This window comes from Daphnia pulex, chromosome 9, assembly GCF_021134715.1.
Source record: "Daphnia pulex isolate KAP4 chromosome 9, ASM2113471v1".
NCBI lineage: Eukaryota > Metazoa > Arthropoda > Branchiopoda > Diplostraca > Daphniidae > Daphnia > Daphnia pulex.
This window is the reverse complement of record NC_060025.1, coordinates 6,235,166-6,307,254: the sequence shown is the minus strand read 5'-3', so window position 1 is coordinate 6,307,254 and position 72,089 is coordinate 6,235,166. Positions and strand designations below refer to the sequence as shown.

Below are 72,089 nucleotides of genomic sequence, written 5' to 3'. Positions count from 1 at the left end.
TAAATCAATGCTTCTATATTAAAATTCTATGTAATCTACCTAGAATTGAGTCTTTAACTTCCTCAAAGTAATTATCCACTTCAGGAGTAGATGTCTCATCTACACCAAATGGAGAAAAGAATATTTCCTAAGTTAACAGTTAAAATATTACGAAATTAAAAGTTCACTTAAAATGTTCTTACCTGACAATTGCTAGCGAAGTGGACTGCAAGGCTAGATAGAATATCCAGTGAATAAAGGTACAGTCCATTCTCGAGAACTTTCGTGTCATCAACGAGCCGCTTGAATTCCACAAGTCCGACCTGAAAATCACCTACTCAGAATGACAACTTCTTCAGCAGCTACTAGAATTCCTAAAAACTTTCCAAGAAAACTTTGAGCTGATGCAAAGGGACCTCATTCCAGAGCTTCCCAGTGTTCTGCCCACCATTGAATGCATGAAGCTGGCCAGCTAAATCAGGGGAGATATGGACGTGGACTTCGACGATATGAACGAATTTCCTTTTGGGCTGGAGGACCATCATTTAAAGATGGCGAAGAAGATGATGACCTGCAAGAGCATCATCCCATCTTAATTTCTGTGAAAAAGAAAATGCTCGAAGCTATCAAGAATCATTTCGCCCCATTTGAACAAAACACGCTGTACAAATCAGCGTCAATATTCGACCCTCGCCGAAAAGCCAAGGTTTGGTTTCAAGTTTGAGGACGATTTCATCCTCAAGGTAGATATATTCTTCCTCTTCAACCCCACTTCTATTTTTTCCTTCTTCTTCTATACATTCCTCTTCTTTCCTCAGTCGGACCTAATCCTTCCTCATCCGAACCTACCTCTACTACACTAACTGCATCTTTCTCTACCACTAACGAACCTGCCTCTTACACTACCATTTATGTCACAATCTCTTCTCCACCTTCAACCATCAAAATCGATCCCCTTTTGTTACCATTATTATTTTTTAAATTTCCTTTCGACAACTTTCTTTGCCTTTTGTCGCTCTCTTCTTTTCTTTCGCGAGATCATTTTCTAGCCTAATAATGCAGAAATTACATAAAAGGAATGGAACGTTACATCGGTTTTACCTTTCGTCTTATTTGCTATTAGATAACGCAGTCGGTGTTGAAGACCGATATGGTTTATACCATATTTGGTATAAACAACAAAGAAAATATTGCCTGCATTGAACGAGTTACAAAACATTTGCGTAAAAGGGTTAGTAATTAAAAAAAAAGTTTATATGTTTTGAATGACTGTTGTGCCATTGAAAATTTACATGTAGTACACGTCAATTATAACAAATTATTTGGCGTGTGTTGTAGTTCAACTAAGTAAAGGAAACCATTTTAATTCTGCCTGTTGTTCAAAGAACGTGATTGTTTTGCTTATTGTCAAAACTTGAAATAGCAATATTTTGAAAACTTTAAAATTTTATATATTTGTGTACTGTTCTAAGCAGTAATATCTTTCATTTTTTCTCCACTGAAGTTTTCACGGAAAATTCCACTATCTTTTGAAGTGGATAGGAATAGAAGAACGTGAATGGATGAAAGTTTCTGATATGGGCAAGGAATTCAAGCAATCCACTACAGAATTCAATTCCAGGTATGTAATACCGTTATTCCTGCTTATATTTGTGCAAACATTGCTTTCAACTATTGATTACTTCCCCTTAGAATAAGAACAGAAGGCATTGCAAAAGTGCGGCGTACAATAACCGATTTTGAAGACCAAATTGCTACCTGCTGCACTGCTTCTGAGGAGGGAATGGTTTGCATAATTCAGGATGCTGTTACTGGACAGGGTAATAACCATGGGATTGCATTGGTTGATGGTGAGGGCGGCAAATATAGTTGGTGTGGAAAATTTGGATATAGATGAAAATATGGCATATTTGGCTGGAAGAAATGCAGCAGGTGGCAAGAAGAAGAAGAGAAACAGAAGAAAGAACAATAAAAAAATGTGAAGGACACTGTGTAATTAGTGCACTGTTCGAGGTCACTATGCCCGCAACTGCCCAAAACTATCTTTCGTGTAATGGTATGCACAATAACCATACATGACTATTTCTGAAGATATTTTTTAACAGGTAATGACAAGTTGTAGGTAACGTCTTTTTTTTTGAAAAACCAACTCTAACGGCTAAAAGGTGCTTGTAGCAAAAAATAACAGCATTTCCAAGAACTGCTTTAATTTGATAAGTGAAGTGATATGCAATACATAGTTGGTTTAATTCCGTTGGATTTTTTTTATGTGGTTGTTGTTCTTTGATCAATATTCAAAGTATGGTCCTATAATTGTTTGGTAAGTTTATAAACCGGTGTGTCGCGGGATTTCGTTTTTCTGGGCAAAATTACAAGTTTTGTGATAATGTTGCGAATGCACGGTTCAAAATGATTGTCTTTTCAATTAGTGTTTTGTTTTAAAACACTTCATGAATTGCCAACTCCCTAATTCCTCACACATCACTAGTCGCTAGTATAATTGCCATCGTACAAGCTAAATCTGGCAATGAATAGGCGAAAACCGGAATTGCTCCAATCTGGCAATGTTAATTGTATTTTGCGCTTCTCTTTATCTCTCCTCCCTTCTTCTTCTTCTCGCTGTCAGACTCATCACCATTTTGTCGTCTGCTGAAGCGTGGTTTCTGTTCTCTGACATTCTTTCACATGGAACCAGGTTTTCTTTGGTATTCTTGCTTGACTGTTTTCTCCCCCCATCCCAATTTTAAAAGACGAAGAATACAAAAAAAAAGAATTTTGACATGCCGCTGCAATGATATTCAGTGAAAAGAATAATTGCAACGGAATTAAAATATTTCCCACCGTTTGGGAGGGTCAGATACTTGTGGAGACGGGTGTACAGGATGCTCAGTAGAAAAATTAACCAGTTCAGAATTTGAACCAGTAAAGTAAGCTGCTTGCGGTAATCCAAAACCATGGGTAAAACAGCTCTACAAACGTCGGTTATTAATGCCAAATTTACATAGTTTATTGAGGCATTTAAACGTTACCGTCCGCCGTTATTCCGTTCCTCATTTTTATCGTTTTCATCGGAATTAGGAAATTTAAAAAAAAAGTTAAAAAAAGGTATTCATTTAAAAAGTTAGCAATACAAATAAACTATAAAAATAAACTCCTACTGAAAGTGTTCTAATAAGATCTTGATCATTTGGGCGTTTCAATAAAGGACAAAATTAAAAAATAATTGTTTCTCATGTTGGCAACTAAAAATTTATTTCCTCTGCTAGTAAATGAAATATCAATTGACTTATCCTTTCTTTGGCCAACATAAATTTATTCTGCGTTACGGTTCTAAGGAGAATGATTTTTCTCGGATTGATTGTCTTCCTTACCGTTATTGTTAGTGTCCTCACTTTCTTCATTATTCTCTTCATTGGTGGAGTCCGAGTTTGTGTTCACAGAAAACATTACTTCGTTGATTTCCTCTGTAGTTTTATCTACGTGTTTCTCGTAAGTTACATTACCTTACCTAAGTTTAATTTATTATTCCAAATCTTTCGTTATCTGAAAACATTTCACGATTTTGATTAGGAGAAGGTGTTTCATTAATGCAAAATGTAGAATTGTTTAGATTCGGTGGTTCAAGCGAAAAATTAAATTCGGTTTCCTAAATTATTTGCATATCTAATTATTATTTGAAATATCTATGTATTATAATACAATGTTACTTTGGTTGTTGTTGTTTTTGATGTATATTGTTGACGAGTAACCTGAGCCCCGGTCAAATCCGGGGAACTTTGGTCTAGCGTAAAGTCGGACTGTTTTGTTATTCACTTTTGTTAGCTTAATCATCTGCCCGTTATAGATTTTATCGTGGGAAATCTGCCCAGTACTTGAAGATTTCGTCATCACGGCGAGATATCTGGTGGTGATGCTGGTTGTTGAAGATTTCGTCATCACGGCGACGACATCTGGTGGTGGGCATGTTTAAGCATGTTCCATTTTGGGGGAGGAGCCTGTGTTGACACATTATGCGTGACATGAATAAGCCCCTCCCCCCAAAAGCTTGTTCTTTTATTATATATGGATAAGGTTTATCTTTTATAGTTGAGTCTTGTAACTCCGTTGAATTGATAATGGTTCTTCCTATTAATTCCTAAATAAAAATAAAACTTTCTGTTAATTCCGATTAACATTTTTATTAGATTAATTGGAAATCTATAGTTATATCTCACATCTGTATATACAGACAGTTTTTCAATAGATTTTATCAAGTTATTATCTGTTGTTTCTTCAAAATAAATTTTTAAAGCCAAAGACATTTTCTGTAAAAGGAACATTTGTTAAGTTTTCATTAAAAGTAGTATTAAATCTTATATCTTAATTGATTTTTCCCTTTTTCTAATTTAGCTAATTGGTCTGTCACAAAATTTATTTTTTCGTTTCGTTGCACTAATTCTAGTATCAGATTTTTCTTTTCCTTTTCAACTTGGATCACATGTTGTTTCAATACTTTCGACCAGTGAGCCTTGTGTTTTGACATTCTTTAGTAAAATTAAATGTCGTGTGAGTGAGAATGAGTGTCAACAGTTATTGTTAAGTTTCCTAAATAATTACCTATACATATATTATTTAAAAAATTAAGCAAATGATCAAGGGAATAATATAAGTTAAAAATTAAAATGTGTTAGCATGTTGATTAGTTTTATAAATATTATTTTTACATTTGTATAATGAAATAAATCAAAATTGTTATACTGTGTTATATATCATACTTTTATGTACTTTATTAACAAAAAATTGGATCTTAATAGCATTGAAATATAAAGAATAAATAACGCGATACCCAAATGCGGAACTATTCATACTTTATTACCATTAAAGGTCAGTTTATTGCAACGTTTTTAGTACAATCATAATTTTTTTTCCAAATTGCATTTCTTCCCAGAATTGTTAAAAAACGTTGTGAGTCCCTTACTTATCAATAGTTCAAGTTTTTGCTTATTTTCCCCTGGAGTTTTTTCCATAGATTCACAAGTTGATCTATATTCAAAAATTTATTAATTGTTATTATGTTATTTATAACCGTTATTTTCTATTATAGTTTATTACCTGTTATCAGGTGTAAGTGTTTTTCATCCATTGGTTTTCTGATTAGAACCCCTTCTTTCCTCTTTGACCAGTGTACTTATTTTTCCTTCCCGTTTATGTTTGACGAAGAACAGGGTCTTCTTCTTAGCGCACTGACCTACATGGTTTGCATTGATTCAATTACGAACCCAGATATAATTGGATAATCCAAGTCAATTAAAATACTTGGATCATGAAAAATCCATTACACTATTATCTTCTGTCGTTGCTCTTCAGATAGTTAAAGAATTTGAATTGAAATCTATTCGCCAAAGTGCATTCACATCGTTGAGCTGAATAACGGTTTTCTTATATCCTGACAAAATTAATCTAAACCGAAAGAAAATTAACGTGTGTACCCTATTAACACGGTTCATCTTCTTGACTCAAGATATGCATAAAAATAGGATGCATGTGCTCCAGTTCCTATTTGGAGGGCAATGGTATTGTAACTTATTGAAAAAAGACAGCAGTAAGATGAATTCACTGTGTAAATAAAAAAAAAATACATTTTTTTTAAATTCTGTAATTCTGTTATTAGAAAATAATCATGAGGTGCGATGATCCAGATACAAATGTAATGATCAGCTGCGTTTCTTTATCGGTTTTCAATGCGTTCATTTTCAAAAAAAAAAAATTATACCACCTATTTCCAACAGACTTGGCAACTAAAGAATATTTTTTAATGTGTACGTAATGTGTGATATGTACGTAAGTTGAAGAAATTGTTAGGGAGGTTTTATTATATTTCACTCATTAATCATTTCAATTTTGAAACATTACGGTTTTGTTTATTGCTTTTGCATTACTACATCCACCCTCGCTTAAAATATGATAAAACACTTTTTCGAACTTGAAAATTTTGATATTTCTTAAATGGCGGACCCCTTCCTCTAAAAACCACACAACTGAACTTTTCTTTTTACAATCTGAATTTAACCTGAAGAGTAAGGTATTGGTAAAAAAAGCAGTTGATTAAAAGGCAGTGTCTCAGATTTCCTAGCTTCTGATAATGTTGATAGCAACCTAGTTAATTCACAACAGTGTGCACCATGGGGGACTCCGTTGGTCAGTCTCATCTTCATTTTCATTTTCATTGGGTAAAGGCTTGTTTTCCTCACAGTCGCCAACAATTTCTTCTTCCTTGCTTTCTACAATTCTTCTCACTAGCTTGCTGTCAAATAGAAAAACTTATAATCGTCCACAGCTTCCCCGAATCAGTTTAAGTCCATTTCTGCATCACCAATTGACTTTATTACAAATTCTCTGATTTTCTCAGTGGAGGAAGATTTATAATGGAAAATAAAAACAAAATATTACAGTGAATTACCTTTACATCTCGATTATTCAAAGGTCTGAAAAGTGCTCGCCGTACTCGAAACTGAGGACATTGATCATATGATCACTTGAAGAATTATTCACATGGATAACTGCTATAGAACCATCATGTCTGCAATAAATGTGGAGTTCCGTTTTTCTTTACCCGTATACTCATGAACATTAAAGAACAGAAATTTATTTATTGATTTCATTTTGTGGCAGACGCCTCAATCTTATTCAAAACTTCATTGCCGGTCATGTATGGAGTCATGCCATGTTTAATGCCCACACCGAGGACATTTTGTGTGAAAATTTTGGTCACTTGCAATTAGAGTCAACTTCTTGCCAACAATAAATCGACATTTTAGAAAGGTAACAAAATTGTCATTCAACACCTGCTTACAATTATTCACAGTAGTTGCATTAATTGCCCTTAAATGTTATAATATTTCCATTTCTTTTACTTTTAGTTGTGTTTATTATTTCATGGTTGGAACGGGTTTGCATTTTTTTTTGTAGGAACCTGATTCTAATTCAAGACTTCCTAGCCGGTGTCATGTATGAGGTCATGCCATGTTAAATGCCCAAGTTGAAGACTATGAACAATGAAAATTATTGCGACTCACACATTGAGCCAATTTCTTGCCAACACTTGTTTAACAATTTTAGAAAGGTAACAATTGATTGTCGTTCGACCCCTGCTAGCAATGATTCGTAGTAGTTGCAGTAATTGCCCTGAAATTTTATAACATTTCAATTTCATTTGCTTTCAGGTGTGTTTATAACTTCGTTGTTGGAACGGGTTTGAATTTTGTTGCAGCAACCTCATTGTAATTCAAGACTTCTTAGCCGGTGTCATGCATGGAGTCATGCCATGTTAAATGCCCACGCTGAAGACCACGAGCTATGAAAATTACTGTGACTCACACATTGTGCCAACTTCTTACCAACATTTGTTCGACATTTTAGAACGGTAACCAATTGTATCCATCAATGTAAACTTGATACTTTTGGTCAACATCAGATAACAAGTCCCTGCTAACAATTCTTCATTCTACTTGGAGTAAATGCCCCAAAATGTCGTAACATTTCAATTAGATCTACTTTCAGGTCTGTTTATTTCTTCGTGACTGGAACGGTATTTAAGTTTGTTGCAGCCATCTGATTCTACTGACCACACTGAAGACCCAGTTGTGGACGTTTTTGTGACTTACACAGGAGCCAACATCAGGACCCTTGTAGGAGATTCAAGACTAAAAAATTGTAAGTATTTAAAAAAAAATGAGAGAGATCATAAATAATTTCAACATTTTTCTTCTGTTCCAAGATTAGAATTGGACGAATGACTTCTAAAAGAAAACCAAACGATGAACAGGCATCCCGCCAAGCCCAACGCAGAGCAACGGAATCTGAAGTACGGCGGAGTACTCGATTGGTAGCAGATGCTGCTAGGCATGCTGCAGCAAGAGCAGCCGAGTCTGAAAAACAGTCTGCCACTCGTCATGTAGAAGATGCTCTGGGGCATACATCTGCCAGAAAAGCTGAATCAGAACTTCAAGCTTCCGCTAGACGTGCTGTTGATGCGACAAGGCATGCAGTCGCCAGAGAATCTGAGTGTCCTCAACAAACTGTTGCTAGAGTTGCTGCTTCCGCTGCTCGATTTGCGGCCACTATATCCAACGATACCCAAAATCAAGCTACTGATGACGACAAAGTAATGCAAGTGGTCAGCGACGATCTAGGGAAACCCGTCAAACCTCCAAAGCAGACTATTTCGTGGACCGCTTCATTCGCAACATTTTGTCGCAAAGCAAATGCAGACATTCCACTCTGAATCATTGCAATTACATCAGAAGCATTGCCTCCACTGTCGAGAATTGTGGCCTCCGAGAGATACAATTGTCGATCCATACATTGGCGGCTTTTGCAAGAAACTAACGGAATTCAACTCTTTTGGCATTCAAAATCATATGGTGTGCAATTTTTCATCTATTCCACTAGTAATTCAGAAGCTCATTTAGAAACTTACTACTATTGAAGAAATGCTTCTCTCGCCAGTAATTTCCATCATGTGTGTCTTCCGGCTACCAAGTGGTGGAAATGTTTATCGTGGCTACGTGGCGAATTTCAAGCAAGATGTAGCCAGATTCATCAGAGAGATTGCTCTCACAGCAGCGCAACTTCCGTGCCTCGTCATAAGAAGGAGAGGTATGGACAACACCTGTGCCGAATTCAAAGTCTGCCAAAAACGCGTTGAAGAAGTTGGCCTATTTCTCATTCAGCACCATCCAGGCTTTGCTTCACATCGCATCACTTTTAGCCAGACACACTGTGATTTGCTGCCCAAAGATTGAATTTTGTTAAATATTCCGACGATGGACAGCGATAACGATAACTCGGTTGTCACTGACGAAGGAGCCATGACAAGGAATTTTCCCCCAGAAGCCCATGGAATCATGAAAGTTTTCACAAGCAAACTATTCAACCAAACCTCAACTATATTTTGAAAATGCCCAAAGCGAACAAGTTCACTTCCAGGTCGGAGACGTACGTTATAAAAATAAACCCATGAGCGGGTATGTGGTAAATCCGGATGGGACGCAGATGACTTATGGCGGTGCGGTCCCATTGACCCGAAAAAATACATCTGCTATTCCAACTAACAACACGGAAGCTGCAGGGCAGCCCGTCTTGGAACAACCTAAACCAAAACCCACCACCACCAACGGCCCGGTCAAGACCGACGACCTCATCGTCACTTCCACCCCCGTTGAAAGAATTTCACTCCCCGGCAACAGGTTAATGTTGAAGAACGTTCCGGGTGGAGACTACGAAGAATCATCGGTGGTGGTGGCTCCAACATTCGCTGCATTGAAACGCAATATCATCAAATAGTTGCACGGCTAAACACATCACCCGATGGGAATTTTTCTTTCTTGATCACCGGAAATACGGAAGAAGTGAGACAGGCTACCACGGATGACATCGTGCGAGGACTGACGGTGACGGCAGAGTTTCCCAACTTGAAGCTGCCCAAGCGGATCAAGAACTTTAGGCTTAACGAGATCGGCAGAAAGTATTTTGTAAGGATAAACCGACCCTCCGATAACAACGGGAACATTACACTAACAGGAAGATTGAGCAGAAGTCAATCGGCGTATGCAGAAATTATGGGAAAAGAAATCTACTTAAAGACATCCAACCTCAAGACTCACCCTAACTTAACTGGCGGGACGAAACTGGATAAACGGCGATTGCCATATCAATTGAATTGTTTAAAGTTGCCTTAACCGGAGGTTTTGGATGACGCTTTTGTCTCAAGCAATTGACCAGAAGCAACGTCAATCACCTCCTTAATTGGAGTTGGCTGATGGCACTTCATTTACGGTTTATTTTGCTGGTTTCGTCAGTTTTATTGTTTTTCTTTTTCAATAAAAATCTTTCAAAATTCAAAATAGTGTAAATTCTTATTATTTCAAGTTTTAAAAACTGCAGTGTTTAGGGGTCCGCCAAGCGATGGATCATGGATGCATCAGGAAGGATTCATCCTTGGAATGGTAATATGTTCATAATTTAAATTGCATTATATATATATTTCATTAATATGTCAGTGCCAGGAGGGAAATTGAAAGTCGTAAGTTTTTGTATTGTATATAATTTTTCCTTCCTTTTTTTTTACTTGCTTACTTTTTCTGTATCTTTATTTTTAATTCTAGAAGGCAAAGTGTAAACATTGCCAAGCAGACTTGGTGATTAGTTACGGGAGTATATCTAATTATAAACAACATAAAACTCCATGTTATGTGAAGGCTTCAGCTGAACTGAGAGAGGCATCCAAGAAATCGGCCCAGGATTTGTTAAATATCATCTACGACAAACAATCCGCCGAAGCGAGGAACCAACCCAACCAAGTCGACTGAGCTTTTAATGTATTCTCGAATCAAAAAAGCGTTGCAGCACTATCATCCCGACAAGCAGAATCTTGCAGAAGACGGATCGGACTGGATTGAGAGGTCCAAAGAGATCGCTTTTTCTTTCACGCTTGGCCTGACGTAATCCCTACAACTATTAGGCCTGGTAAAAAGGGTTGCTATAACTGCCACAAAAGAGGACATCTTGTAAAAAATTGTCCCGAGTTCAATAATTCAGGTAACTTTAATTACAAAAAAAAATTATATAAAAGCAGTGTCTTTAATTATTCTAATTCGGGATAATTCTAGATACGGTCACCTACAATACACAAGTAAACTTCCTGGCGGGTGGAAATTTACTGCAGACTATCTCGGACTACCAACCCTTTTTACCACTCTCCATCGTTCTGTCATTTTTTACCTGTGTTGACGTTTTCTTTGCCTGCGTAACTGTAGGCATGATAAGGCAGGGTTCGTTTTTTTATTCTACGTGCAAATGCGACCCGTGTTTAAAGAATTCCTCAAGTTGTGCTTACGTCATCACGGTGCGCTCATAAAGGTGATTCAAGACCTTGTAGCCTCAGAACTAACGGATATAGCCTACGACGTGAACATTTCTTTCGCCGTGTTCTTGGCGCTCGAGATCATTGTTTGCTTTATAATAGCATGTGTCAACATTGACCTGAACGACAATGCTGCGGCTTTTCGCAGATTCTCTTATTCTCTAGAGGTTGTGAATGTCATGTTGACTCGTTGAGAATTTTATTGAAGTCTTCAAAATCCCAACAACACCTGCTACTTCTGCTGAAAACCTGGAATTGGGAAACATTACTTCAATCACGGAGGAGCTTGGAACTGGAACGAGTGAGGCCAAGGAAGCCGCGCCAAAATCGCCGGTGGACGAAAACCCAGGTCCGAAATTAGGCAGCCCGGTTGAGGGAACATTTCAGCGCATCAAGTAAGTATTTAGGTTAAAGTTTTTTTATATTTATTCCTTATTTATTATTTTTTTTTCCAGAAATCGAATGATTAAGCTGACAAAATGTACTCGTCGAACTCGCTCAAGAGAAAGCATCGTCTCTCATCGTATAGTCTCGTCCCCCCAACCTTTTTGCTCCAACCGCTTGTTTTTACATCATTACCCACAGCAACAGAAGAAAGCCAAAAATCTATTACAAATATGTTTCAGGAAAATCACAAGTAACTTATTTTCCAGTCAGCCTCTTTTAGATGTCATATTTTTTGTTGACAGAGCTCTCAATAATCTTCCAAGGTTTCACAAGCAAATTCCATCGCGACAACTTTTAGTAATGTAAATTCACGTACCCTACTCAAGCCGGTCCATCCGTCTGAGGTAGCCAAGAACAGACCGCCTCATGTGGCTGGTATTTTTAAAATTTAAAGCTATCAGTATATTAAGACTGTTATGTACATCACATAGATGCAGTGTTAGGAACGTCACCAATTGACTTAAGTCAAATTTTGACTTAAGTCATGACTTAAGTCAAATTTTGACGTATACGTCGACTGCGACTGAAATAAAATTTATGCGTGACTTTTACGTTGACGTTTGACGTGAAAAAAAATTTGGAATCTTAAAAAAAGTCAAAATAAAAACGTCATCTGGCAATGTTGACGAACAATGCCGTGGATCGGAAGATTTTTTCGTCTGTAATTTTCGTAAAACATATCAGTTGTCATCAAAAGTCATGACAATGGCGTCTACTACTATAGAGAAAGATTCGTGAACTGATTCTGGTGTCTTTAGTTTTTTTAATTTCACCGTAGACCGATTTTTAAAAGATCGCGACACCTCTATAGGAATGCTTGATAATTATCCACAGATTAAATCTTTGTTTGTAAAATATAATACTGTCATTCCAACTAGCGCTCCAGTAGAGCGTCTTTTTAGCTTAGCAGCATTAATTTTAACAATAAGAAGAAATAAGTTGTCCGATTCAATGTTGGAAATGTTAATATTTCTAAAAATTGCTTTAAACTTGTAAAAACCACCTGTCAAATAGCGTAAAAATACATGACTTATTTTGTGACTTAAGTCATGACGGTGACGTAATTTTTTTTGGCAGTTACGTTGACTTTTTTTTTTTGACTTTTGACGTTAGGTTTTCAAATGACGTATGACGTGCAAATTTTTTCTAAGTCACTGAAAACTCCGTGACGTTCCGAACACTGCATAGATGTCATATTTTTTATTGGCTGAGCTTACTACTGACGACGACGCTGTCGCTTCATAACTGAGATGTAGACAGAATACACAGCAATGCCAATGCCAACTATAAATCTCAAAACATTCGACTTTATATTTTCTAATCCGGCAACGTTGCCTGTATACCCTTTAAAAATTCCAGCCAATAATTGGGAATTTGCATCGGTTTTTGAAATGTGCGCAAGACGTATACCGTATTAATTGGCGAAGCTTTTTGAATTGTGGAATGATCATCAGAAAATAAATTTCGTCTGAGGTTCTCACTTGCAAAATTGAACTCTTGAGCCCCCCTGATGATGATCACTGCTGTCAACTTGATGATAAATATTTAAATTCATTTTTAAAATAGAATTCTACTTCTTTTGATTAACATTTGAGTTCTCGGACTCGTTTTTTTTTAATTAACACCCAGTTTCAGTGCCGAATTTGTAGTGTGTGACATCAGTGCCGAATGTGCAAACCCAGTACATTTCGGTATGTCCTTCGAAACTGTTGACAGTACCGAATCGGTTGTATATAGTGCCAAATGTGACAAAATTCAACCCCAGTGCTGAAAGTGTAAGCAATCATTATTTAGACATGACAATTGAATTTGATTCCAACCATTGAACCATCTCTCTATATCCATGGTCTAGTAGAGTAGTCTATTACCAACTTAAAAAATGTCTTATTTTAAATAGGCAACGTTGCCTAATGGTAATATAATAAATGTTATGTTTTGAGATTTATATTTTGCGATGGCATTGCTGTATTTTACGCCTGCGTCTCAGTTGATGCGGCTACAGCGTCGTCAGTAGATAGCTCTCTCAATAGTTAGTTATGAGGGAATAATGAAAAAATAAGAATTTTTTAACATTAGAGGGGATATTCACAGGTGTAACTAAATATTTCTACATAATAAATTTTTATGCAGCGAATTAATGTTTAAAAATATGACAATTTCCCTAAGATTATCCACAGATGTTTTCTTTTGGATTAAAATTTTACCTTCTGTTCCATCCATATGTCGGGAGACAATACGACATCAAATTTAACGATATTGATTTTATTTATTTATTTTTATTTTTTATTAACGATTACTTTATTTCACGTCTACAACGTTGAATTCAAGTAAAACTGGACAGACGCTGTAAGCTACCTTACAATCTCCCGTCAGATCAGACAGAGATCAGACAGATCAGGCAGCTGCGGATGGCGGCGGAGTGACACTCAATTTGGCCCAACTCGAGTAGAATTCGAATAAAAATTTCCATCGTGTGTCAATTTACTGACCCCGGCTCCAAAACAGAGAAAAAGTGCCGACGCAAACGTTGTCAGAAGACATTGCCATTTAAATACTCTTCTATGGTTGACGTACACAGAATCCACGGCCAAAAAAAATACGAAATTCCGATCTGGAACAGTGTGGCTATCCAGAATGTAAAGAATCCATAAAACAAACCATTTGCATCCATTGCATAGCGGAGAAATAAGCGACGAAGTTTAAGCGCCGCACACGCTTAAAAAATTGGCGTCTTAACATCTGGGATTTTTGCTGTCTGAAATTGATGGTTTTATCACGATATAATGGGAAAGGTACACTCTCGCGCTATCCCCAAGACCGGTGGGTGTTCAGTGAAGCGTCCCAAGATTCCCCGCCAGGTTCGCCAGGGCTGGGGGCTGATCGCCTCTCGGGGGTATAGTAAAAATAGGGGTTTTTGGTTCATAATCTATAAAATTACGAATCAATGTGTCCATCAATTTATTTAGTTTAAGCTTTATTTAATTCCCTATCCTTAAATACCTAATTCATCTAGATTAGGCAATTTTTAAAATGTTAAATTCGTGATTGAAATTCGAATTTTTTTGAAATCACGCAAAAAAAACGAATCAAACGTGTATATTCTATTTTAAAATATTAAAGATGAATTTTAAAATTCATTTTTTATATTTTAAAATTTTTTTTCAATATTTTAAAATATCTTAAATTCTGATTAAACAATTTAATACAACCATCAACTCATCATGCTAACCAAAATCTAACGAAAAACATGTTGACACCAAGTGGACCATCAAAGACTGGCAGCTGCATGAAACAAAACAAGTTAAATTCCCCTGATAAAATTTGTATCTTTTTCACACTCAGTGTCATGCATTTCTCAATTATTATTCAATTCAACCGTCTTTTTATATTTCCGTCGACCAATAATTTGTCAAAGTACAGTTCTACTTCATCCTACCCATAGATGGCTATGGATTGATGTGCAGAACAACAAAACAAAACATTGATGTCACTGTCTGTTACATAATCGAGACTTTATCATGATTTTGTTTAATCCTCGCTAGATTAAATTCAAAATTTTGTGCATATTTGCATATTTGTGTGTAAAATTAATAATTTACAAAGACGCCGACAAGTACTCTTCACTTAGGAAACATTTTTCGCGGGACTCGATCATCAAATGTTTAACTCGACGTGAGGGTGAACTGATCAGTGACGACGGCAAACGTATCTGACATGGCTGAAAAGTCATTGTCGGATTGTGTGAACACGGTTGGATCGTCTGGAGCGTTGTGGAACAGAGAATCGGATTCGCTATTAGCGGCTAGGAAAGTGGATATGACCTGCGTTAACGAATGTTGTGACGACTCGAAAGGAATTTAGTATCGACTTGTGAAACAAACTACATCGGGTTCGGCTGAAAAAACGATAACACCAAGACGGATGCTCCGCCACGCGATAATAGACGTTCCGCTGCTTTTGATTTTCCTGGCGACTGGCAGTGACCGTTTTGCAGAGGCTTCGACATTTCCAGACGTGTTTCACTTTATTTCCTTTCCACATTTATTTCAGAGAAGTAATGAAAATTGCAATAATTCAAATTTTCCAAAATAATTTCGAGCCTTACTTTTATTGCAACTTCTTCTTTTTCTGGTATAGTCGATGTGGATGCTGTTAACAACGAAATCGAAGGAGCACTCCTCTTCATCGACTGACATGTCAGATGTAACGTCTACATTGGACAAGCTCACCTCGGCACCCAAAATATTGACAAATTTGAAATGTAGTATATTGTATGTTACGTTTACACAAGAGGCTTTTCGTTTAGACAAAAGACGAAAAAACGAGCCGAAATAAAAAAAAAATTTCTTTTACCATCTGAGAGACCAATTTTATGTGTTCCAATACTTCAATTTGGATGTGGAGGTTGTTAGGAGTCAAAATCTCCGCTTGCGACCGAAGTTCTGGAACACGTTCTCTCCAAGAACTGGCAAAATCATTGTTGTAAAGAGCAATGTGATTCCTAAAATTAATAAAATTTAAAATTAGAATTAGCGCTTTAAGGTACGTTCAGACAACACTGTTTTTTAGCGTTTTAAGTACTACATCTAACGTTTTTACCCTACGAGTAATGTAGCTGGGAAAGTGTTCAAACTTAACTCTCTACGTATTATGTAATACGTAAGAACAAAACCCAGTCAAAAGAGAGTCCAAAACTGAGCGTATGAAAAAATGAGATTGATCTCATTTTTATACAAGCTTTACGAAAGTTGAGCAAATTTACCACAATACTGGGTTATCCGGTTGCAGTTGTTGGTTTAATTTTTTTTTTGTTGGGGGGGGGGGGGCGTCCAAGGAATCAATTGATGATTTGAATTCCTTTTGCAATTCCACTTTGTCTTTCTCTAAATCCTTACATTGCTTTTTGAATTGATCCTTGGATCTCAGATTCAATTTTTGTTTGTCTTTGGATAGTTAATGCTAATAAAAAAAAGTTTAATTATTCAAACAAGGAAAACAAATATTTTAAGCTAATTAAATTCAAGAAAAGAGCAAGCGGAGCGTTAACAGTATTTGCAATCGTATATTGCTTTTCAGGATCAGGTCGACGTCTGGAAAATATTACTCTCTTAAAGCAGTCGTACAAAACTGCCAAAAAGGCTCCAACTGGAGTTGGCGCAGAAAACTTGTCTTCAATTGCTTCAAGAAGATTCCGTAGCGTGGCTGTTCCTACGAGTGTTCTGTTATAAAATAAAATGGAAATGATGTTCCCAACTGATTGGGTTTCCCAACATACATGTTCTTAACTCGTTGATTATTTAAAAATTCCCCAACGCTACTCAAATTTTTTCTACGGAACAATTTTTGGGTATAAAGCTCTACTACTTCTATAAACTCAAATAGCGGTAGCTAGGGGTCTTTGGCTAAATATTAAAAAAAAAATTACATTTTTTTACCGTTAGATGGGCAAGAATAGAAACGCACAATTAAAAAAAACGACCCAGCAACGATACTTAAATGTTTTTTCAAACTGATGGCACGCTGGGTTTTGTTAGATTTCTGAAAAAGGGAATAGATATCATCTTTATGGGTGTAATAGGATAAGCAGTAAGTAAACTCACTCTTTTCGGCGACAAAGCTTGTTGTCGTTCTCGGATTGCGATGGTTGGCGTGTGCCTAACAAATATCCCCAGTGCAATTCGAAATTTGCAGAAAACCGGAATTATACAGCGCGAAATCCAAACTTGATCCCTAAGTTTGGAAACACTCTATAGAGCTTCATGCAAATTAGGGTAATTGAAGGGGAACACGGTGATGCGTACACGATACTTCAAGGTCTACTCACCTCCAAGGTTGGTTCATCTTACATCATGAAGACTCACAAGTTTGGGGAGATTTATGTGGCAAGACTTTATGTATACGGTAATTGTGTTATTACTATCATTGAAATGTTATAGTAATATATTTTTTAAAAATTACATGCGATGGAAAACATGTAATGAGTTCAGAAGCAGATAAGATAGAAATAGAAAAAGAGAATTGTTTCAAACGTTAAATCTTATATTTGGTTGAGGCAGAGTACATCACATGTTAAATACTTTATATTTATTTTTAAGTGATTGAAATTATAGCATTTTAATTTCAATAATTTTTTCCATTTAGTGATTTTGAATGCTATAGATATTTTCACATTTATAAGGAAAAAAATCCGCTGTGCGCTTTTCTTCGGTGGTGGCGTTATCCACACGTTGTAAAGGAACTAATGGACGAGAACCTCAAATTGAAAAACATGATACACCGAAAAGCACCATCAGGCAAGATACGTCTTTGCAAGCATTACTACTACGTGCTTTACGTCAATGTAGACAATATAGGTAACAAAAAAAAATTAGTATTTAGAACTCTAAATGCTAATTTCTTTTTTATTTAATAGAGTTTTACGCCTTTGCGACCAGCGAGCGGAAATCGATTGCTATGCTAGAGTGCTGTATGCTGATGTACAGGAAGTTATTTGCCGCGGGAGTAGTTGAACTCTACCGTTTCACGCCAGAACAAAAGAAAGTAAACGCCCACGAACCCGTTTTCTCGTATACTGATGTTCGTTTGAGAAACAAAGACTTCCAAGGCTATATTGTAACATCCTCTACGGCCGAGAGTCTGCAATAATCCATTCCAAAACGCGAGCAAGTTAATGTTGTACCAGAGTACTCAATGTCAGTTTTTTTTCTCCAACATACAGCAGTTGCGTTATCCGAAACAAATTGATATTCTGGTACATCAAGATGTAGAAGTTGTGTATGTAGACAATCCGTCGCATTTCTACCTTCTCACTGTGGACCGAAAAGCTGTTCCAACTAAGATCAAAACTCGGCACAGTATATTGAAGTAAAATATTAATTTTACAAGGCAAACAACAATTATATTAAAAAGTAATATTTCTTTTTGTAATAGGAGATGACAACAATCCTTAAATTGTAGACCCGAAGGTTGGCTCTGCGTGCGTTTTTCAATATCTAGATGATGATAATTGGTACCGCGGTGAAGTCGGTCATATCGGTAATTCTACTGCTAACCCCGTTAAATTTTTCGACTATCGAATATATCGAATATATCGAATATCGAAACAATCAACTTTACAATGTCGAATAAATCAAGATCATAGAAGAGGAATTCGTGAAGCTGCCTCCACTTGCATACCAGTTTGAAGTTTGAAGTTTGAATTAAAGTTTGAAGAACAAAATTTGGGCAAAATTCTGTCTGCAACGTTCACCCATCGAGATACCGAAAGAAGCATATATTCTGTGTGATTGGTCAATTTATCAACTGGTCAAGTCGTCACTTCTGGTCAAGTCAACACTGCTGTTCAAGTCCTCCCAGTTGCCCCAGTAGTCCCTACTGAACCAATCGGAATTATTTGTGAATACGGACCTGCCGGAAAACCAGGAGAAAATGGACTTAGTGGTGTACCTGATGTACCTGGTGAAGAAGGCTATTCTGTTGCTTCAAGCACGATTGCTGTGCCTCAGGTACTAGAATTGTTTATATAGAAGTTCTTAATTCATTTTTCATTTGTTTTTTTACAAAGGGCTGCTGGTTCCCTGCTGGTTCTGCTGGCTACAATGATGCCCCAGGAAAAGACGGTTTTCCCAGTGCTCCTAGTGCACCTGGCAAAGATATCAGACCTGGCGTTCCTTTGTACGCCGGTAATATGCACTGAATATTGAATATATTTGACATTTAACCAAAATTTAAATTTATTTCCTTTTTAGTGGGCCTACCTGGTGAACAAGGCAGACCGGGCAAAGATGGTCTTCCCGTCCCTGCCGGAACTCCTGGTTACCCTGGCGGCCCAGGCCCCGTTGGACCTGAAGGCGAACCTAGTGCACCTGGGTACACTGGCGCGATTAGAGAGGTGGGCCCAGAACCGTCTCTTACGGAAAAAATCTAATGACAAATCATAAAAAAATACATGAGAATAACCTAAAATCTCATTAATGAGAGTAACAAATCAATTTTACAGTTAAGATGAAGGGGAATATTTCATAAAAAACCTAACATGTGAAAAATGAAACGGCAATGTGTGAATTTCACTCATCACGGTTTGAGCTACGGCAAAAAATATAAACGGTGGCGGAAGTATCGCAGAACAATTCGCCTTCTCAGATGGAGAATTTCGAATTTATTTGAGAATTTTCGAGAATTTATTTTAGAGTTCCTCATGGAACTTAGAAAATAAAAGGAAGAAAAAGGCCCACTTTGACGGAGTAATAGGACCGCTTTAAAAAAATTTAAAGTGGGCCTATTTCGAAGGGTCCTATTTCGTCCGGTCCTATTTGCCGGGTCTATTTTATCGGGGCCTATTTTGACCGGTCCTATATCTCTGGCTTCCCAAACGACCACCTGAAACATCAGATTAAACGTAATAAGATATCTCCTGGAGTGTATGAACCATTTTGATCCTCAACAACGATGAATGGATTGAAAAGACCATATTGATTTAGTTAATTTTTTACTGAAGTCTGGTTACAAGTACGTCTTACTGTAAAATTAAACCAAGACTATACAGTGGTAAAAATTTCATTTTTTTAAGAGGTTTTTTGGAATTATTCGTATGAGCAGCACTGCAGCACGTGTGGTGACAAACCAACAGTTACTTCATTTCTAAAACGTTTTCGATTTTTAATCCTGTATTACCCTACAAAGCAAATACTACGTGGAATGAATTTGTGATGACGAAAAAAAACATTGTATTTAACGTACAGCTCATGGATAAACTCCATCATCAATTGAAAGCTATTGTGTTGATCTTGGCGTTAATTGCCACTTAAATTTTTCATGCCAGCAGCACCCACATCACATGAAGAGTTGTTCTTAACTTAAACAAACAAAACATTACTTGCCAAAGCCTTACTTAATAATAATCTTGTTGTTTAAGTTCTAAGAGATTGTCAGTAGAAGATGTTGAAGATAAAAGTTTACTCAACTTTTTTTCTCCGTTGAATCTTCAGCAAGTAATCCAGTACCAGTCTTCAATAAGTGTAGATTGGAGATTGGAATTCTTCCTATATCAGACAAACATTGTGTCTGGTTCTGGTAGTTCACAAAAGTAGGTTTTGCTGTCACCAATGTTTGAGTTCACTTCATTGTTCTACATCACGCAATTCTTCACGAGTTAAGGTAACTTTAAATTGGGAGGCAGTGCACCCATCTCTAACAAACAAAACAAACCACAACAAGGAAAATTTGAAAAGCTATTTGAGAAACACTATCCGAATAGCTACAACAATTGTAAGGTGGCACACATGTACATTGTCGGAAAAGACCAAGAAATTTTTTTGGCAACGTTGCTGCCGGATCTCCACCACCATCAACAGATGCGCTCCGTACGCGTTTTGGTTCCGCGCCTAAACATGGCCAAATTGAATCGTGAAGAAATAACAAGATTGGAAAATGAAGTGAAAAATGAGGAAACAAAGGATGGAAAAGGAGGATTACAAGCGTTACAGGTACAATTTTCAAATTTATTATATGTATTGTTAACATATTTCAAGTAACTCCTTTTTTTTACATATTTAGGATGCATTCCCCATCAACAGAGGTGTCATTAAAGATCTTAAGGTGCTGAAATTCTTTTATGAAGGAAAAGAGCAAGGAGAGCGAGAAATCGCCAGCGCTCTTAGGTACGGTACCAAAGATACCAAAGGTACGAAGAAAGATTCGACCTAGGAGATTGATTTCATCGTCTTCTTCGAAATCTTCCTCGGACGAACCTCCTTCCGCCGCTGCTGACTACCGCGAGAATTCTCCCGCTGAATCCGAAGTTGAGGTATGACACCTAAATATATGTTTACATTTATATCGTATAAGTGAGACAAACATATCTAATGTGTTGTTTCATTATCTGATTTTCGGATGGGAAGACTGATTCACCACGACGAACACATGCACGATGCCCTCCGTATGCGTTTCCGTTCAGCGCCTTGATCTTGCTAATTTCTATCAAAAAGAGATTGCACTTGCTGAAAGAGAAATACCAAAAAGAGAAAAAAGTGGGTTAGAGGCATTGAAGGTACAATTTTCAAATTTATTAAATATATTGTTACCATATTTTAATTAAGTTCTTTTTAAATATATTCAGGATGCATTTCCCATCGACAGAGGGGTCATTGAAGATATCAGGGCGCTAAAGGTCCTTAATGAAGGAAAACGTAAAGGAGAGCGAGATGTCATCGGAGCTCTCATAGAATGCCTGTATTCCCCTCTAATTGGGGAACTCCACAACAAAACATCGATGCCAACAAAACGCCCAGGAAGTGAAGACAAGCAAATGCACATTACCACAAAAAAACATCGATGCCAACAAAACGCCCAGGAAGTGAAGACAATCAAATGGACATTACCTTGCCGGAGCAAGAACTCCAGAAAATTCGAGGTACAGTAGTTTAACACATATATAAATAAATATCTATATTTAGTCTATTTGATGCATTTATGTTATATATAGATGCGACGGAGAAAAAGTACCCTGGTACGTATGGTGGGAGAGAAACCAACGATCGCCGGAAAAGCATCGAAGATTTTTTCACAAAAAAATTCAACCACTGTGCAGAATCTAATAAAATTTGGCTTCGAAAATACAAGTTACTGAAATATAAGTTGGCACGTGAAACGGCCAAGGTATGAATATTCCTTGTCGAATTGGGCAGATTAACTAAACCAAAGAATTAAACCCAGTGTTTGCCAACATGATGAGCATTTTCAACTCTTATGGAGCGAGCTAGTGGGAAGCAAATCACACCAGCCTCTTCATCATTAGCATTACTCTTCAAAAATTATAAAAAATTCTTCGAAGCAATAAATGGATTGAAAAACAAATTGAAGATCAAAACAGCGTGATGTCACTTGAAAACTATAAATCGATTTAAAGCCCCAAACTCAAAAAAATCCGATCTTCTACTTCTCACTGCTCAATGGGATATCGGGTATGGAGAAGTTTCAAGAAATGGATCTGCAATTTCCGTTAAAAAAGTTAATCCCGATTTTAACCAGAATGGACTGTTGACAATGTCGAAGAGTAACGAATGTGACGTGTAAATTCAATTCAATTTATTGTATTAATTTCAAGATCAGTATGCAAACATTGTGTGATAAAGAAAGAAGGTAAATTATTAGAGCGAGAGAAACATTGACGTTCTGACGTTATGGAAGAAAGATAAAAAGACAACCTGAACATGGAACTTGTAAATAATCTTGTTATCACTTTGCGTAATTGCGTTTTTCTCCGACTGACAGTTTTCGTATGACTAAAACATCCGCATTGTTCCGCTTCTTTATCCGTTTTATTTATGTCATTTAGAACCATGTCACGGGCCAATAGCCACAGGCTATTTGTATTTCTAATGCAAGAAGTTGGAACATCTTATCAAATCGAACATTGACATTGACATTGACATTGACGAATATGATAAAGTTCGTGTTCAACTTCATAATTACGGTAATTTAATTTTTCAATTTTCTTCATTTCTTTTACTAAATTCTATTTGTTTTTCAAATTTTTCAGGTGATGAATCGAACAACCATACTTCTACAATGAGATCATTTGAAGAAGTCAAATAAGCCTGCTTCAACCGCTACATATCATTTCTCATAAGAGCCCAATACATAAAATGGTAGTTTTTTTTATTTTTAATAATATAAGTTATTTGAAGCTAATTTTAAAATTTTTTTAACATTAGGAACTTTCTTCCTGGCCACAATTTGGGAGGGTACCAAAGTTACGTAAAAAAAGCCCTACTTCCTGGGGGTGGGGTATACCTCCACGTCGTACAACCACTCCTGGATGCCAAAATCCACAAAGAAAGATGGGATGAGGAAACCAACTTGTTTCAATTAGGGAAGGACTACGGAGTAGAGCTGACGGTGAACGTTGTACAAATCAGTAAGATAATTTTTTTTAAAATGTACTTACCTTACTTACTTACTTTTTTTCTAAAAGAATTTGGAGTTACCGCTGTGGAACGGAACAAGACTGCAGCGAAGACTGCTGCCTACATGGAAATCTACAAAAAACTTTTCAACGCAAGAAAAGTAGATGCGTTCCAATTCATCAAGAGTACTACATCAAGTCCCGACAGAATCGTCACTTCTGTTGTCAACGGAAATCTGAACATCAGACTCGTCAACAAACAAACAATAACAGCTGGCAAGTGTTTATTTTTACCTTATAATTACAGCTAATACTTTTTTTTTATTTCCATATTTTCAGATGGAGTTGCATTTACGTCTAGCGACGTAAGGTTCAAACATCGGCCTTTGCAGGGATATATAGTCGACTTCCAGGGAACGGAACCACAAACAACCTATTTTAATGGTAGGTCTGATCGAGGACCGAATGCTCTAGCTTCAAAGTTGCCTCTATTGGAAGCAGCTAAAGTTGAGGTAATCCCTGTTGCCCTGATTGCAACCCTGAACATGGTGCGGTGGCTTCGACTAGTGATAGTGATATATTTCTTTGCAGTTTGTCCTTTCATTTTCTGGACATTTGGAAACGCAGCTACCGATTTCACAGCGCGAAAGCTTGAGTTGGCAGCTGCCTGCCAATGAAGGTGATCGAAAGTGCGGGACAGATAGAGTGGCAAAAGACACCCGTTAGGCGGGAGTGGATTCGCGTCTCATGTGACATTGGCTGCTGCGTTGCCAAGTGTTCAAAAGATATATCTTTATTTTCGCAGATACATACAGTACCCACCAAGCTATTAGGTACACCCCCCTTTTTTCAGTGCATTCTGCGCGTCTTATAAAAAGTGCAAATACTACCTGAACTAACCTGAACGGGCTAGATTTTTTCCTTTTTCTCCTGAGTTGATCTAATGATGATCTACATTTTTTACACACACAAAGTTGTTGTAGGATTAACCCCCATGGTGCTACAGTATAGTTCACTTTATTAAGTACACCCGTTTTCCCTCTTATGCGCCGTGTTAAATACGGCGTTTTCAAAAATATACAAAAAATACTAAAAATAAAGCTAAAATCTTTTTCTTAGTGCCAAAAGATGCAGAATTCTTCAATTTTTACGAATTTAAAGAATGGTTTACAATAAAACCAACTCAGAGAACCCTTACCTATACCTCAAAGTTTTCAACTTCAAAATTTGTACTTTTTACTACAAAATTGCACTTTCGCCACCAGAGGGCACCAGAGGGCACCAGAGGGCACCAGAGGGCACCAGAGGGCACCAGAGGGCACCAGAGGGCACCAGAGGGCACCAGAGGCATTACAAATTTTGAAATGGAAAATTTTGAGGTAAAGGGAAGGGTTAAGGGTGCCATTACCGATCATGGCTCTCTTGAAGGACGAGGTGGTCTGTTGTCCGTCTTTAGGGTCCTGGCTGCTGATGAAGGAGGACCACGTTTTTTTTTTTTTGATCATCGCTCTTTTTTTATGGCTTCTGCTTTTTTCCAGGCCGTTCTCTTGGATGATGATAGGGAAGTCCGTCGCCATTCGTTTTCTGCTTTTTTGGTGGTTGATTCGGCCGATTTACAGTTGTCGTTTCCCCAAGGAACGGGGAATAACGCGTGATGGTTCTACCTCGGGAGGGGGAACTGGAACTACTTTAAGTGCTACTTCTAGTTCATGTCCTCCCAGTCCCAGTTCACGTCTTATCCTTTCCACCCTTCGTTTCTGTTCCACGGAAAATGGCTTCGTTACTTTAAGGGGCACTGGTTTCCCTTTAAACCTGTTAAATTAGACTATAAATTAAAATAACGAATTTATACATTATTTTAGAGCTGACTTACCCATCCAAAAATTCCTTGATTAGATCGGGACAGCCATCGCAATCACCATCATACACCCAGTCTTTTTCTTTGTAACCCTCCCACTCTACCAAAAACCAAGTGTCCCCTTTATATTTTCTAAAACATAAAAATAAAGAATTACATTAAATGAATAATTACAAAAATGAAAACAAACTTACCCAACGTTTATAATTTTCTTTACTGGATATCGTTTTCGTTTATCCATGGTTGTGTGTGTGTGCACGATTACTTTCAGTAGAGATCACGGGAGCGCCACGGAGGATGAACAAACTGTATTGGTTCGGACTAAGCGGTGAGCGCCAGTCGTGATTCCAGCTGCGTTTCGGCAAATAGTTGGCCTGTAGGTGGGCGTCGGGCAGAAGATTACGCACTTATTACGGGTAATAACAACCAGTAGTGGGTTAGACTGCTACTGCTGCTGGTTATTGCAACTCGTTACTGTTGTACGGCTTGGTGTCCAGCAGGACGCTGTTGCATGGGTTGAGGTCCAGCACTCAACCTAATTGACAAAACTTCGTTGATAGTCAAGATGAGCTCTTGATGTTCATGGATATCGTCGTCACTTGCTTCCCGCAGTAGTGCTTGTAGATCTTCGGCCGGCAAGTGACGGACAAGGCTGTCCATGCACCTACCGGCTTCCAAACGCGTACTGCGTTCTTGTCTTGAAAACAGTGATTTTACAGTTGTCAATATTTTCTTGATTATAGAGTCCCGAATTGTGTCGCCGGCCACATTGATTATCTCTTGTAGACTCTTCAGCGATGTCTCGATCAATGATGTTTCTTCAGTCGTCTGGATCAATTTGATCAAGACGACACATTCTTTCTCTTCTGATAACAGTGGGCGGTATGCTTCAAGTACTCCAGCTTGAAATAGCTTGACGGCCATTCTTGTGTATGCCGCCACCTTTGCTTCCTGTTTTTGTGGAGCTACTGCAATCTCTTCGTAACGATCAACTAAAAATAAAAAAAAAACATTAATTAGTTAATTCTTTTAATTAATTAAATTTTAATATATAACTTACAAGTGTTTGGTGGGAAGATTGTCAACTTGCATTTGTAACGTGGGATTGATCCTAGCGGGAATCCTACGTTAGGCGTCTCCTCGCATCTCATCGCCGGATATCGAAAAGTTTTATCCAATTGCAGGACGGCAACATGCGGATGGTAATTGCCAATTTCTGCTAAGCCAATTTCAATTCTGTTCTTGAATTCTTCAAATCTGGTTCCTGGTTTGAATTTCCTATAAATTAAACAAATAAAAGATTATTATTTGAATAATATACAAAAAAGAAATTTAACTTACCGTGTCATGTAACGATGTGTGCAAAGGTCATTTACATAACGCAATAGCACGAGATGTTCAGCATTTACTTTTAGGACTTCACGACTGTGAAATGAAGTTTCCTCACCAGAAACGGTCAAAACCGCATGATAAAGTTCAAGTTGGTTTTCAAAATGAATGGTTATCTGTATTAACTTAAAAAACACGAACACAAGCAAAACTAACAGACAACATGAGCAATTGTTATCTGAATTAATTTTTAGAAAGTGGGGCTCCGTCCGACGAGGCGTTTGGCCACCGAAACACATTGAGAACGCTTCGCACTAACTGGTCGACCTCAAACAACCCATATATTATGGCGAACACGGGAAACAATTGAGTTTGAATTAGTAACTGGTAAAAACCAACGAGGATGCCTTTGAAGCTATGATGGTGTTGACTAGAACAATCAAAATGCCGCAGCCAATCAACAGCGAATCAACGACGACTCGGCTGCCTGTTTGTAACCAACAGAAATTAAATTATAAGCAAAGAAGTAGGATTCCAACTAGAGTAAATTTACTCACATGATAGGAGGATGGTAGGCGGATTGTAATAGTCCCAGCCTTGACAACCATCAACTGGCAATGGGTACGTATTGATGTTCCACGAATACAATCCGATTAGAATCGCGCCGATTATCACGCCACCAACCGCCATAACTTTGATGGTCCCCGATCCGATTCTGTATATAATTTCAAATATTTGTTTTTTAAAAAAGATATAACCTTCGTTATTGAAAAATGGACAAAATTACTTGTGATTTTTCAGTAAGGCACCAAACAAGATGAGATAAACTCCACCCCAAATTCCCGCAAACGCCAAATCCTGCAAGTAAGTGTGAAAATCATCTGAAACGAACAGCGCCATTATCTGTAATTTTTAAAAGAAAATTTGATTAGCTCAAGCGTCTTTTTTTTTTTAAATTAAAATGTATTGACTACCTGAAAGATGAAGGCGAGACATCCTAGAATGACATTGATGATGGCGATTCCACACATTTTAACTTGAATTTACTTGACTAGACGAAAAAAGAATTTGATTGTCGTGTCTTTCAACCGCTGAACTGATTGTTTTGTTGGACAGCACTGATTATACAATAGCCTTGGACCACCGCCAGTGAGAATATAGTGAGACCGACAAAAGTGAAAAGATTAGGTGTTGCTGACTCAGAAGATACACGAGCCCTTTTCCTGATTACGTCACAGCGGAGACTCTCTTTGTTCCGGTACGCCCGGTCATTTGTGACGTCACTCCCGAAGTAATGTTCATTAATTCCTTGATTTGAAAAAAGTTGACTCATGGGTTTATTAATACCGTTGGATTCTAAATTTCGATTTATATTGCGACGAAGTGACTCACATCAAGCTGGAATCGATGCAACATTTTATTCAAATCAGGAGAAAATAGGGAATGAGATGCATACAGTCGTTACAATTGCATTAACAAGAATAGGCTGATGACGAGCGATAAAATTGTGGAAGTTTTACTGCCGGAAGAAGGGCTTGGTGTAGTTTAGTCGAAGAAGAACCGGAATAGGATGAAATGACGTTTTGAACCCACGTCGAATAGGAACTGAGTCTCGTGTAACCGTACGGATAGCCCGACTGAAAGCCTTGACTAGAGACGAACGAAACGATCCCGATCTGTTTCCATCGACCGTTCGACTCTCTGAAAATCAATGGCCCTCTATTATCGCCCTGCGTAATAATATTGGAAATTATTTTTGGAAATTTTGATTTTGAAATTTTTCGGAACTTGCGTTGCATGGAAGAAGCGCAAGCATTCCATTTTGAAATAAAGATGCATTGGACGACGGTTGTGATGTAGGGAACGACTTGACACCACTTTCTTTTGAGTCATCTGAAATAAAAAACTTTCATCATTAATCTAAAAATTAATAATCTAAACATATTTATTTAAAAAAAATTTAGCCCTAACAATGTAAACTTTGATATTTTTGTCCATTACCATTAAATGATAAACTTCCAGTAGGTGTGGAGCAAATCGGTATCGATGTGAAAGAGCTATCTAGCCCGCAATTGCTGATGTGTCTAAGTTGTTGCATATCAGTCATGTCATCAAACGAATTCGACAACGCCGACGTGTAAAGATTTCCGTCGGCAGACCTCGCCATCAGGTCATTGTCGAGGGAGGGATGTTAACTGTAAAGAGAAAGAAGCTATTTGGCATTGCTCGGAAGCTGAATGAACCAGCGGGCGTACGGGTGGAGTCAACCCCTGTAAAAATGGTTGCATCAATGTCGCAAAATTTTCTTGTCGTTCGTTATCAATCACCACACTATAGTAATGGTTAAATTCATTGTACGCAATCATAACATCCTTATGAACGCTATCCGGAAATTCCACGAGGGTGTGACTTCCTTTTGGCCGGTAAATCGTTACAGCTACCTATGTGAGGAATAATTATTGCATGAGACAGAATAAGTGTAATTAGTTTGAAATGTACCGCACATACCTTAAATTTCGATGAAAAGGCGGCAATGGAAGGATGGTCACCGTAGGTTCCTGGTTTCCGAAGCTCCGTCACTATTTGCAGTATAGCAAAAATTGAATTAATTAGAACTTGTTATGAAAAACTCTAAAATGTAAAGGTCTTGTACTATATTCGGTAAAGGTTTTTTCGGAGTTGTCCTCGAAAAGAGAGTAGAACTCAAGGTATTTCGCAAGATAATCTGTAATTAAAAGTCTCATGTCTAAGTGCTTATTCATGTTGCCAAACCACTGATGTGCCAAAGCAGAAAATTAACAGTTCCTATAAAAGAGAAAAAAACAAAATAATACCTCAGAAAATTTTTTTATACTAAAATTTATAGAAAATGTTATAACCGTCGGCGGGAACCTCAACTAATTTCAAATGACGCTGTTCTAAAGATCTACGTAGCTGCTGTTCAACCTCCAATAATTGTACGAGTGACTCATCAACCTCATCTCCGGTTACTGTATTCAAAAAAAAATCAAAAACGTGAAATTTGTAATATTGATGATGGCCAGCAGCCAGGAGCCCAGGAGCAGCTGTGAGCAACCAGCACGTGTACCGCTTTTAAACGGGAGAAAGTATGGCGAATCTATTGGCTGGCCCATATATTTTTTTCCAGCTGGAAAAAATAAAAACTAAAACTGTTTTTTTCCTTGACTATGTAGACGCAGGTGGGCAGTTTAGAAAATAAGAGAGTGGAGTAGTGATAGCCCAGCGGTGGTGAAAATGTTCAACCCACAAAAATTAATAGCAGAGAGAGAGAAAATATAAATATTTTCTTGTATTACAAAAATTCATGGGAGAAAGTTGCCGAGCTGTGCTGGGCCGGCTGCTCCTGCTGCTGACCCTTTCTTATTTTAATTTTAAAATATTTTACCGCCACCGACACTAGCGTGAACTCTTCCACACATCAAAGAGTTCGTTCCAGTTATTTTAACAAATCAAGACGAAATTGAAATAAATTTAGGTTGAAATTAAATTAAAACTCACAGGTGATTAGCGGCATGACGCAAATGCGTTGATCGTTGACGCGTGATCCGTCGGTGAAGCATTTTAATTGTCCGTGGCAGTCGTCGTCGCTGGAACACTCGTCCGTCCGTTTACCCTCGGTGGACGTGTCAGGCGGGCATCGGTCAGGGCCTCGGATTTTACTCGGACATCTGCCAGTCCCTTTCAGCCCGGCTATTATACGACAAGCAAAAAATATCAAATCACGTGATTAGATAGAAATAAAATCAAATGCCAACGGTGTCTTGTGGTTTTTAACGGGGTACGAAACGGCACTTGGAAATGGAAAGACGGGCACGCTTTTTGAACTCTTTACGGTATCTACACGTAGGTACATACGTCATGACCTTATTCTTCTTTATATGGTGGAAGAGTGTACCGGTAGACTTGTGTACATGTGCCCAGGCAGTGGCCCAGCAGCTCACAAAAAAAGAGTTAGGAAAAATATATGTGGAAACAAAGACAAAAGTGAAAAGAGGTTTGGCTGGACAACCGCAGCTTCCATATCTTATTGTGGTATTCATGTCAACGGGGCGGAGCCGGGCGTAATTAAAAATTCCGCGGAGCCCCCGTTGGACAAGAGGAAGAAGGGGGGGGGGGGGGGAGAGTCACTCACCAATTGTTTGACGTCTTTTCTTGCGGATTTGACCCATGTGGATGAAGTTTACCACATCTATGACTGGACAGTCATTCCCGTCATCAGACGTTTCCGTGACGGAGGCTTCAGTCATCGATTTACTTTCTGCCACCTTAATATGGACAAAAAAAAATTATGATTATTAAACTTCAATACGTGCCAAAACGGGGGAAAAAATATCATATGAGCTACCAATTTGGCACGTTCCAGAGCTGCAATTTCTTTGTGGTGGTTGTAATCAGTAGGAATCAACGCCTGCGATCGCAATTCTACTACACGTCCTTTCCAAGTAGTTGAGAAAGTCTTGTGTAAGAGGCTTACGTGATTCCTAATATATTGAATTTCAAATTTTAGATTTTGCGCAAAAATAAATTCTATAGCAAATCAGTTCCCAGATCCCGTAGGGTTCACCACTAAAAAAATTTTCGTACACCTAGTCCGAAAGAGGTTAATTTTTAGCAAATTTTAAGTAAAAATAGCAAATTTCAGCAAAAAATACACAAATTACGCAAAAAATGTGCAAATTAAGCATAAAGAACCCCAAAAAAGCAAATTACGCTAAAAATAGTAAATTAAGCTAAATATACGCAAAAAAACGCAAATTTAGGAGTAAAAAAATTTACGGAAATCAATCAAAAATTATGCAAAATTTAAGCAAATTTTAAGCAAATTTGCTTCGTACACTCGAAGCCCAAGTGGTGAACCCCTCGCCGGATCCTAATAAAACTATTACCAAAAAATAGGATCGTCCGGCTTTAGTTGATCCTTACGTCGGGGGGGGGGGGGCAACGAATTGACTGACTGTTGCTGTTGACGTTACTGGTGACTTGAACTCATCAGACAATTTTGCTTTGTCCTTCGTCAACTCTTTGTACATCTTTCTGTATTTCTGCTTGGAAATTAGGTTACATTTCATTTTATCCTCGGGAGTTTGTTGCTAGTAAATAGAAAAATTAATGATCCCCAAAATAGGAAAAGTAAAATCATTAGTATATTACTTTCCAGGAAATCGCTAGTGGTATATTTACAATATCCCTCGAAACAGAAAAGGCTTTATCAGGGTCTTGCCTCTGATCAGGAAACATTCGTTCGGCACACTGGAAGAGAATTTCCTGGTAAACTCCAGCCGCAGTTGGCACTGAAAACGTGTTTTCCATTTTTTTTAGAAGATTCCTAATGTTGTCTGTACCATGAAGTATTCTAAAAAAATAATTTCAATTCGCAAATTTTTATTATTGTCCGTGAACTACAGAAAAACTCAAAAAGCAAAAAAAACTCTAAAAGCTAAACGGTAATCAGTGTCTAAGCTATAACAGCATGCTGCTTTTTACAATAGCCGAGCGCTGTCGCTCACATTTCTTTACAAGAGTTATTTATGGATGTATCGACTAGACATGTAAATATTCTCCCCTAACACAGACTCTCACTCTGGTGTGATCAATATGCAGATGAGTTATTCAATTCCGTTCAACTAACGCAGGACTGCTGCTGCTACCAATCCGGTCCTCACATGATTCATATCTACAATAGACAATTGCCCAGCGTAACCGCCAAACAAAAATCGTCCAGCCCAAAAACACCTGACAATATCACGTAATTTCGTATAAGAAAATAGCAAAAAAAACCAAGGGAGACTCGGCCACGCTCATCCATATAGATGTGGTTGGAGTGAGTGCTGAGAGTTAGTCTTGTTCTATAGGGGGGGATAGGAAAATTTTTAGGAGTGCAGTTGAGTTTTTTATATCTAACATCTATTTCCAGGAAATAAAACAGACAGGAAAAATTGGGAAAAAAGGGAATTTTTTTGTGAGCTGAGCTGTTGCTGTAAAAAGTATGATCCTGGGTGCCCCCCAGAAAGTTCACTTGGGCTATTGACACTCCGAACGCAGTCCCGAGCTCACTGGTCCGTTCACGTTTTCTTTTGGGCCCGACACCCTTCTATCGAGGTTGTTTGGTTGAGTAAACAAAAAAACAAAAAAAAAATTGATAAAGTAGAAGAAGAAGAGGAGAGAGAAGAAGAAATGGATTGATTTGTTGGTTGCTTATCTCATCTGATCCCTGAAACCCAGTCCCGCAAAAAAGACGTGACCGAAAACATTTCCTCACAAAGAAGAAAAAAATTCCCTCGTAGCACAAAACATGCAGATGTCTTTTGTTTTGATTTTTGATTCTTTTTTCTTTTATTTTTCTTTCCTTTTTTGGTTGGTGGGGGAAAGAATAACGTGAATGCAGACGAGGCATCGTGATGAAGAATTTATAATAGTAGCTAGGGCTTTAAGTCTCTAAACGGCAGCCGAGTTAGTGTGGGAGGAGGATCCGTTGCTAAGGTAAACAAGTCATTTAACTAAGTAAATGGTCATTTTTCATCCCAGCACGTCGAAAAAATGTAAACGTCGTTTGTTTCTTGGGCAAACAATCGAGACGATCGGACGGGAAAAACAAAAAAATGAGTCAACAATTTTTCACGATACCGTTTGAAAGAACTACTAGTGGAAAAACGTGGGCAATCGCCCAACGGTGAAAAAAACAAACAAACTGATTAGCCTATTTTAACTGTTAATGAAGAGCATGAGGAACACACAAGAGCCGTCGCTTAGAAAAATAAAGAGACACTCTTTTCTATACGAAGTCGAGCTGGAAAATGAAATTGGATTTTATTATTTAGGTTCTATCAGAAACTCATTTATATGTGACTGACTGACGTCTTTCACGGAATCCGAAAAAAGAAAACTATCTGCGCCTGTGTGTAATTACCTATTGATTATGCAATCATCTGAACGAGCCGTGTGGAGGAAACGTTGGAATTACCAACAACAACCCAGAGAGAAGATTAAAATTAAAAACTTTCAAGGATCCGAGCAGCTCACCTGGGTGGTGGTTGTGAGGTAAGAATAAAAGAAGAATGACACAACAACAACAACAGACTAGCAGCCATCGAGCCATCATTATGGTGAACATGTGGCTCGCGTCAGATTGGAGTGACCGGCCCATCACCACTGCCAACCCAAACAATTGGACATGTTCATTCGACGTTCCATCTGCAAGCGGTATGGGTGAAGGCCGGACGACTTGACGTGTCGGAGTCTTGGAGGCTTTAGACGGCTGGACAAGTTTGGCCTTATATGCTGTTGGATTCTTGGAGGCTTTAGATTGCTGGACAAGCATGGCCTTGGTAGGGGTTGGAGTCTTGGAGGCTTTTCCTTTTCTAAATGTAGAGATAGAGAAAAATTTGAATATTGAAATTTATACAAAGTTCTCAGTTACGTAATGATACGTAATACGTGATGCTAGTATTTATTATAAGCCCTTGCCTCATTATATAGCGTAACATGACTTGCTAACATACTATAAAAAATAAGAAATCATTGATTTATTCAACTAGGCTATTTAATTTCAAAAATTGGGTGGAAAAACACAGATTCAGAATTGCAAACGCTACCTGGCGGTGAAAAAAGAAAGATGGTGCTGATTACCCGTCAACAGAATTGACAACAAAAGAAAAAGAAACCAGTACTTCTAGTCGCCAAGTATCCGTGTGTGTTTTTTTTATTCTGCCGGATACAAAAAACATATTTGTATATTGTGTTGGATCAGTTCGTTTCGAAAATGTTCTTACGGGCCTCCTGGAAGTTGATACCTTCATGAAAAAGTTGCCCAACATAGTTCTTGAATACATTCTTGGAATCATTTCGCCTTACAGTGATTTGCAATCTAGCAAACTTTTCTACAAGAGGTTGTTAAATCGTCCAAGGTATCCAATGTCGTCTTTGATTGTTGTTCCAGCTCGCAATCTCAATTTTTACTCAACCATTACAGATGTGGTCAACAAATACCAAATGAGGTTTCACTCAAGTCTCAACGAAAACAAACATTCAATGGAAAGCCCTACAGACCACCAGTGACCTAACTATGATTCTCAATACGCAATTCATGTGCTGTCTGCTGAAATGGTATTAGGTTTCTTTGAAAATAATAAAAAAATAAACTTTTATCTGTTTTCAATTCCATACACAGATAATTTCATGTATGTATTTAGAGGGTACTCATTAACCAATACTACATTTAATGACTTGCGAAAATTGAATCTCCCAACAAGAAGTTTTTTTTAGTCCGCTTCCTACAGGATCCCTAATCTTCACCCAAAGCTTAAATCATAAATTATATTTATACCATAAATCACGTTTAAGGCCATCACATGACTGTTGTCAGAGGCAACGACGACGCTTCTGAAGTTTGTTTGCTTTCTTTGAAGTTTGTTTGCTAAAAACGCTATAACCTCCACGTGTAGAAAATAAATAAAAAAGCTTGCACTTACGAAGGCCTTTGAATTTCACTAATAAAGTCATCGTCTTCCTCCATTGGCGCCATATTTGATGACAGGCTTATTCAACAGGGAAAAACGTGAGCAAGAGGACAACACTGCAGCATGTGCTGAATTCTACTAATGAACTAGAGATTCAATCGTAGGCGTGATGCGGGTTATCATCTGTGGTTGAATAATCCACCCACCCACCCCCAAAAGTGGAGTTCATTTCAATAATCTCGGTAGCTAGATAGCTGTTTGCTATTGGCTAATGGCAAATCTATCGTATGGCTCCACCCACCCCCAACAGCCTCTTTCCAGCACACCATACATTTTTTCCCCGCCAACTCACCACGTGTCAACAGAACTAGTCACATTCTGTCGTGCGCCAAGTTAACATTGATCGCTCGTTTAAAGTGAATTTCATTTCTTTTTTCCCTTTTTTAAGTTTGATTGACTAATTGTTTGTTTGTCGATGATTGTTGACCAATTGCTGCAGTTTGCCCAATTTTTCGTCGTGACCAGTTTCGTTTGTGCAGTTCGTCACTTCAGCGACTTCAGAGATCAGTTCGATAGCAAAGCAGCACTTCAGCAAGCAACAGCACTTCAGCGAGCACTTCAACAGCACTTCAAGCATTTCGATACTTCCCAGCTTTAGCGACACTTCCCAATCGGGTCTTCGTCACAAGCAGGTCGGGAATTCATTTTTGTTTAACCCCTGGAAGACCCCTGGCTACTTCGGTTTAGTTTTTTAGAAAAAGATGAGCTATGTACCACAAATATTTTACGTAGAAAATGTTTGCGGTATCTCGAGGTAGTTTTCAAAAACGATGCGTTTTTCATTTTTCGCGCCATCTACTGGTCGATAACTATATCTTTTTTTTATAGGGCCAAGGAAAATATATATTTTTTTGTAACCACAAAAGACCACTCGTCACCAACGTTTTCTTTTATAGAATTAATAAAAGTATATAACGCAAACATTTTCTGTAGAAAATCTTTGCGATTACTTGGGGTCTTTATCAATTTTTATTATTTGCTCGCGTTAAAATATCGTAATACAAGAAACAAGATTTGGGAATAACTTATACCAGACAAGTCGACCGTGCCAACGTGTCACTCTTATATTTATATGTGGTCATATAGAAGCTCATGTGTCCTGATATAATTTGTTTTACTGACAAAATAAACCAGACTTTTATGGTATTTTTTAAAAACTCTTGTCCTTCGCCAAGACAATGTTGACACTAGGCACAATAAAAACGAGTGAAATAGGAGACAGGTTTTCATGTATCAAATCGCACACGTACACATAAACTCTCACATATATGCGCATATTTTTGAAATTACAGTTATCAATACCCACGTCGTTTACAAAATGAACGAAGTAATACAGATAACACCGACTCATTTCAGAATCACTTTAGAATGCAAATTATCAAAGGTGAAAAATGGGGGCTTCCTTGTGTGTGTGTGTGTGATGGCTAAATGTTGTAACGTGGGGAAATGATCAACCATCTCAGACTCCCGTGTGAACTTTGTGCGCCGCCAGCGCCGCCATAGTAATTGCTGCATTGAGTATTTGAGATGACTGGAACTGTAACTTCGCGGAGTACCGGACTCAGAGTATAACTACCTATGCGTTTATTTAAACAAAATAATGGATTATTTCGAGGTAACGATCAATTTCATAGCCAGTGACGTACGTGATAATTGTTGATGGGAATGTTGGGTTGATTAGATCGATCAGGCACACGTGCGTTGGGCTTAATTGTTTCCTGGTTTGTCGTTTCTTCATAAGAAGTGCAGCACGAACTGGACTTTAAACAAGTTTGCTTTATCGAGGGGATATAGAGGATATTGTCTTTTACTTTATTTACAGAGTCGGATCATATATTTGGTATTTCCATTAGTTGAATATCTGTCCCAAATTTTGGTCGAAATTTCATCAGAGATAACGACCTCAAAAATCACCGCCTCGTTGATTCAACTCGAATATTTTATTGTTTCTATCTTTTCGATTTAAAATTGTCTTTAATTCTGTAATGCAAAACGCCAGAAGTTAAAATTCAGGATTATTGGGTGGGATTTAGAAATTCATGGAAAAACTGATCATTGAAACGAGCAACAAAATGGAAGATGACGTTTGAATGGTTGCCGAAGAAGATGGTTTCGGTGTAGTATTAGTAGTGGGTGTCCATGGTGTAATAGTAGACGTGGAATTTGCCAACACGATAGCCCGAACCCAAGATGAATAAGAACTCAGTCTCGTGTAACCGTACGGACGGCCGCTCTGGCAATTTACCAACGAGCCAAACGAAACGATCCCGATTTGTTTCCATCTGCCATTTGACTGCCTGTAATACATCGGTCCGCCACTGTCGCCCTGTTTCAATTCCAGAAATTTATAATAATCGAAAATTATTTTATGAGCTTCGTGACTTACATTGCACCTTCCACGATAGCTGGATCCATTGGTGCACATCATTTTGCTGGTTATGATCCCTTTGTAAACGGATCGACGATTGTAAGCTTATTTGGCTTACTTGGAAGCTGTTGACAAACACATGGCATTTGCTTCAAGAATATTTTGTGTTTGACAAGCAACATCAAACCATGATTGGAATTGTTTTATAGGCTCTTTAGCAACAAGGCTGTCCTCAGTGAATGTGTTGGGCTTCTTTCTCGCTGCTGATTTTTGCCAGATTTTCAGTGTTTGAAAATCTGAGGCTGCCAGCGACTGACTTTTTCTTTCGTTTACAGTCATTGCAAATGCCCTCATGATGGGAAATTGACGTCGCTTCTAATCCTGGAAATGCCTCCGATTAGTTTGAAGTAAATGTGATATGTGGTAAGAATACAACGTTTTCATCTCTATTACCTCCAGCTATTACCAATTTTTGTGTTTGAAAACGAATTTCTTGAAATTTGAGCCAAGTTTCATTTCGGCGTCCATCTTTCAAATTGATATTACAACTAATATCAGCGGAGCACCAATATTTATCATTAATCGATTTGAAGGTATGCCATCGAAAGAAAATGAATGAGTCCTATACAAAAAAATTGGCTTTGTATTCACTGCATTCACTATTGAGTTGTTGTAAACAATCACTTTTTTGTTTAAAGATGAAAAGTCTCTACCTCTTTTTGTTTACGGACCACATGTTCAACGGTTATACGCCTTGTCCAAAACGTCAAACATTTCTTCTAGATCAATTTTGTTCTACTCGCCGTGTAAATTCTAAAACTATTTTGTGTAATTCTGTTATTCGAAAATAATCAAGAGGAGTGATTATGCAGATACAAATGTAATGATCAGCTGCGTTTATTTATCGGTTTTCAATGCGTTCATTTTCCCAAAAACTGTTTTTATACCACCTATTTCCATAAGCCTAGGCTACACTAGAATATTCTTCATTTCAATCTTGAAACATTACGGTTTTTGTTATTTTCTTGTGCATTACTACATCTCGCGCAAGCTTAAAATATGATACACTTTGTCGAACTTGAAAATTTCGCTATTTCTTAAGTGGCGGACCCTTTCCTCTAAAAACCACACAATTAAACTATTCTTTTTACAATCTGAATTTAACCTGAAGAATTGGGTATTGGAAAAAAAAATAGTTGATTCAATGGCTTTTTTTATAGCCACCCAGTAAATTCACAAAAGTCTGCACCGTGGGGGGACTCCATTTGTCAGTCTCATCTTCATTTTCAATTTCATTGGGTAAAGGCTTGTTTTCCTCACATTCGCCAACAATTTCTTCTTCCTTTCTTTCTACGATTCTTCTCACTAGCTTGCTGTCAAATAGAAAAACTTGTCATCGTCAACAGCTTCCCCGAATCAGTTTAAGTCCATTTCTGCATCACCATATGACTTAAGTAAGAATTGTGATAAATGTATTACAATTTCTCTGATTTTCTCAGTGGAGGGATAATTTATGAAGCTATGGTGGAAAATAAAATCAAAATATTACAGTGAATTTCCTTTACAGCTCGATTATTCAAAGGTCTGAAAAGTGCTCGCAGTACTCGAAACTGAGGACATTGATCTTATGATCACTTGAAGAATTATTCACATGGATAACTGCAATATAGAACCATCATGTCTGCAATAAATGTGGAGTTCTGTTTTTCTTTAGTCGTATAATCATGAACATTAAAGAACATAAATTTATTTCTTGATTTAATTTTGTTAAAGACCTCATTCTTATTCAAAACTTCATTGCCGGTCATGTATGGAGTCATGCCATGTTTAATGCCTACACTGATGACCACGAGCTGTAAAGATTTTGGTGATTTGCAATTAAAGCCAACTTCCTGCCAACAACAGTTCGACGTTTAGAAAGGTAACAAAATTGTCATTCAACACCTGCTAACAATGATTCACAGTAGTTGCATTAATTGCCCTTAAATGGTATAACATTTCAATTTCATTTACTTTCAGGTGTGTTTATTATTTCATTGTTGGAACGGGTTTGAATTTTTTTTAGGAACCTCATTCTAATTCAAGACTTCCTAGCCGGTGTCATGTATGGAGTCATGCCATGTTAAATGCCCACACTGAAGACTACGAACAGTGAAAATTATTGTGACTCACAATTAAGCCAATTTCTTGCCAACACTTGTTCAACAATTTTAGTAAGGTAACAATTGATTGTCGTTCAACGGCTACTAGCAATGATTCATAGTAGTTGTAGTAATTGCCCTGAAATGTTATAAAATTTCAATTTCATTTGCTTTCAGGTGTGTTTATAACTTCGTGGTTGGAACGGGTTTGAATTTTGTTGCAGCAACCTCATTCTAATTCAAGACTTCTTAGTCGGTGTCATGTAAGGAGTCATGCCATGTTAAATGCCCACGCTGAAGACCACGAACTGTGAAAATTACTGTGACTCACACATTGTGCCAACTTCTTGCTAACACTTGTTCGACACTTTAGAACGGTAACAAATTGTATTCATCAATGTAAACTTGATAATTTTGGTCAACATCAGATTGCAAGCCCCTGCTAACAATTCTTCATTCTACTTGGAGTAAATGCCCCAAAATGTCGTAACATTTCAATTACATCTACTTTCAGGTCTGTTTATTTCTTCGTGACTGGAACGGTATTTGAGTGTGTTGCAGCCATCAAATTCTACTGACCACACTGAAGACCCAATTGTGGAAGTTTTGTGACTCACACAGTGCAAACATCATGACACTTGTACGAGATTCAAGACTAAAAAATTGTAAGTATTTAAAAAAAAATTAGAGAGATCATAAATTATTCCAACATTTATCTTCTGTTCCAAGGTTCAAATTGGACGAATGACTTCTAAAAGAAAACAAAACGATGAACTGGCAGCCCGCCAAGCCCAACGCAGAGCAACGGAATCTGAAGTACGGCGGAGTACTCGATTGGCAGCAGATGCTGCTAGGCATGCTGCAGCAAGAGCAGCCGAGTCTGAAAAACAGTCTGCCACTCGTCATGTAGAAGATTTTCTGAGGCATGCATCTGCCAGAAAAGCTGAATCAGAACTTCAAGCTTCCGCTAGACGTGCTGTTGATGCGACAAGGCATACAGTCGCCAGAGAAGCCGAGTGTCCTCAAAAAACTGTTGCTAGAGTTGCTGCTTCCGCTGCTCGATTTGTGGCCACTATATCCAACGATACCGAAGATCAAGCTACTGATGACGACAAAGTAATGCAAGTGGTCAGCGACGATCTAGGGAAACCCGTCAAACCTCCAAAGCAGACTATTTCGTGGACCGCTTCATGCGCAACCTTTTGTCGCCAAGCATATGCAGATATTCCACTCTGAATCGTTGCAATTACATCAGCAGGATTGCCTCCACTGTCGATAATTGTGGCCTACGAGAGATACAATTGTCGATCCATACATTTGCGGCTTTTGCAAGAAACATACGGAATTCAACTCTTTTGGCATTCAAAATCATATGGTGCGCGATTTTTCATCTATTCCACTAGTAATTCAGCAGCTCATTTAGAAACTTACTACTATTGAAGACTTGCTTCTCTCGCCAGTAATTTCCATCATGTCGGTCTTCCGGCTACCAAGTGGTGGAAATGTTTATCGTGGCTACGTGGCAAATTTCAAGCAAGATGTAGCCAGATTATTCAGAGAGATTCCTCTCACAGCAGCGCAACTTCCGTGCCTCGTCATTAGAAGGAGAGGTATGGACAACACCTGTGCCGAATTCAAAGTCTGCCAAAAACGCGTTGAAGAAGTTGGCCGATTGATCATTCAGCACCATCCGGGCTTTGCTGCACATCGCATCACTTTTAGCCAGACCAACTGTGATTTGCTGCCAAAAGATGGAATTTTGTTAAATATTCCGACGATGGACAGCGACCACGATAACTCGGTTGTCACTGACGAAGGAGCCATAACAAGGAATTTTCCCCCAGAAGACATTCTTGACCAGCCACAACTTCCTGATGTCGCTTTTGTCATTTCAAACAACATTAGGCCTCCTCAACAAAATGAAATTCTTCATGCTCGATCCGATTAATTGGCCAACCATTTCACCTGAGCCAATCAACGAATTTGATGTCATGTCTGGTCTTGCATCTCTGGCTTTCATCAAGTTGTTTCTACTTGGGCAAGCTGACCCAACAAACAAAGGTCGCAGACCTTAGAAGACCTATCTAAGTTGATTGCTTCCAACCACTTGATGAAATATGCCGAGATTGATTGTATGGAATAAAATATGCGTAGAAGGATGGAGGGACCGGATGTAGAAACGGCGGTTAGTTTATAGATTTCAAAAGTCAGGTGAACAATAGACAGCAACTGCGGTATGTCCGTAACTTTCCTGATGGTTAGATCGATACAAATATTTTCTGTTAAAATAATAACACGTGTGAACCGTAGTGTAGTTCAAATATAAACAATTTGTATTGCACTTGAGGCAAGAGAAATTAAGCAAAAATTTTAGTCAATTCAATATTGAAGAGAACATTTCAAAAGTCAGTAAAATGTTATCAGATTAGCGAAAGAAAAGATTTAATGACCAACGACAATTTTACATTTCGGTGTCAAATTTTAAACCACAAGGGCGACGGAATTCACTCCTATGTTCATGAATCCATCTGTTGGAAACTGAAATGAATGAATAACAAAAGTAAAAATTAGTTTTGGATTTAAATTTTGTAAGTTAAAAAAGTCCTTACCCCATTTAGATCAAGAAATTACTGGAAAAGTGGCATGACGAGTAAACTCGTACCCTTTATCATTTGGATACAAGTTGTAGCAAAAGGCAGCGCTTACTTTCCTAGGCCATACAGCTGCGCCAGTTGGAAGGAAAGCAGTCGCACTACTGGCCTCAACATCACTCATCTGTCGAAAACATTTCCCAAATTTCTTATAAAAACCACTGCTGTATAAACCAGTGCAAAGCAGAAAAATGTTTTCAATAATTACTCACGTAGAACAGCCAAGTAGCGATACGATAACCCCATCCGAGTTCTTTAAATGCTTCGGTTGTCTCTGTCTATTGACACAGAGGAAAAGCGCACGGAACATATAAAACAAATTCAATCAATAATTAAACTTACACTTCAAGAAACAGCTATTAGGCCTGTCAAGATACGATTGCCAGTACTGAGTCATTGAATTGAAATGCTTTCCAATGAATTCAGCAGACAAATCGTGACACAGTAAAAACACACAAATACAATTTTATTTACTGCTTCCGTGTTAAATAATTATAATTATAGTTATAATAAAAGCGCTTACTCTGGCGTAATCAAAATGATGGTTCGTAATGCCGACCAATGCCGTAATTGACAACTTGGAGGACTTCAGCTGTTGACATGTCAAGTCCGGTGATATCACCAACACGGCGAGTCACCTTCGAAAATCACGCTGAAATGCAACATTTTGCTTGCTGATAGTTCCATTTTAAACTCACTAACCTTCAATATGGGATCGTGTTCTTCACTTTTCAATTAGGCAGGTTTCGAGATCCTATAATTCGCCGGTTTGAGCTCTCCGGTTTTGCTATTCCGAATAGTGGCACGTTTAAACTATTATGCCAACAAGTTGTAAGGTTATTGTGCAAGGAATTGTTTATAGCATAAATATTTCACCCTACCCTGGGCTTGGCCATTTTATTGTCAGTTTATATGTGCCTAGGGGTGTGTATGAAACAATTATTCTTGAGACTTCTCCTCGAATGAGACATCCTACGAGTTACTAAAAAACATTTGTTTTTATTTCTCAAATTTGGTCGACAAAAGTAATTTCATTAATTTGGTCGCGTCTCTTTAAAGAATCGCCTAATACATACTCCTTGCTGTCTATAGCAGGTAAAAAAACTAAGAATGCAAATGTAATGATTATGGGAGCTGAAATAAAAGAGTTAAACTTGTTCCAAATTAGCGAAATGTTAGTTCCTGGTTAGCTTTTATCATGTAAGTCCCCTGTCAATGCATGGTAGTTGGTTTTGCACTATTTAACCATTTTTTCTGCAGATAAGAGGCCAGCAGAGTCACCCATAGTAACTCCAATATATGCTAGTTTTGATTGTGCTGATATTGAACTTTCATCATCCAGTATCATCTCTTGGGTAATGATTTTCATTACTTTATTAACCTGTGACCTACTTGATATTTTAATGAAGCATTGCTTGCATTAATGCAGTGTATAACACGGAAACCTTAAATTCTCCTTTTTGTTAAAATTTGGGTTTGATTCATTCTCAAGAGACTCATTGCTTCACTTTTCCTTATTTGTTGTTTCTATATGAATATTTTTCGTAACCAAATTTGTTTATTTTTTATTTAGATAAACAGCATCTCTGTTTGCTTGGAGAAACTACATACATCAGACGAGCTACGGATCTCTTCTCCCCTCTTTCTGTAAATCTCGTGTACGCCCATGTGAGTGTGAGTGTGTTCACGAGTCTGAGGTCCTTTTCCCTATCCCGCCTGCTGGATTCAACTTCTGCGGATGGAGCACTTGTGGATGCCTGGCTGTATTCCCCAGGCTGAAAGGTAGGGAAAATGTTTCTCTATTCTCCCATCTATTGGGGTGCGTCCTTGCGTTATTGATTATCAATTTTGTGACATAGTACGTCGGCTAAAGAGCGGAGCCCGCGCAGCATAGGCAACTTTGCTAAGCTAGATTGTATTTTTTCCCCCCAACAGTGCTAGCTCAAGGCATGTGAATAAAACGGCGGAAACGTTGTGCCTGGGACCCCGCGGGGGGACAGTGATCCGTGTACATACAGCGTGACACTATTTGTCAATGTAAGTAATAGACAAGAGTGCAATTTTTTTATTGACATTGAAGACTGACGTTAATTCTGTCACCAACGAGTGTAACCTCCTAAGCAGAAACAACGTTACAGAAAAATTGTTTTTCATATTCAAGACTGATTGCTCAAAGAACGCATTTAGCAAAAAGTCCGACTCAATAATAGCTGGCCATGGATTTGTCATTTACAACAGTTTTCAACTAGCTTACGAATATCCATTCGGCGAACGAAAAAGCTTTCTTTGCTATATTACTTTTTTTCATGAGCCAAAATCTCGGATATCGCAAACTAAATACCTCGAACCAAATACAATATACCCTTTCCGGGGGGGGGGGACGACTTGATATGTAATAAAAAAAATTTAGAAAAGGGAATGTTGCTTCCTATCAAGGAAAATGCACGGTCAAAGCCTCTCACTTCAGGACGACATAATCTAGCCACTGCGCCGTATAGTTAATTTTATCAATCCAATATACGTCACTTGTCTGAGTTGCGATGCTGCTTCTAAAGGAAACAAAATTATCTATTTTTAGAAATCTTTTCCTTAGCTTATCCCTTCGTGGGTAGTAAATTATTGAAATAGGATTTTGGTTTCCCAAAACGAAGCCAAAAGCCATATGAGTACTCCAGTATTCCTCCATTCTAGCCAAGGTCACGCATACAAACATCAGGTTTTCGCCAAAATCTTTTCCTACCACAACTTGATTGTTAGGAGTCAAATCCGCCTATTCATCGAATGATGATTAAAGCTATGCCCCAGTGAGATTACGACTGCACAAAAGCCTGTAACACATTACCCGCACATTACGAACAGGAAAAATGGCCCTCAAAACTAAGGGATTTATCCCAGGTTTCCATTGAACTTCAAGAAAAGTGGAAAATGTGTGATCTGTGAACTATACTGCTTGCTATAGTCTATCCACACAGATAGTAATGGAATGAATCAAGGACAAAACTGAGACTACCTTCGAATGGAGTTCTATCCCGTTGTCCAATATCTTTGACAGGGTTTTCAAGTACAGACAGGTCTTCACGGCTCAAATGACATGCAACAATTCCAAAACCTGGAAAAACCTGTTGGAAATCATAAAAATAAAATTCTAGTTAGCAAAAGGAGAAAACAATTTCAAAAGCACTTCTTTCAAACAGATTAAAAAACGGTATATCAGGTAATGAATGCAACCACATAAATTTACCCTAAAAGAAATAGTTTTGATTTCGTTACGATGGGCAGTAAGTCAGCCATATTACAACATTTTGTAGAGTAGCCACGGAAATATGTTTGTAACACCAAATTGCAGGGTTTTGTTTCTTCAATTTATTTGTTAATTCATTTCGAAAAACAAAGCAACAAGCTTGTTCTTTTATTATATATGGATTTTTCCTTCCTTTTTTTACTTACTTACTTTTTCTGTATCTTAATTTTTAATTCTAGAAGGCAAAGTGTAAACATTGCCCGAAAGACTTGGTGATAAGTAACGGGAGTATATCTAATTATACACAACATCCATGTTATGCGAAGGCTTCAGCTGAAATGAGCAGAGCATCCAACAAATCGGCCCAGGAGTTGTTGAATATAATCTACGACAAACATCCGCCGAAACGAGGCAGCAACCCAACCAAGTCGACTGACCCTTCAATGTATATTCGAATCAAAAAAGCGTTGCAGCACTACCATCCAGACAAACAGAATCTTGCAGAAGACGGATCGGACTGGATTGAGAGGTCCAAAGAGATCACTTTATTAACGACCGATCATTTCGAGCGGATGAAATCGGTAAGCTAATTATTTTTGCTAACTTTTTGCGACAATCCAACATTTAATTTCTGATGTTAATTATAGGAACCTGAGACAAATAATGTCACATACAGAAGGCGACCCGATAGATCAGAATTGAGAGAATCAGAAGACTCCAGTGAATATTCCAGTGATCCAGATGATATAAATGACATAACAGCCATTTTGAGATCCAATCATATATAGAAAGCCCTGAAGATGTTAGCTCACAAAGCCGTGCCATTTACAAACCTTCTCCAACACTACTTTTACCTTGTGCCAAACTTCGTTCAGGAACGGTTCAAAAACAAAAATTTGTAGACGCTGTTCCTTCGTTATCAACAGCGGCTCATGCACGCCGATCTTAAAGGCTTTTTGCTGCTACAAATCTTCCTTCCTCAGTTCCGTTTTTATTCTAACTTTTCTTTGCATCAACACGAACGATGAAAGTCGAGCCCTTCTGGAAATCATCGGTGGCGCCATCATCCTCTTGCTGACCGCAAGTCTTTGCTACGGTGTTGCCTACAGAGAAAGGCGATTCAATCAATACCAATTCCCCACTGAATCTCGCTTCAGTGATCTGAATTTTGCAGGTGAAGTTTATACACATAAGTTGCACGGCAAAACACATCACCCGATGGGAATTTTTCTGTCTTGATCACCGGAAATACGGAAGAAGTGAGACAGGCTACCACGGATGACATCGTGCGAGGACTGACGGTGACGGCAGAGTTTCCCAACTCGAAGCTGCCCAAGCGGATCAAGAACTGTAGGCTTAACGAGATTGGCAAAAAGTATTTTGTAAGGATAAACCGACCCTCCGATAACAACGGGAACATTACACTAACAGGAAGATTGAGAAGAAGTCAATCGGCGTATGCAGAAATTATGGGAAAAGAAATCTACTAAAAGACATCCAACCTCAAGACTCACCCTAACTTAACTGACGGGATGAAACTGGATAAACGGCGATTGCCCAATCAATTGAATTGTTTAAAGTTGCCTTAACCGGAGGCTTTGGATGACGCTTTTGTCGCAAGCATTTGAAGGAGAAAGGTGATCTGAAAGAGGAAAAAGATTCAACGAAGAAAGAAGACCCAATCCAACCAATCAAAGTGAATTCTGCGATGAACTACGTCAACTTGGCGCAGATCACAGATGTGTTTCGTGCAGTTGTTCCAGTCTTCAAACAAATCAAATCTGGAACCGTAGATATCATCGACACTATTCTTAATTCATTTTTGTTGGGATTCAGCGGCCTCTATGTTGTCATGATCATTGTTCTGATTTTTACAAATTTGGACAATGAGAAAAACCGTTTCAAAGTTAAATGTTTCTGTATTTTGATCGGTGTCCTTGCAACACTTGTAAACGGTTTTTTCATTATAAAAAGTAATTTGTGAATTTTCTGTTGCGATTTATCGTCAAGTTTTCTTTTTTTTCTTTTTCAATAAAAATCTTTCAAAATTCAAAATAGCGTAAATTCTTATTATTTCAAGTTTTAAAAACTGCAGTGTTTAGGGGTCCGTCAAGCGATGGATCATGGATGCATCAGGAAGGATTCATCCTTGGAATGGTAAGATGTTCATAATTTAAATTGCATTATATATATTTTATTAATATGTCAAATTTTAAGCAATATGCTGCTTCATTGTCAGCTCCTTGCGGTCCGCCGGTGGGAGACGGGCGACGGGCCAAGCAGCGTTCACGTGACGGCCGGCAAGTCACAAGACAGTCTTCCGTCATCTTCCGCTTGGCCTAAAGTAATCCCTACAACTATTAGGCCTGGTAAAAGGGGTTGCTATAACTGCAACAAAAGAGGATATCTTGTAAAAAATTGTCCCGAGTTCCATAATTCAGGTAACTTTAATTACAAAAAAAATTGATATTAAAGCAGTGTCTTTAATTATTCTAATTCGGGATAATTCTAGATATGGTCGCCTACAATACACAAGTAAACTTCCTGGTGGGTGGAAATTTACTGCAGACTACCTCGGACTACCAACCCTTTTTACCACTCTCCATCCTTCTGTCATTTTTTACCTGTGTTGACGTTTTCTTTGCCTGCGTAACTGGAGGCATGATAAGGCAGGGTTCGTTTTATATTCTACGTGCAAATGCGACCCGTGTTTAAAGAATTCCTCAAGTTGTGCTTACCTCAACTTCGTTTCTCTCGCTCACCGTTTTTTGGTGCGCTCATCAAAGTGATTCACGACCTTGTAGCCTCAGAACTAACGGATATAGCCTACGACGTGAACATTTCTTTCGCCGTGTTCTTGGCGCTCGAGATCATTGTTTGCTTTATAATAGCATGTGTCAACATTGACCTGAACGACAATGCTGCTGCTTTTCGCAGATTCTCCTTCTTGTTCGCATTGATTGTATTGGGGTGTGCTACAATTAGAGAGGTTGTGGATGCCATGTTGACTCGCGGAGAATTTTAGGGAAGTCTTCAAAATCCCAACAACACCTGCATCGTATAGTCCCGTCCCCCAAACTTTTTGCTCCAACCCCTTGTTTTTACATCATTACCCACACCAACAGAAGAAAGCCAAAAATCTATTACAAATAGGTTTCAGGAAATTCACAAGTAACTTATTTTCCAGTCAGCCTCTTTTAAATGTCATATTTTTGTTGACAGAGCTCCAAAGGATCTTCCAAGGTTTCAAAAGCCAATTCTGTCGCGACAACTTTTAGTAATGTAAATTCACGTATCTTAGTCAAACCAGTCCATCCGTCTGAGGTAGCCAAGAACAGATCGCCTCACGTTGCTGGTATTTTTAAAAGTTAAAGCTATCAGTATATTAAGACTGTTATGTACATTACATAGATGTCATATTTTTTATTGACAGAACTAACTACTGACGACGACGCTGTCGCCTCATAACTGAGATACAGACAGAATACACAGCAACGCCAATGCCAACTAAAAATCTCAAAACATTCAACTTTATATTTTCTAATCCGGCAACGTTCCCTATATACCTTTAAAAATTCTACAATTCCACAGAGCCAATAATAGGGTTGGTGCATGAATAAGGGATTCGTTTGAAAAAAATACCATTGGAATCAATTTTTCACGCTGATTCTCATGGTATTTTTTTTATATTTTAAAATAATAATTTCCCCCCGTAATCTCACTTCAAAGTTGAGATTAGCTCCCCCCATTTTAAAACGGACCCCCCGCCATTTTTGGTGGGCGGTCCTAAAAAAATTTGATGAAGTTTGCCCTTTTTCCCCCCTCTTCACCCTTTTTCGTGCTGCCTATACCCCCTCTTTTGCCCTTAGGGCCGAAAGGCGAAAGACGAAAAGGGTGAAAAGGGGGGAAGGGGTCCCGGACATTCAGGCCAGTGACATTCAGGCCAGCGACATTCAGGTCAATCAGTAAAGATCGAATGATCGAAATCTTGCAAGACGGAACGAAACAGCTCGGCAAATTGCAGAAAAATTGGGCTGGTATGACCCTCTACTTCCAGTCCATCAACAGTTACATCGAAAAAGTCATGAAGGAACAGCAAAACATGTTTGTCGAAGATGCCAAAGTTGCCCAAAAAGATACTTCTATGATTAATTTCCGATTCAATTAAGAAATCGCTGGAATCGTCCATCAAGTCACACCGCACCGCTGCCACGTACGTCAAAGTCTCAAACAATTACATCATGGGACCTTTAAGGAACATATACGGAATGCTGGCCATCGAACCCGCAAAAATGGAACAAGCGCAAAAGGAGTTGATAGAATCATGTAAAAAAAGCTTCTAGAGGCATTACAATCATGTTTAACGAAGACAGAGCACAAGCAGACCATCCGTGAAATTGAAAATGCCCTTCAATCATCAGACCCGGGCCAAAGTATTCAGAATCGACGCTGAATAACAAAGAATGTGGTAACTATTAGTTTGTATTCTGTTGCTTTAAATACACCCACTGCAGATCATCTATAATTTCTTCATTTATTTTCCCTAGCTATATGAAAAATCGTTTACGTACGCTCGTTTGAAAGATGAACAGTGACATAAATATCAAGAGTAAAAATGCTCATTCAGCGAATCAAAAGTATGCAGTTTGAAATCAACTGATGATCAAACACCAAATAAAATCTGACAATTCGAATCACATCACCACCGTAACATTTAAAAACACAGGTAATAAGGGAGTCGTAATACATTGCCTTAAGAAAACTCGAGACTTTGGTTCCATAAAACCGAAATATAAAAGTGGCGAGCCAAAAAAAGGTCTCGTGTTCGGTTACACAAAAACCTGGAAGAGATTGTAAAGAACGACGGAAATTTTGAGAATAAAATTTAAAAGAATACGGCGAAATTGATTTTGCGGCTATTTACAGCATGTAGAACGCCATCAATAGAAAAAACCTTGGGTTGCAACAATTAAGCGCCGAAATTCCATGAACGGAATTGATTTATGATGTCTCTTTGAAAATAGGAAAGACGTCGTGCCATAAAATGACACAACGAGGAAAATATAATGAAACAGACAAGTGCCCAAGTTCTGCCCCCCCCCCCAGCAACGTCAAACATTTTCCGACGAAAGCCCAACGGAAAGTAAGAAATTAATTTAATTGTCAAAATATAATTTTTAAAAAAAGCAACCAAGTATGGTTGCAAAAAATACAACGCGAAGCGATTCAGCAAGTGCTCAACATCTAAATGCGTTCAAAAAATTGCTGCGTGTTAAAAAATTGACAAGACTCGAATTGTGCATGCTTTAGTCCCTGCTTGAAGTTTATACTTAAACTTCAAGACAACAGGTTTAAAACCAAATATACATTTTACACACGAATAACGAGACAATATAAAATTGAAACATCGGCTAGAAATATAGTGTTCCTACCTTGACATCTAAATTCAACGCGATGCAGGAGGTGACGATCCGGCCAGGTGGAAGTTAAGTGGCTCCAAATAGAAGAGTAACCAATGGCCTGAACTAAAAAAAAGAGACCAAATTAACAATTGAAACAAGATTTCTGGACGTGGACGGAGTTAATTTGTCGCATTAGCCAACAACAAAAATCAATAACCAAATCAGCATTATGCTGATGAGTGACTGAGTTACCTTAATGTTTTAAGTAGATAATTAAAAAAACTAAACATGATAACTATCAAAGGTGTTGTGGACGATTTCCCAATAATTGGTACGTGGAAATGACAATTTAATGAGAGGAGAACGAATTCGATCGATTCGAAACTATTTTACCGTAGAGAAAATTCGAGAATCGAAACGGAGAGAGGCCTCCTGCAATTCGCCCAATTTTTATTACAACCAGCAAAAAAAAAGAAAAAAAATTGACTAGACCCACATCAGTCTACAAATTGACGAAGGCATTGAAAAGTTCCGTCTGTTTTCAGAAGAAGCTATCAAATGGCCTGCGTTAGAGCGCCGAAGCGTATATCTCCACTTTGATTTATCTCACCTGGTACGTTGATTATCTTGCAGTTTTTCATCGACTTATATTTTTGTATTGCTTCAATTCATTTGGTTACCACACCCGCTTCTACCTTCAATCACGATGACATTTTTGTTATCGGTCCTGCTTCATTCTCGGTTCGAGAAGTTTCAAACCTCCGAGGACGACCTGCAAGTTCAGTTTCTGCCAACAGAGTTTCGAGAAGTAGTGGAAAAAAAGGCCCCAATCTGTACCCCCACCAGAGAGGTACAATGGAGACGAGCAAGAAGAGGATCAAGCAAGAAGTGAACCCCAACTGGCAAGATTTCTAGGTCTTCCATCTGGAAACATATGACGATGGTTGAAGGTCACCTTGATTAGATCATTTGCAATCTATGCCCGACTGAGCGACTCCCTAATGGTCGGCCTCAAAATATTTTCGCCTACCACGGGACAAGAACTACGCACATCACTCATTTAAGGCGGAAGCATGAAATCATCATCATCATCTATGTCCGTGACTTTCCTCTGTAATCGAGTGCTTCAAACTTATCCGTCCGGGACTAAATCGACGAAGGCTGATTTGTGAAGATGATGCCGTGTCCCATCGAACAAGTAAAGGCGATCACTGCAGCCTTAGTTGGAGTCATCTATTTGGATCTCCGTCCAGCTTAGATTGTGGCGGGAAGTGTTATTCATTGGCTACTCCACGTTCTTGAGCCTCACTACATCATACCCGATCGTACGAATTTGACGAGGACGCACCTTATCGACCACTACCACAGCGTAAGGAAGGTCGCCATTGAAAAGCTACAAGATTCCCTAACCTCTCTCTTGGATCGGACATATGGACCGATCACCATCGCCGACTTGGCTACCTTTCAATCATCGTCTCATTAATCTCGTCAGACTGGAAATTCGTCCGGTTTGTTCTGTCCAACAGGAACCTTGGCAACCGCCATATTGACAAGAACAGTTCCGATGCCATTAACAAAACTATGCAAGGCATAGGCATAGTCATACAGATACAGTCCATTCTCGAGAACTTTCGTTTCATCAACGAGCCGCTTGACTTCCGCAAGTCCGACCTGAAAATCTCCAACTCAGAATGAAAACTGCTTCAGCAACTACTAGAATTCCTTAAAACTTCCCAAGAAAGCTCTGAGCTGATGCAAATGGACCTCACTCCAGAGCCCGTCAGCGTTCTGAACAACATTGCATGCATTAAGCTGGCCTCCTACATCAGGGGACGCGGACTTCAACGATATGGACGAATTTCCTACTGGGATGGAGGACCATCATTGTAAAAATGGCGAAGATAATTTTTACCCGCAATAGCAGTATCCCATCTTAATTGCTGTGAAGAAGATGATCCTCGAAGCTCTCAAGAATAATTTCGCTCCATTTGAAGAAAACGCGCTGTACAAATTGGCGTCAACATTGGAGCCTCGCTGAAAGGCCACGTTCGGCTTCATGTTTGAGGACGATTTCATCCACGAGGTAAATACATTCGAGAAATAATCGGCCAAGCTTCAGCTGTCTCCGTGGTACCCCCCACTAGTGAGACTCCATCATCAACCCCGGCATCCCAACAACATCAATCTAGTTTGAAAAGGCCAGCCTCCCAGCTATCCATACTGATGAGCAATATGCGCAAGTGAACCCTCCACTGGAAGATGTCGGAATGCGGAGAATGTAACTGTCCAGCTATCTTTCCTTCCCGGATTTGGCAGAGCATCAAACGGCAGATTTTAACCTTCTTTTTTGGTGGAAGGATCGCGAGTCAATCTTTCCGAAAATTGCCAGGAAATTGCCAGGAATTTGCAAGTTGCCAGGAACGTTTTCAGCGTTATGCTGTCGGCTGCGATGAAAGAGATGTTCAATAGCACTTCTGGCAGCACAGTTACTAAAGCTAGGTCTTGTTTGGCCCCTCAAAATGTGGATATGATCTTGTTTTGGTTTCATAATACTCCTCCCGAAATGTATACACCCAAATTGGCTGATGCTTTACAAAATAGATGGGTAATAAAAGAGAAGGAACAAAGACAACTAAAATTGAGAAAATACAAATCATTTATTCATAAAAATTCGTTTTAAAGTTTACCCTTTTTGTCTTTAATATAAACTATAAATTATTATCTTGAAACTTGATTTCTACGAATAATTTATTATGGCTAATTAAAAAGATAATATTTGAAAGCTACTTTGCCAAGTTGCCAACACGCTTGTTGGAAAGGAATGTTGCAAGCGTGCTGCGGATACAGCGATGCAACTCCCACTGGCTTTCCTTTTTTGAAGCGGGAGAAACTTCCACGCCCGATATACGATATATCTAACCAGGAACAAAGGGCAAAAGTTACATTTCAAGTATGATCGAAAGTTAAATCAAATTTAATCACCTATGACTTTATGAACGTCGTCGGGCTCCATAGCCGTTTTCAAATTTCGCCCTTGCTTGGCCACCTGGTTGGTCAATTTCTTCCCCTTCAAGTAAGTGGGATCGAATCCATTCCTCATGACTTCAGAGATGAAGGCGCTCATATTATACACATGTTTTTTTCACCCAATCATGGGGGGGGACGTGGGGACGTGGATTTTTCTTTATCCAAGCTTCTTTTCCAACAATGAGCCTCGTTACCTCCTCCTGAGCCTTCTCCTCACATTCTTTGATGAAATCCTACTCTTTTGAAATGACGATGAGCCTAGAGAGTAAAAATGTTAAAAATGTCAAAGGGCAGTCACGACGGCAATAAAATTGTAATAATTGCCTTCTAATGTGGGCACGTACTTATCCTCACACAGAGAGAACTCTTCAGTGCCTAAATATCGTCTCGAATCGCTGAAAAAACAACAGAAAAATAACGGTATTTTAACACACCCCTATGTTTTAGCCACAAAGAGAAACCCAAACAGAAAATCGAAAAATATGCAAATAGACCACCGAAAAATGGGCGTTTTTCATCCCTTTTCTTCGGTTTCATACAATACTATCAGCTATTTTTTTAGCATAGGTCTATATTGTGTCACCTTTTACGTGTGTGTGTGTGTTTTCACGGTTATTCTTATTAAGCATGGAGAGGATTATTGAAAACCCTTGTCACAATTACTTCGATTACGATGCAACTGGAAATACAGGTAGGTGCATTATAGGGGAATGTAGGCGCGTTTTCAAAGGGAAACAGGCAACTAATTTAGAAAGTCATATTATATCATATATATATATTATTATATTGGGCCTTTCATGCTGATATTTTTTCTGAGATAGTAAAATTAAAAGAAAACGCTAGAAAGTGAAAAATTAATGAAGACCATGAAGACTCTCCTCAGTTAAAAACAATCACAATTGAGATGAGTAAAGAGAAACTTATGGCAGCATGCGTGAAAATCGTGACTGTCAATGGGTGCCCCATTTCACTGATAGAAGAACAGGGTTTTCAAATGCTTATCGACCCTATAATTCCGAACCTAATTCTGCGATTAATTGTCACAACGTACGCCAAGAGATAATTAAAGTGGCGTCAGATATGCACGCTTCTGTTTCCAAGGAGGAAGCGGGGAAAACTCTTATGTTTGAAATTTGACTGTTGCACACGTCTTGATCGTTCTATACTTGGAATAAACATCCAGTATGCTGAAAAGGGTAAAATAGTTCTAAAAACTCTTGAAATGATGGAAGTATATGGGAAAAATACAGGATAACATTTAAAAGAATTGATTTTGGAGTGCATGATCAGAGAGATGCTCAATCTGCATCTCCAGTTACGGGATTTTTGCCAATCAGATTTATTTTCTTACAACTGATAACGGCAGCAACATGATTAAATCTGTACAACTTTTCTTGGATGGAGACGAAGAGAAAGAATACATTGATTACGACCAACTGGACATAAACAATGATTTTGTTATTAACGAACTCTTGAAAAGCATTCGCAATGTTGTACGCGGATTTCGGTGTGCAGCGCACACATTGCAACTTGCAGTGCTGGACGCACTTAAATTGAAATCCGTTGACAGATTAATTGCAAAAGCCCGTGTGGCGATGAAAACTTTGAAAAATCAGGTGTTTATGGTTTCGATTTGTCGTAGCAAACTGAAAAAAACCAATACTTGATGGGAAAATCAGGTGCGTGTTTTATAAATAACTGTCTTATGTCACTATTTGGTTTAATTATTATTTGATAATCAACAATTGCGATGCTTGCTCGTCTTCTTGAGCTTTGAAACTTCATCACCGAAATAGAAAATTCTCGTGCAAATTTAAAAATCAGTGAGATTCAATGGATTGCCATTCAGGAGATATGTCCCGTTCTGAAGCCGGCCCGAAAAGCATCAGTCCGGTTCCATGGTAGCACGCCTCTATCCATAGGATGCACGTCGCCCATCTAAGTCAGTTGAGTGAGATATCCTAACCGACGTCTATAGGATTGTATATGTCTATACTAATGTCACGCTATAACCCTTTATCTACCGTCGGGACAAAAAAAATTGACGGCTTTTCAGTAGGGTGGCTGGCAGTAATGTGCCTCCACACGAGAGAAAAAAAATCGGGAAAAGCGATCGCTCCTTTAGCTGTTTTCTTGAAGACCTACCTACAGAATTGAATCGCCATTTCACCATGTGTCAATTGTTCCTCGGTTGATAGAGGGTTAAATTTTGAGTCCATTCGCGCGTGTCGTTCCTGAGTTATAACGATTTTTCGTTTAGTGCACTAAGTGCCTGGGAGAAATGGCCGCCAGAGGGCACCATGAAATTTTTTATGAACGCGCTGATCACCAAATCGCCGCCGGGCAACCGGCGGTTTTAGGGTGAAAAGCGTTGTATAATGAAAATGAGTGGTGCGAATACTGGCAAATTTGGCCAAAAAGATGAGGTTCGTACAGTTGGTATGGCTACGGCTCCAAAACTCAAAATACGTTCGAGCAAGATATTTGTTGGTGACCAACCGTCTGACGGGACAAATATTGACAAGAGTGGCTGCTGTGTGTAACTGACGGGACACTTATTTCGGGACATAGGTGTCCCGGCAGACCTCAGTGGTGGTGATATTTGGACTTTCCTGTCGGGAAAAAACAACAAAACGACCGGAAATGTACATTAAAAACTTGCCGAAAGGTTTTTTTTCTGGGTGAGGTAGTTGCGTCACCTTGAATATGTGCACTAACGGTCAGTTGGCTCCGACAAAATTTTTCTTCGCGTCGATAAAGGGATAAGACATCCAAATGGGTACGGCTTACAGCCGTCTTCAAATGTCGCTCTATAGGCGATCTGATTGTTGACAGCTCAGGGATATCACCATGAGTAAATTTTTAGACATACTTTTTGTGTCCAGAATACATCCTCTTTCCCGTTTTCTTTAGACTGAATATGGACTTGTTTTGGACTTATTCCGAAACATTATTCGCCTCTTCAATGACAGTAACGAATAACGAAGCAAATTGAATTAAAGAAATTTGTTTATTAAATGGATTGACACAACTACATCATCTCTAAAATCTAAATTTATTAGCGACAGCATAGCTTAGTGACGGGTCGAGTGATTTAGTGTTACATAATTATTAAGATGGCTGCGCATCATACAACTGTGCAAATTGACTTGATGACAATTATTCTATGTTGCCAGATGTATGTGGATCAAGCAAAGGTCTGAAAAACAAAAAGGATTGACAGATGTATAGGTTTTCAATTATGGAACACGAAAAATTTTATCACCTGTCTATCTGAAAATTTACGTGATAAAACATGTAAAACAAACTCATTTGCTCAGAATCAGGACAAAAGTCGCTCAGGTTTAAGGTAAATTTTCCGAACAACTAGTTAACGAGATTTTAATTAATAATTCAATCCGATGCTGCACTAACTACTGAAAAAGAGATCATAAATTTAAACGTAGCAACGGGACAATTACACAACAGTGACTAGAGTATAATTAAAATACTTACATCGTCGGCGATTGTCGGACGAGCCACTCAGATGATTGGGCACATCAGCAGCTAAATATGGGCCAAAGGCCAATCGTATGAACTGTCGTTCAACTATTAGACTGCACAAAGTACTGGAATAAACAAAGTACACGAACCACTGTAAAAATATAAGAAAATATAGACATTTGTAACAGAAAAATTAAAAGTGTTCTACTACTTGAGCGATTAAATGTTTCAGCCAGTCCATTTGGCATAGGTGGGACACTTGAAGGACTCGTGCATTCGAAGTCACTCTCCATATCCTCTGTACTGTATTCTTGATTCGGTGTGGGGGAGTATACAGCACGAGTTTTCTTGATCCTTTTACCTCTTCCTAAGGGGTTTTTCTCAGATTCAGAAGTGGTGTTGATGTCTGAATCATGTACTGCCCTAGACACCTTGTCTCGTGCTTGGCTGTATGTGTCTGAATGTAGAATTGAAATTGGTGTATGCACAAATTAATTAAATGACCAGTCACCAAAAAAAACAATGTGACATACGGAATAGTCCTCTGTACACACATCTGTAGTTTAACCAAGTCGAGTTATGCTGCTCTCTCTTTGCACAAGCTATATCTCCACGTTTGGCGATATAATAGCAAAAGTTGGTGTCGTGCAACCAGAATGCAGGTATAACTGCAACACAAAGCCCACCTTGGGTCTCCAGATCAACGATGTAGAATTTATCATCATTCTAAAAATGAAAAAAAATTACAAAACTCTTCAATCCATCTATCAAATGCAAACAATGCGTTAACTTCAAACTTACTACAATGTTTGATGCAATGATTTGGAAAAACAGGATAACAATTCTTAAAAATACACTGAACATGATTGCTGGTTAGCGTGAGCAGCGTGGATCTATAAGGTTAATTATCAATCGTTACATAGTACGTCGGCTAAAGAGCGGAGCCCATACAGCATATGCAACTTTGCAGAGCTAGATTGTATTTTTTACCCCCAACAGTGCTAGCTCAAGGCAGGTGAATAAAAAGGGGGAAACTTTGTGCGTCAGCACTTGTGGGGGGACCGTGATCCGTGTACATAAAGAGCGACACTATTTGCTCAAGGTAGGTAATTGACAAGAGTTCAATCTTTTTATTGACATTGAAAACTGACGTTAATTCTGTCACTAACAAGTGTAATCACCTAAGCAGAACAACTTTGAAGAATTTTTTTTTCATGTTCAAGACTGATCAAACTGCTCAAAGAACGCATTTAGCAAAAAGTCTGAATTAATAATAGGCATCTGATTTGTCATTTAAAACAGTTTTCAACTGGCTTACGAATATCCATTTGGCTATCGGAAAAGCTTGCTTTGCTATCTTACTCTTTTTCATGAGCCAAAATCTCGGATATCGCAAACTAAATATCGCGAACCAAATCCAATATACCCTTTCGGGGGGGGGGGGGGAGGGAGTAAAATTTTTTCTGTGAAGGACGACGTGATGTAATAAACAAGTTTTAAAAAAGGGTATGTTGCTTCCTATCAAGGAAAATGCAAGGTCAAAGCCTTTCACTTCAGGACGACATAATCTAGCCCCTGCGCCGTAGTTAATTTTATCAATCGAAAGTAGGTCGCTTGTCTGAGTTGCGATTCTGCTTCCAAAGAAAAAAATTCTCTATTGTTAGAAATCGTGTCCTTAGCTTAGCCCTTCGTGGGTATTATATTATTGAAATGGGATTTTGGTTTCCCAAAACGAAGCCAAAAGCCATATTGCTTTTTCACCAAAGATCCAAAAAATCGGGTTGCTGGTGCACAACCACTGCCAAAGTAGTCCTCTTGAACTTTCACGGCATCAACACGGGGTACAGTGAGCTAGCACAGGCGGGAGTGAGCTCGGCTTTCGGGACCTATATTCCGAGCACTCCATGCGACTGAAGATCGAAATTCATCTTTTGGGGTTTGCTGAAATTGTGTTAACAGCTCACCCACGCCCGAGCTAGCTTACTTTCATTATTTTTAAATCTAACTAAATAATTGTACAGCAAAGTTAGTAGCACTCAGGATGTAGATAATGAATAAAAATTATTATTCTGTTCTTTATCTAGAAAATCTCACCGGGAATACCGATAAACCTGACCGTCAATGCCCTTGCCGTTGGGTATGCTGCCAAAGCCATTGAAACGATGTCTCAGATTTATTTCAACTTCATGCGTAGGAAACTAATAGCTAGATCAGGGTTAGGAAAACCATTGTGCTTCTCTTCCATTTGTTTACTCAAGACTTTCTTGCATGTTTTGTGGTTCGGACTGATTAAGAGAATGTTCACAAAGTGTGGAAGTTAAGAATAGTTTCAGTTCTCATGGCTTTACTGAGTTATTTCATTATCAATTTGCATAATACTATTTCTATGATGAATGAGGTTAAAATATTTTACGTTTGAAAGATCTTGATGTAAATTTTTCTCTCCGTCTTTTTTTCTCAGCCATTGAAGTAATGCCTAGGATTTTTTCAATGTCATGAACGGAAAATGACTGAATTAGGAATGTGGATAACCATTTTGTTTTTATTATGTTTGGTTACTCAAGTTGTGTGTCATCATTTGTGGTTTGGACTAATCTTGATAATTCTCACAATTTTTTCAAGTTTAAAATATTTTACTTTCTCTTAACATTACTTGGATTTATCACTCACTTCCACACATTTCCCGATGACCATTACAGTATGTCCACTGTTCCTGTCGGTAATTAAAAAATTCCTGTAATGGTTTATTCTTCATTCAAAAACTCATTCACAAGCAGTTCTGTCCTAGACTTTCTTTTAGTACTAGGTCTGAGACATCTCCTTCGACGAATCCTTGGTGGATTGCCATTTGTTTTCTATTTATATCCGGATTCAGTCAAGAGATTAAACTCTGTAACTTATTCTCACCACCTCAATCCAAATTGGAAAAAAATAAGTTTTTTTTTCTACGGTCGAATCAACGTTTGACGACTCATCCCTTGAACCATATCTGATAAATCTGGGTCTAAGTAATCTTTCGTTTCAAAGATTATAACATGGTTTATTTTTTTCAATACACTGTGCATAAAATACACCAAACTATTCACCTTACTAAGAATATGAATTAAGTTATAAGAACTCACAAATTCCACTTGATAATATGTTTTGGAATAGTTTTACTAGCCCCACGTTTTAATTTGATTTGAATGATGATGAATTTGAATGATTTATATAGTTAGGGGAGACTGGAGTAAAACGGGACACCGGGTCAAAAGGGACAGTGGGGGGAAAAATAGTAGATGTTAATAAAACTGTAAAAATTTTTAGTATGTTATGTAAATCTGTATAATCTAATTTGGCATGAAATTTGGTTGGTTTTTGTCAATAACTGCATGAGTTATTGACAAAACAAAAAAAACGGTTTTTTTTTAGAAATTTTTGTCTCCGCCATTTTATGTTTGAAGAAACAAATAAACGCTAATGGCATGTAAATTTAATATGGAAATGAAGCTGATTCATTTCTTGATCGTTTAAAACAGAAATTATAATTTTAGATCGATTAGTTTAGACAGTATGAACTTTTAAAAAAAAGTGTCTAAACCGGGAAATCGGGACAGCTGTTTTTGGCTAATTTGGGACAGTTACGGACCAATCAGCGTACAGCATTTTTAAGAGGCTCGATTTCGTTACCTAGCAACGCAGGATGTCCTACTGCTCCATAAGGGTTTTTGTATTTATAAGAAAAAAGGTTCATTAACACAATAATCAATTTGAAACATTTATAAACTCAAAGAGTATATGCAGTGGAACACTTTTTCAATTTTTTTTAATTTTATTGATGAATTTTAAGGCGAAAACGGAGGACGTCCCTCATCACCCACCCCAGTGTCCTCAATTACCCCCCAAAATAGGCCCCTCCCACAAATCTGAGGAAACTTTAAAGGTATTTTATGGGGAAATGGTTCATTATAAAATTATATAAAAAATATGGGGGGTTCATTACAATATGGAATACATAAAAACAAAATTTTAAAGAAATTCAATAATTAGTTTGGGAGATATAGGGGGGAAACAAAAACCGTCCCGTTTTACTCCAGTCTCCCCTACTGTGTTGACATTTGCTTTTCTGGTGAATAGAGTGTCTTTAATATATGTCTGCACCCTTATGTTCGTTTGATATGGTAACCGTATATATTTATATTTAATGATTATACATGTGCAATGTAATGTAATCTTTTTAATTTATGTTTTTTTTTTCAATAGCAATTGATGGTTGACAATTTAGATGAAACAATAAATTTGCCGCTGATGGGAGTTCAATTACACTTAATGACAGTTGTCTTAACATAACATCTTAAAGCAGTGATGAATTCTACGACATAGGCCACAACACGGTGGTTGACAGAATTTCCAATTAAAACTAAACAAAACACTATTCAAAAGCATAGTCTCTAATTATTACAATTCAATACACATTTTTAAATTTAAACTTTATCTAGACATATTCTCCTTTCTTTTCTTACAATTGTACGTTTTTTCCTTGGTTTTCGCTCCGGTTTTTATCGAATAGCTGGCATAGTTGTTCCCTTCTTCATTGTGGCCGTTAAGCAAATATTTCAGTCAATTACAGTTTTACATTTCATATCTCTTGAAACATGTCTAACTTAGATTGCGTAATAATCATTAAGTTATTTTCATTCGTTTATTTTCATTCATTTGTTTATAATGTTACATAATTGTTTACAGAGAGATTAAATAGTGTGGATTCCCATAGACCCCATTCCCACAGTGAAATGCCATGGAAAGAAACTGATGAACTGGCGGAAAGGTATTTTTCTTTTCTTTTTTTTTCCCTAAAATTTAAGTGTTAACCTTATTTCTATGTTTGTTAGGTATCAAACAATTGTGACGATGTTAGACATTCAAGGCGGCCTTTTAAATTGGGGTGCCCAGTACTAAAATAATGATAACTACAAAATTTCAGATTTTTAAAGAAATATTTGACCCTCCCAGCCGTGAGAAAATAGCTAAATTTGCATTTTTCTTCCTATTTTCCCCTGCGCTCGAGATGTTGTACTTTGAATTTTGACCAATAATTAATTAATAACAGATATTGATATGTAGACAACGTTTAAATGCGGAAATTCCGGTGGTGGTTGGCGCCGAATGCGAATCCAGTCTCCGTGAACGATAAACAATAGTTATTTCTTATTTCCAACAACTCCAACACCAACAGTTCTACGTGTGTGGTTGTGGCTGGCTGGCTGGATTGCGCAAAAGTTTATTGCATCTCTGAGTGAAAGAGATAAACGGACAGCGTAAACACATCGAGAAAGTAAAAAAAAAAAAACGGGAACCTAGCGCCGGTGAATGTTGACGGATGCACAAATTTTGCGGGTTCGACCGCCCCTGCAACCCGCCTACTTTACATCATCGATCTGATCGTATTCACCGGAAGAGGAATCCCGATCGCAACTTCCTTCCTATCTCTTTTTTTATTTAATTTTTTAATCAAACACGAAATTCCTCGCAATTGATGAGTGTTAATGTTATCCCCTTTTTCCTCATAAACGTAACCAAGAGTCGTAAACCGCTGCAAAACTCTCGATTGTTGTTATCCCGCTGGATTCAATTGTTTAAATTTACAAAAAAGGAATTTACCTACGGCTTGACGTCGAGAACGTCTAGTTTTCGCGCCAGCTTAGTGACTCTCTTTTACAGTTTCAACGTATTGGCCTTGAACGATTGTTTGGAAAAGAAATTTTGTGCCGAAAGACACAGAAAAAAATGTCAGACAAAACATCAACACAACAGTCGATGAAAACATTTTGGCAAACGTAAATTTATAAACCAGGGATTTCAATTTTTCCGGCAAATCAGAGATGATGAGCGGGCAGAGAGCGGCACTAGCCGCCCGTCCCATCGTGCCCTGAAACCAACAACATTTCTGCGTCATCTTCTTCTAGATGCCCAGCACCACCATCACACCTACGCTCTATAAAAGCAATTTTAATCGTGACAATCTTTGAAAATAAACGCAGAGATACTACACTTTGAATTGTTGTGTCGTCGTGAGATATTGCATCACAGCGCATCGAGATAAAAAACTAAAAATCTTTTGACACAAACAAACTGCACACTCTATTCAAATGCCGGTGGCTAAGGCACGACTAACCGCAATCTACAGGCCAACCGACTGTCGAACACACAGCAAAAAAAAGAAAATCTCTCGCGAAAAACGGGATGTGGTCGATGACGTTCTTTCTTTTCTTGCTGTGTGTATCGCTTGAGCATGCGTGTGGTTTGCGATCAGAAAGAAGGTAAAGGCACGCTTGACAAAAGTTCATCGTGAAAACCTGTTTCTTTCTTCTTCTTCTTTGTTGACTATATACGAAACCCTACGTGCGTAAATGTCCCGTGCAATTATTCGAAATATTTTTCCCAGCGGAAGGGAACCCATTTTTTTGTTGTTTTTTTATTGCCCAAACAATTGGCCTAAACGTGTTGTGGGATTTTTTTTTAAACGAGAGCTACAGAAGAGGAAGAGTTTGATTATCGGAAAATATATGTTTAAGAACACACTTAAAATTAAATACGTACAGCGAAACGCGATGGGGTGGGTCGACGAAGAATCCATGCTGTTTCGTGGGGCGAATCACTTGTTGGTCACGTAGTTGTCCGGGTTGGCCGCAGGCAAGACGGGCGTCACTCGACCGCTTCCGCGACGTTCCCCACAAGCCTTCTCGTACGACGTATCTGTGAAAAGAGAAATTGTATAAATTATTATAATTTGGCTTATGGTCGTAAAAATCATAACGTCTTTCGTTTTCTATTTTACGCAAATTATCCTGATGATTTCCCGATTTGCAATTTAGGAAATCTTAATCAGAGAGCTTTTCGAACGAGGCGTTCCTGAGGATTCCGTCTTTTTTTCTGTCGCGAATTGCAATCTTTAAACGGCAAGACAGTTAATTATGAGACTAACGTCTTGGCCGCCGACGTGCGCATTGCAATTTTAGGTAACATGCCGCGGTACGGTATTCGGCCAGCTGTCTCTGCATTCCTGTACGCCGCCGAAGTTGGTGAGTATTAAATTTTTTTATGACTATTTCTTCGCTTTTTTTTTAATGAATAATTTGCGCCCGTCGAAACGTAGGTGTCAGTAAGCGCGTACAAACCGCTACCAGGGCGCTTCACGAATGTGGAAGACGACGGAAGTACCCCCTCACAGGTGTCACTCAAGGTAATAGATTGTTGGCCACAATTTAAAATGACATTTCCTTTATACGGTTAAAAAAAAAGAACTGTGCGTGTCTCTCGTGTGCTGACCTGGAATTTGTTATTGAACACAATTGTTTTGTAATCTAGGGAAAGCGCGCTGAGGAGGACGAGTCACTGCTGTGCGATTATCCGCACTGTCGTAGCCGCGTAATTGGCTCGAGACTGGTGGCGCAGTGCGGAATATGCTGCCGCTGGTTTCATGCGGAGTGCATCAAAATCTCGTCAATCTCGGCGGAAGAGTTTAACGCAAGAGATATCGAGTGGCTTTGTCAACCCTGCGCCCACGCCTGCCGTGGGTGGCAAACGATATCTAATCTACGTTGACGTTTATCAACATGGTATGAACATCTTTCTGTGGTCAACTCCTCAAATGTTGAGGTGTTGTGCCGATTGTCGAGGATTTCCCGGGAACCTCGGACGTTCCACGACCCCGCACACGGTCGGTCAGCAAAATAGTATCTCCGGCCCAAGCGCTAATCTCGACTGCGGGTACCCAACCGCGGGAATATTCGGCCACAAACACCGATTGTCCTGACTGGGTGGGTGGGGTGACGACCTGCTGAAACAGCAGCATTTTTGCCGCTGGGATATTACCAATGGGAATCCCATCCCCTTGACAGGTAGACGGGTAAAAAGGAGAGTTCACACACCTGCCTCGGTTTAGATTCATTAAAACTTCTCTCAATTCAAACGTCTCTCAATTTAGTCTGCCACAGCCGCCATGGCTTCGCCTGTGTTCCTGAGTGTGCCTTCTGTTCTTGAAAGGACTGGTGAAAGTAACGAGTGCATCCAACTGGACTGCCATTAGGTAAGTTTAGTGAAACAAATTTTTTTTTTGTTTTTTATTTTTCTCTCTAATTGGCTTAGTTTACCGTTGGACGGGAGATAGACAATCGCTATTGTATTCCTGACCGTACATGTAAAGTTTCTCGTTATCACGCGGTTTTAAGACTGGATGAAGATCGATGGACCATCGAAAATGTGGTAAATATTTATTATTGACAGAGTAATGGCTTGCAAAATCCAATGAGATTTTTTTTTTGTAAGAGCGAAAATAATGGTGTTACTGTGAATCACCTCAATATCGGCGGAAGAGTTTAACGCAAGAGATATCGAGTGGCTTCGTCAACCCTGCACCCACGCCTGCCGTGGGTGGCAAACGATATCTAATCTACGTTGACGTTTATCAACATGGTATGAACATCTTTCTGTGGTCAACTCCTCAAATGTTGAGGTGTTGTGCCGATTTTCGAGGATTTCCTTGGAACCCCGGACGTTCAACGACCCCGCACACGGTCGGTCAGCAAAATAGTACCTCCGGCCCAAGCGCTTATCTCGACTTGGTACCCAACCGCGGGAATATTCGGCCACAAAAACCCATTGTGGATCACCATAGACCGAAAAACCTTCCACCCATCAGTAGTGGAGCGGTATGATCAAGGTAAAACAAATGTTCCAAAAAAATTTTTAAAAAAATTCTAACGAAATCTCATTTTCAGGAAAAGCTCTGCGCTCAGTCAGCACAGAAGCTATCAGTATCAGTCAGCCGCTCAAAACCGCTGAGGAAGAGGAAACTGATACTGAAGACCTAATATTTGAGATAACAAGTCTCAACACTCGCAGGAAAATTAAAAAGAAGAAAAAAGAGAAGAAGGAGAAAAAGGCAAAGGTGACGAAGGCCAAGTCAAAGAGCTCCAAGGTAGTCAAACTAAGTGCCCCCCCCCGCACTCTTGACCCACTAGCCTTGCGTGCTCCGCCAGTGGTGGACGATCTCGGACTGAATGAGTTACAGTGCTGGTCCACTTATAGAACCGGCCTGTGCGCGGTTCTATAACCGGGTGGTTCTATAACAGAACACTTGATCCCAGCGCCATCTGCCGTCGATTTTGTCTATACGTAAAACCCTATTGAGTAAAAGTAACATCAAGTAACATCAAGTTATTCGATTTGCCGTGCTGCCGTGGGTGGCGCTGAAACACGGCAGAGCCATTTCGGTTCTATAACCGGAATGGTTTTATAATCGGGCAGTTCTATAAGTGGACCAGTATTCGGATCCATAAGTGGGGACGAGTATATAAACGAAGAAGACCTTCTTAACTCTCCAAAAGCCGGCCCGGTCGACCCACAAAACCCAGAATCGATCGAGGTGGACGCAGTCAAGCTTCAGCACCCCTCTCAAGCGGAAGAGCTCATCGCTGACGCTGATCGCATCATCTTCAATAAAAATTGAAATATTTTGGGTTTTCTGCTAATCTAGAAGCCAAGTCAATCATTGTTGTGTTTTCAAGCCACCAGGCGGTAGATGATGAAATAGCGCCGTCCAAAAGCTCTTTTGGTTTTGGGATCAGATTTTTTCGTTTACGTTATTTTTTTTTGCTTTTATTGTTTATTTCAATTAATTCTTAGCTAAAAATATAACCTGTTAGATCTATCTTAAGGTGAATGTCCCAAAAGAAATTTTGGTCGGCGCGTTTTCAACATCTACCGCTAGATGGCTAGGAGGCTGAAGCTAGATGAACTAGAGAGTAGTAGAGACTAATAATTATTATCGCTAGGTGGAGTAGGTAATGGCTTTTCCTTCCAAATTCTAACGAAAAAATACGTGAATAGTCTAAGTGCAGAGCTATAATTATTCCATTTATTCCATTACTCTGACAGAGCTATATAAATAAAATTACTTGTAAGTCTAACTAGTACTGACATGCGTATAATTTTGTTAACCAATAACCAGATGGTAGACAATAAACTGGACAAGACGTGGAACGACACTGTACAGCCGATATGTAGCCATTTCGTAGTGGACGAATTGCAGCAAGGGATGAGCGTAACCCACCTTCAAATAAACAGGTTTTTCTAGACAATTACGTTTATGGATTTATATATATATTGATGATTCAAATCAAACACAATTCACGCAAGAATGCGTTGCACAAAATTACACACATCACTAAAAAGTGCGAACCGCAGTCGCCCAGCAGAAAATACACGGAAGATTTTAAAAAATGTTTGGTTGATGATATAACACACTTCATTAGAATTGGAAATAATGACAGACAGAAATGTAATTAAAGCGTACGTTTCAGTCATAAATTAGAATCCCCAATAAAAGAGCAAATAATTGTCAAACAACACGGGAAAAAGTCGGTCTACAAAGAAATCGTTCTCGCGTCCACTCAGCCGTCTCCCTCGTTCGGTTGGCTAGAAATTCACGGCGTTCCATCCTCGGACGCCAGAACCACGTCATAATGATTTTTTTTTAACTGTATGACGTTATTACAAACACAATTTGAAAAGAAAATGAAAAATAAAAAATAAAACGAGTTCTTTTAAAAAAAAACACCCAAATAAAACCCTTCCGAATGAAATTTTGGCGATGACCCTTTCGACCACATTGGGGAATCGACAATTCAAAGTCCAGAAGAAAGAGGAGACTTGAATTCCTACATGAAACCAAATAACACAAAGAACCGACATTTTTTTCTGTAGTTTTTTTTTAACGTTTTGTTGTTTTGTGGTAGAAAAGAACCTAATGTCCATCACTCTCGCTAGTCGTCTCATTGCCATTTTTCTCTGAACATACAAAAAAAAATTCTAAATTAGTAAAATGTGATGAAAATAAAGTCTTACTAATCGATAATGTTACCTTTCTTTCCCTGATAGGCATGTCGTCTTAGACGGTCATAGAGCTCTTCCTTGTTACCATATAAGCTGGCGTTGGAGCGTGCTAGACTGTTCCCCTTGTTCACGTTGTGCAGATTCTCTGCTGCAAAATCAAACACGATGAAAAAGACAAATAATGGAGACGTTAGTTTCAGACTATCCGACGACCCAAAAATAATGAAGACTAATCCTACCTACCTTTCATGTAGGTTTCGTTGTAAAAATTGGGCATCTCCCAACCATCTTCCTCTTCGTCGTAATAGTGCGCATAAGTGGAATGATGTGACGGAGCGATCGACTCGGCGTACGGCGCGTGCGATCCGTAGTAGAAATTGGCCTGACTGCCGGAAGGATCTCCGGCCACGACGGCAGCGTTAGCGGCTGCTTTCGCTTGGCTGTCGCGACGCCGCGATGTCCTGGCGCAAATCATCCAGATCAACAGGACGAGAAGGATCAAAAACACGACGAAACCTTGATGAATACAAAAAAAACATTGTCACGTTAGGAAATGAACATTTATAAAACCCAATAACAAAAGTGATCGCTTACCAGCACTTCCACCAACAATGTAGGCGAAATTAGACTGTGCCTCGCACTGCAGTCCGGTGTAGCTGCCGGTACATTGGCAGTAAGGTTCGCCGGTGGCACGATCGCGACGGCACTTGCCATCGTTCTTGCAGAAGTTGTCGCATTTGTCCATGCAAGTGAAGTCGGTAGGACTGTCGGGAGGTACGGGCGTGAAACCGGCCTTACACTCGCAGCGGTGCACGTTGGTGCTGGCCACGAACAGGCAGACGCCGTTGACGGGGCAGATGGTCTGGTTGGTGGCGGGACTGCAGGGGTTGGAGCAATCTGACTTGAGGGTGGCGCCGGCCAGCTTGGTCGTCGTATCAGGCGGGCAAGGCAGACAACTGGTTTGCTGGGCATTGGGTTGGTAGCTGCCGACCTGGCAAAGAACGCAAGTGTTCTCCTTAGAAAGAGCCGAACCCGGTTGGCATTTGGGTTCTGAGCACTCTTCCACGGTGGCAGAGCCGGCTCGAGTGGTGGTGAATCCTGCCGGGCACGGTTGGCAGGCCATTTCGCGTCCCTTGGTGCGGTAGGTTCCCTTGGGGCACGGCTCGCAAGTGGCGTTGTTGGACAACGACGTCAACTGCAGTCCAGTTGGGCATTCTTCAGAGCACTCATCAGCCGAAATGGCTTGGTCCGTCCGGGTCGTCAAACCAGCCTGGCAAGAGCGACAAGCAAACGATCCTTCGGCCGCTTGGTAATGACCGAAACCGCAGTTGAGACAACGTTGAGTCTCTTCGCTGTAGAATTTGCCAGCCGGGCAGCGTTCCTTACAATCCGTGGCAGAGCGGGCGCCTGACGCGAAAGTTGTGCCTGGACGACCGGCGATGACGGGGCAGATCTTACACTGCGTTTGCCCGGCTTGGTCTTGGAAAGTTCCCACTCGACAGGGTTTGCAATTTTTCTTCTCCATGTCAAAGGCGTTACCGGGAGCGCAAGCCACGCACTCGGAGACACGGACCACCTGGCCGACTGGGCAAGTGAAATCAGCTGAGATGCTCAAAGTGGCTGGGTCCGGCACGGTTGTGGGCAGCGAATCGCGGACGTCGAAATCGTCTTTCTCCAAAATGATGGTCTCCAACAGACGTTCGATTGTGGATTTCTCTTGGGTGTTGATGTTGGTCACTGGGTCGCTTTCGGCGGGGAAGCTGATCTCCAGGTCGTAAACGTCGTCGTTGACATCGGCCTGACGGCGTCGTTTGACGCCCAGGTCACCGTGACGACGCTGGCATTTGATGTTAACATTGAGGTCGTTACAGGTGGCCGATTGAGAGCCTTTGGCGTTGCAGAAACGCCAGTCGCGGTTCAGTTTCTGAATGGCCTGGCGCACCTTGTCTGACAAAACGCTTTGCCCAGCTTCGTTGCACAGCACCGAGCTCAAATACTGCAGCTTGATTTTCACGATGCGTTGGGCCGGTTTGGTGGAACTGCAGGCCGGATAGACGAAGGAAACGCCAGGATCTTCGGTCGGCCGCCAGAAACCTTCGGCTCCGCAAGTGTAAAATTTGGGGACGGGCACGGAGAAAGCTAGGCCGGCATTACATTCAATCGAGCAGACTTTGAAGCGGCCGCCGGGTCCCCAGTCGGAGCAGCGCTGAGATCCGCCAACAGGATCGGCCAATTTGGGACAAAATTCGTTGACGATGTAAATCTTGAAAGCGCAAACAGCCGAATTTCCAGCTTCGTCGTAGGCCACGTAAGCAACGTCGTAAGTGCCCCAGGCGAGGGTGTTGCCCGAGCGAATGCCGCGCGTTTCCTCCACTTGGGCCAGTCGAATGTTGTCGCTAAACTGCGGCTCGTTCCAGTCGACACGGGCCGAACCGTTGCGCGTTTCGATCCAGATGTCACTGGGGCAACGAACCACCTGAGGAGGAATCTTGTCTTTGTCCAGCGATGCGCAGCTGGGCCCAGAGAAGCCGAGCGGGCAAACTCGCTGGCCGCAAGCCGAAGGCATGACGCGTTCCACTCCGCGTTCGATACGGTCGTAGCCGCTCCACTGGAGCAGGAGACCGTCAAAGAGCATGGGCGCTGATTGGCAGCTGCGAACTTGTTTCGGAATGTCGGTGATGACATCGAGAGGCCGGCCCCACAGGTGGACTCGCGTCAAGTGACCGTGGAAACCGTGTTCCGTCCGGGTTTTGCCAGCCGAATTGGGCGCGCCCAGCGTCATCCAGCCGAACTGAGACAAGGTTCGGTTGACTCCGTAGTTTTCGACGCGGCCGACGATGACGCCGTCGGTGGTCAAAGTGATGGCGCCGTGAGGGCCGTCCCAGACGAGTGCAATGTGATGCCACTGGCCGTCGTTGATGGCCAAGTTGACGCGGAACGGTAAAAAGACATCCTTGATGCCCGGCAGGAGAGCAATGTGCACACCAGAGCTGTGAACCTGGGCCATAATTCGCTGGTTGCGTAACGTACTCGACGACTCGACAGAGTAGAGTGTCAAAATGTTGCCCAGGTCGTCCCGGTTGGTGAATTGAACCCAGAGGGCTAACGTCAAGCTAGAAGAGCCAAGGACAAAAGGCACGACTAAAGATGCGCTGGCCCGTCGAGTCTCGTCGCTAAAGAAGAAATCGTAATCGGTCTGGACGATCTTACGGCAATCCTCGCCCGTCAGATTGAACGGGCAACGGCAGTAGAAGTCGTCAATCAGGTCGATGCATGTCGCCGACAGAGGACAAGCGCCCGGAACACATTCAACGACATCTTGCTCGCAATGGCGGCCCGAAAAGCCGTCGGGACAGACGCACTGGTAGCTGGCCCCGTTGTCGATGCATGTGGCGCCATTCTGGCACACTCCAGTGGAGCAAGCGTCGAATTCGTGTTGACAACCGACGCCGACGTAGTCGCTATCGCAAGTGCAGTTGAGGCCTGATCCGAAATCGCGACACTGGCCCTGGTTCATGCAAGGATCGCCGATGCAGCGATCGGGAGCCGTTTCGCACCGTTTACCATCCGTGCCAGACGGGCAAGCGCAGAAGAAGTCGCCAAGCAGATTGATGCAGTTGGCGTTGTTCAAACACGGCTGGGATTCGCAGAAGCTTAGGTCCTTTTCGCAACGCTGTCCAGTCCATCCTAGAAAAATTTGGAATTTAGAAAAATGTAAGTCAGAATTCGATACAACAAATTTAAATAAAAATTCATTTTTTACCTGCTGGGCAAGTGCATTTAAAGTTGTTGACCAGTTCGGTGCAGACGCCGCCATTGAGACAAGGGGAGACGGGTGCGCATTCGTTGATTTTATTCTCGCACAAGGTGCCGGTAAATCCTGGCCGGCATTGGCAGTGATATTTGTTGATCTGGTCCAGGCAGCGATCAGTGCCGACAGGAT

General features: G+C 39.4%; 3 protein-coding genes and 1 long non-coding RNA gene across 5 annotated transcripts in view; 2 read left to right on the top strand and 2 right to left on the bottom strand.

Annotated features, from left to right (window-relative positions):
* Positions 1–18,419: 18,419 nt before the first annotated feature.
* LOC124201648 lies at positions 18,420–19,269 on the top strand. The gene is made up of 3 exons (XM_046597811.1): positions 18,420–18,834; positions 18,894–19,011; positions 19,078–19,269. The coding sequence occupies exons 1-3, from the start codon at positions 18,758–18,760 to the stop codon at positions 19,267–19,269; spliced, it is 387 nt and encodes a 128-aa protein (XP_046453767.1). The 5' UTR covers positions 18,420–18,757.
* A 7,479-nt stretch (positions 19,270–26,748) lies between these two features.
* LOC124201850 lies at positions 26,749–27,532 on the bottom strand. Its single transcript, XM_046598099.1, has 4 exons — positions 27,396–27,532; positions 27,209–27,324; positions 26,979–27,136; positions 26,749–26,908 (listed from the first exon to the last, which is right to left on the bottom strand). The coding sequence occupies exons 1-4, from the start codon at positions 27,450–27,452 to the stop codon at positions 26,799–26,801; spliced, it is 441 nt and encodes a 146-aa protein (XP_046454055.1). The 5' UTR covers positions 27,453–27,532; the 3' UTR covers positions 26,749–26,798.
* A 6,555-nt stretch (positions 27,533–34,087) lies between these two features.
* On the top strand, positions 34,088–35,245 carry LOC124202541. Its single transcript, XR_006878224.1, has 3 exons — positions 34,088–34,346; positions 34,412–34,545; positions 34,610–35,245. It is a non-coding gene; the product is annotated as an uncharacterized LOC124202541 (long non-coding RNA).
* Positions 35,246–67,392: 32,147 nt separating this feature from the next.
* LOC124202751 (sushi, von Willebrand factor type A, EGF and pentraxin domain-containing protein 1-like) overlaps positions 67,393–72,089 on the bottom strand; it is a 19,084-nt gene continuing 14,387 nt past the window's right edge. The window contains exons 6-10 of one of the 2 annotated variants that reach the window (XR_006878327.1): positions 71,910–72,089; positions 68,741–71,833; positions 68,386–68,662; positions 68,175–68,294; positions 67,393–68,101 (exon numbers count right to left, since the gene is read on the bottom strand). The exon at positions 71,910–72,089 is cut by the window's right edge and continues 6,585 nt beyond it. Coding sequence is in view for 1 of the 2 variants with exons in the window: in XM_046599156.1 (XP_046455112.1) it covers positions 68,058–68,101; positions 68,175–68,294; positions 68,390–68,662; positions 68,741–71,833; positions 71,910–72,089 (3,710 nt within the window). In the remaining variant the exon portion in view is untranslated. The remainder of the gene's footprint in view (positions 68,102–68,174; positions 68,295–68,385; positions 68,663–68,740; positions 71,834–71,909) is intronic. The other variant, XM_046599156.1, reaches the window with a different exon arrangement.

Coding starts and splice junctions, on each gene's coding strand:
- LOC124201648 (XM_046597811.1), top strand. CDS start 18,758: ATGGACTTAGTGGTGTACCTGATGTACCTGGTGAAGAAGGCTATTCTG. Junction 18,835..18,893: donor GCACGATTGCTGTGCCTCAG/GTACTAGAATTG, acceptor TTTTTTACAAAG/GGCTGCTGGTTCCCTGCTGG. Junction 19,012..19,077: donor TGGCGTTCCTTTGTACGCCG/GTAATATGCACT, acceptor TTTCCTTTTTAG/TGGGCCTACCTGGTGAACAA.
- LOC124201850 (XM_046598099.1), bottom strand. CDS start 27,452: ATGTGTGGAATCGCCATCATCAATGTCATTCTAGGATGTCTCGCCTTC. Junction 27,325..27,395: donor GTCTCGCCTTCATCTTTCAG/GTAGTCAATACA, acceptor TAAAAATTACAG/ATAATGGCGCTGTTCGTTTC. Junction 27,137..27,208: donor GCCTTACTGAAAAATCACAA/GTAATTTTGTCC, acceptor AATTATATACAG/AATCGGATCGGGGACCATCA.